The sequence below is a fragment of the Sapajus apella genome, unplaced genomic scaffold (assembly GCF_009761245.1).
Source record: "Sapajus apella isolate SASKATOON/1434 unplaced genomic scaffold, GSC_monkey_1.0 scaffold32, whole genome shotgun sequence".
NCBI lineage: Eukaryota > Metazoa > Chordata > Mammalia > Primates > Cebidae > Sapajus > Sapajus apella.
In genome coordinates, this window is record NW_022436972.1 from 4,872,188 (window position 1) to 4,944,276 (window position 72,089).

General features: G+C 42.3%; 1 protein-coding gene across 2 annotated transcripts; it reads right to left on the bottom strand.

The window, feature by feature from the left end:
• Positions 1-30,804: 30,804 nt before the first annotated feature.
• HSPH1 (heat shock protein family H (Hsp110) member 1) lies at positions 30,805-55,931 on the bottom strand. Of its 2 annotated transcripts, XM_032294419.1 has the most exons (18): positions 55,293-55,931; positions 52,656-52,713; positions 49,882-50,022; positions 48,981-49,103; positions 47,194-47,293; positions 45,984-46,117; positions 45,333-45,577; positions 44,344-44,572; positions 42,768-42,874; positions 42,386-42,519; positions 40,060-40,268; positions 38,315-38,446; positions 35,669-35,806; positions 34,383-34,508; positions 33,178-33,285; positions 32,966-33,085; positions 32,603-32,764; positions 30,805-31,705 (listed from the first exon to the last, which is right to left on the bottom strand). In XM_032294419.1, exons 1-18 carry the CDS (start codon positions 55,397-55,399, stop codon positions 31,499-31,501), a joined length of 2,580 nt encoding a protein of 859 aa, XP_032150310.1. In that variant the 5' UTR covers positions 55,400-55,931; the 3' UTR covers positions 30,805-31,498. The 2 variants fall into 2 exon arrangements, with proteins under 2 accessions (XP_032150310.1, XP_032150311.1); XM_032294420.1 differs by lacking the exon at positions 38,315-38,446 and having other exon boundaries at positions 30,966-31,705; positions 55,293-55,912.
• Positions 55,932-72,089: the final 16,158 nt, after the last annotated feature.

Below are 72,089 nucleotides of genomic sequence, written 5' to 3' on the forward strand. Positions count from 1 at the left end.
CATAGGGAATGGGACATTTTTGCTTAAATTTAGGAAGTTCTTGCATCTCCTGAAGCCCAAACAGCAAATTCTTTTTTTTTTTTTTTTTTTTTTTTTTTTTTTGAGACAAAGTCTCGCTCTGTCACCAGGCTGGAGTGTAGTGGCACGATCTTGGTTCACTACAACCTCCACCTCCCAAATTCAAGTGATTCTCCTGCCTCAGCCTCCTGAGTAGCTGAGATTATGGGTGTGTACCACCACGCCCAGCTAATTTTTGTATTTTTAGTAGAGACAGGGTTTCACCATGTTGGCCTCCTAGGATGGTCTCAATCTCTTGATCTCGTGATCCGCCCGCCTCGGCCTCCCAAAGTGCTGGGATTACAGGTGTGAACCACCGCACCCGGCTCTAAGCAGCAAACTCCGAGAGCAGTAAGTCCCGGATTACAATCCCTTGCTTCAGGCATTTGATAACTCATTAGTCAAGGAAAAGCTCTGATGACTTATTCAATCAGAAAGTATCTTTGAGCCGCCTCCATAGGCATAACCCATGAGAGATGCAAAGAGGAAACAGAGAGATATAAGGCCTGGTGCCATCCTCAAGAGGCTCATAGTCTAAATTCAGAGGCCAGATATGCATGCCCAACAGGGAAAATGAAGGTAGAGCCTTGCGGTTAGTCCTGTCTGCTGCTTGATTAAAAACTGAAACCACTGGACAGCTGAGATTAAAAAGAAATTATTAGCTCTAGATTTACCGAGTCTATTCCTATCTTCCTTCCCTAAACGTATTTTTTAAAAGATTATTCTATGAAGCTCTTTCTGAGAGTGTTGAAGAGTTTTAAAAAGTCTCTGGTTGGGGGCTGCGCGCGGTGGCTCATGCCGGTAATCCCAGCACTTTGGAAACTGAAGCAGGTGGATCACCTGAAGTTGGGAGTTTGAGATCAGCCCGGCCAACATGGTGAAACTTCGATTCGACTGAAAACACAAAAATTAGCTGGGCGTGGTGAGGGGTGCCTATATTCCCAGGTACTCGGGAGGCTGAGGCAAGAAAATCACTTGAACCCAGGAGGCAGAGGTTGCAGTGAGGTGAGATTGCACCACTGCACTCCAGCCTGGGCAACAGAGCAAGATGTTGTCTCTAAAAAATATATAGACATATATATCTGGGGAGAAAAAGTGGCAGAATTTTCTTCTAAAGCTTATTTTCATTGCCATTAAAATGAAAACAAGATTACTAGCCAAAAATGCAACGTTGACCTTTCAGCTAGCAATTCTAATGTAAGACCCTGTTCACAGAAGCATTTATTGATCAAAGTTATTTGACATTTTGGTGGTTTTCAGAAGCCCGTCTTCTCCAAAAATGCAAAGCCAACTATAGCCATCAATAACTCACATGTTTGCATTGATAAAAAATTACAAAAATGAGATAGAAATATGTGAAAGTTTCTCCACACTCAGAAAAGAGCAGTCCTGACTCTTCTTGAAGGTCAAAACAAAGCTCCATGATCTTTGCATATGAGATTGGTTAAGAGGTCGCCGTCTTATTTGGAAAACTATCTGGGCAACTATTCTGATGTCATTCTCAGGGAAGAGGGAGGCTAAGAGAGAGGCAATTGCACCAGCAAAGCCAGATGACTAGAGAGCATATTCTTTCTGCTGACTTTCCAACCTTTTAACTTCATTCTTCCTTACACTGGGGATGGTTACTTCTTCTCTTACCTCAAAGAAAAAGAATTGGAGAGGGAAAGAGAAAGATCATGAAATGTCAACCAGGCTAACATCCAGGAATTCTGTGCATTCACTGGGAGGCTAAGGCATTCTATCTAGGAAAATAATATGACAGTATTTGTTGGGTACCTCTTCTATGTCAGTCATTTTCCAGAGTGCGTTTTAATCTTTCATCTCATTTAGTGCTCATATTGAGTCTGAGAGATAGGGGCTATTATATTCGTTTTCATGAATGGGGAAACTGAGGCTGAGAATTAAATGGCAGTGGTTGTAACAGCTGCCATTTGCTGAGCATCTTTGCGCCTGACACTTTATGTTCATGAAATCCGTTCAGCCTTCTCAGTAAGGTCCTGCAGAACTAGTCACATAGTGTCTTGTTTAATCCTTTTAAAAACCCTATGAAGTAGGAATTTTCCATATAACAGAAGAAGAAAACTGAGGTTTAGGGACATAAAATACTCCCTGAGACTTTGCCCAGGAAAGCGGGGAAGCCAGCTGCATGCCCGTGTCTCTGTGCCTCTGCAGCCCCTCCCCTGGAATGAGTGTGGGCAAAGTGAAGGAAGCCTGTGTTTGCCGCATCCTGCCCTCTTCCTCCTCTCCCACCTTGCCCCCTGAGTTCAATATTCCCATCAGCCTGGTAACCTGAGAGCAAGATAATGCTTAGCTCAAATCACTAGTGTTATTTTCTGGGAATCAGGGAGGATACTGGGCTGAAGAACAAGGCAGGAGCCACATCTCCATATAGGTGACCCTCCATTCTGCCTCTGAAAGCACTCAGTTCGCTAAGGATAATCACAAAGGACAACGTCAAGGACATGGGCTTGGGAGGCAAACAGCTGGGGTGGGATTCCAACCCCTCCATCAGCAGCTGTGTCTGACTGTGGGCACATTATGGTTCTTTCTAAACAGAAGTCTCCCCCACTGTAAAATCAGATAATGCCCATCTATACTGTGATACTGCAATATGGTGATGTTGAGAAGGTGCCCAGTTCAGTGCCCAGAACATACAACGTGTTGATGATATGGCAGTTTGGCTGTGATCAGCAGCCTCTTGAGGCCAAGGCCTGAGTTCGCTGTGTTTATTGTGTCTCTCCCAGTGCTAAGCTCATAGTCAGGCTGACATAAATATTGTTGAATTATTCACAACCTGAGTTACGATAGTGAGCCTTGGTGACACAACTCCAGAACCAGCCCCATGATTTATATAATTTTTCTCTCAGTCTATTCAGGTTGCTATAATAAAATGCCATAAATGGATGGCTTACAAAACTTTCTTTCTTTTTTTTTTTTGAGACAGAGTCTCACTGGAGTGCAGTGGCACAATCTCGGTTCACTGCAACCTCTACCTCCCAGGTTCAAGAGATTCTCCTGCCTCAGCCTCCCGAGTAGCTGAGACTACAGGTGCATGCCACTACGCCCGGGTAATTTTCTGTATTTTTAGTGGAGACGGGGTTTCACCATGTTGGCCAGCCCTCACTGGAGGGCTGACAGAGGCACAGTGACTAGTTCTTACCATTGACTGAATAGAGCATTTCACTAGCCATTGTCCAGCAGGAAAGCTTTATCTGTACACACACAGGACTGAGACACCTGTGTGTGCCTCAGTCCAGAGGGAAAGCCCAGGTCAGCAGCACCTCAGTGACAGCAGGAGATGCCCCTTCCTACCTGGCTGACCAGCAAGGCTTTGTGTACATCTACGATACCCAGGAGTGTGCTCTGCAGGGCGGAGAGCTCCAGCCTCCCAAGAGGAGGCAATGAACTTCATGTTAAACTCTATTGATGAGCATAGCTTCAATTTTACTGTAATATTCTGGTTGGCCAAATTAAATTGTACCAGTGAGGAGGGATTTTTTTTAAAACCTTTAACAGCAGATTTAGAGAAAAATGTTTTAATGAAAATATTCAATGTTGGCAAGGATGCAGGAAAAAAGGCACTCAAACACTCTTGAGTAGAGGATGAATTGCCGTGCGTTATCTAAAGGGCAAGTCGACCATAAGTATCTAAAGCTTTGAACGGCAATTCTACTTCTAGGGATTTGGATGTAAGAAATAATAAGAAATGTGCCGGGGCCGGGTACAGTGGCTCAAGCCTGTAATCCCAGCACTTTGGGAGGCCGAGGCGGGTGGATCACGAGGTCAAGAGATCGAGACCATCCTGGTCAACAAGGTGAAACCCCGTCTCTACCAAAAACTACAAAAAATTAGCTGGGCATGGTGGCGCGTGCCTGTAATCCCAGCTACTCAGGAGACTGAGGCAGGAGAATTGCCTGAACCCAGGAGGCGGAGGTTGCGGTGAGCCGAGATCGCGCCATTGCACTCCAGCCTGGGTAACATGAGTGAAACTCCGTCTCAAAAAAAAAAAAAAAAGAAAGAAATGTGCCGAGAGATTTAGTTATGTGGTTGTATACCGGCACATAATTTATATGAGAGAGAAAAATGGACAATACAGCTGTCCAACATAAGGGAAATGGATTACATACAAGATGGTATAATATATTGGAGTATAATGTAGTCATTAAATAATTATCTATGTATGGAAATGCATTTGCAGGGAAAATGTTTATGATGAATTGTTAAATGAAAAAAGATTAGGTCACAAAACAGTATTGCAGTATGATTCTATCTTTGTTAAAACAGAAGTATACACAAGATCAAAAGTCTGAAAAAAATATATGACCAAGTTTTAGATAATATTATGTCTCTGAGGTTTTAGGGATTTTTAAATTTTCTTTTTGGAAATACGTCTTTTCTAATTTTTCTGTGTACGTACTGCTTTGGTAGTAACAAAATATGTTTAAAAATTTAAAAACTCTTTTATACAATTATAAAAGTTCTCATGTTTAGAAAAATGAAAAAAAAGTAGTTGTTTTTCTGACTTCCCTACAACCTTAACCTCCCATATCTGTTTCCTGGTAAGACGGTTAAAGAATTTAAATTTCCTTCCGGAAAGCTTGCAGGCATGTGTATGTATATACATGTGTATACAGGGACGCATACGCACATACACAACAATACCTAATTTTCAGAACTTGGCTTTTTCTTTGTATCTCTTGAACAACTTTGCAAATAATCATATTTAGCTCTGTCTCATTGTTAAAGGGCTATGTAATATTCCATTAAATACATTTCTTGAAAGCCAATTTAGAGGCAAATATTCACATGCTTCTCTTTATTTACCTGTTCCTATTCCACCACAGGAGAATTCGAAAAGCTACAGTGACAGAAATCAGAATCTAGAAGAAAGAATGGTGTAGCTTGTGTTTGTTTTTATTCTGAGAACTGGAGAGTAGTTTTCACTTGGCTATTTTTTTTTTTTTTTTTTTGAGTTGGAGTCTCACTCTGTCACCAGGCTGGAGCGAAGTGGCATGATCTCAGCTCACTGCAACCTCTGTCTCCCAGGTTCAAGCCATTCTCCTGCCTCAGCCTCCTGAGTAGCTGGGTGCCCACCACCATGCTCAGCTAATCTTTGTATTTTTAGTAGAGACAGGGTTTCACCATGTTGGCCAGGATGGTCTCGATCTCTTGACCTCATGATCCGCCCACCTCAGCCTCTCAAAGTGCTGGGATTACAGGTGTGAGCCACTGCGCCTGCCCACTTGGCAATTTAAAAAATATTTTTGATTACTTGCAAACTTCTGCATGCTTACCAACCTATAACCACTGAAAAAATCATATGTTCACCTTGCACAGGTCCCCTTTCATAGGTCTTTGGACCTAACATAAGGTCTTAACACATGTCAGGTGCTCAATGAACACTTACCAAATTAGCAACCAATAATTTGGCACACCAGCGCCTCTCTCCCGCTGGATGCACATCTCGATCTGACCCTGTCCTGCAGGGACAGTTACATCGCAGCTACCATCATGGTGCGTTAACTATCCCATCACATTTAGATATGTTCTTTCTTGTAATTTGGATGTGATGTTTTGAAGGGCACATGTCAGCATGGCAATATCATGAGTACCACTCTTTTCAAGTTCAAGAATTTGTAAAAGAGCTAAAATCATTTTCCCAATTCTGATCAAATCAATCAGTCATGTCAGAAGCCCTTTGAATTAGTCGAAAGAGGAAAGCAACATTTTAATTCTGCTGCTGATGAAAACAAGACACATACTGCATGCATAGAAAAGGAAGAGATTGGAAGCCTGCGTTTTTCTTGTAATGAATGATTGCTTTCCTTGAATTGGCCTGATGTTTTAGTGTAAGTTTGTGAGCTTAGTAAGTTTAAGATGTTTCTTCACTGGGTTGAAAGGAGTCAGTGCCAGGGTGAGATCTGAACTCTTGCTGATGGTTCTTGTCAAGCTTTCTGCCAGATCCATCATCCACAAGGTGGTTTCTAAAAGATCTCATCTGATGTCTGGGGCTGGAGTTAGGGAATTTGCAGGGAGCAGGGTGCAGTAGAAGTGGGGAAAGAAAGGTACCAAGCAGCATTTGGGAGATTAACCTGGCATCTGTATCCCAACGTTAGTTAAAGGAGAACTGACATATTGATCCAATGTCCCTTTAATGAGGAAAATTTATCCTCCCCTTTTATCTCATTAGTTTGGAGCTGATGGGAAATTGTCTGCTGTCATCCTCCCTTGACAGCACTGTGCACCTGTGGAGGAGAGATGGGCATACATAGGAAACATCCACCTGGCCTCCTCCTCGCCTCAGTCCCAGGCCAAAGATGTGGCCTCCATTGATTTATGAATTCTCTGAAGTAAAATGAATTAGTCTCCTCAGGTTGCCATAACAAAATACCCCAAACTGAGTGGCTTGACAGACAGACATTATTTTCTGTTAGCTCTGGAGGCTGGAAGTCTGAGATGAGGTTCAAGCATGGTTAGGCTCTGGTGAGGACTCTCTTCCTGGTTTGCAGATGTCTGCCTTCAGGCCGTGCCCTCTCAGATGGACAGCCAGTGAGCTCTCCCAGGTCTCTTCTTATATGGACACTAATCCTATAGGATCGGGGCCCCACTCTCATGATCTCATCTAACCATAATTACCTCCCTCATGTCCCTATCTCCAAATACTGTCACAGTGGGGATTAGGGCTTCAACATATGAATTGGGGGCAGGGGAATGGGAAACACGATTCAGTCTATTGCATAAAGTTACCTTACTTTCAGGAAATTTAGTAACATCAAAGACATTTGTACTTACAGAAATCAGCTTAACTGACGAAGGCAGTAACTGGTAAGAAGTTGTGTTATCATGAGAGCCATGTCTTGGTAAAACAGTTCAGGACTAGGGGGTCGGAGGGAAGAGGCCTGGTGTGTGTGGGGTGTAGAGACCAGCTTAGCCTGACTTGCTGCTCAGAGGGACTCTGTCCTTGTTCCAGTGGGGTTGTCTTATCTCGTAGCTTAGATTCCTTAAAGCAGGTGCTAGGACAATTTTGAATTTATCCTGCAAGTTCTTAGTATATTTCTGAGTAGGCTACGCACTCCTGTGATGTGTTTGGTGGGAGACATTTGAGGCCTCAGTGTTCAAGGCCAATTTCCCTGGAATTGTTTCTTTTTTTTTTTTTTTTTTGAGGTGGAATTTCGCTCATGTTACCCAGGCTGGAATGCAATGGCACGATCTCGGCTCACCGCAACCTCTGCCTCCTGGGCTCAGGCAATTCTCCTGCCTCAGCCTACTGAGTAGCTGGGATTACAGGCACGTGCCACCATTCCCAGCTAATGTTTTATATTTTTAGTAGAGACAGGGTTTCGCCATGTTGACCAGGATGGTCTCAATCTCTTGACCTCGTGATCCACCCGCCTCGGCCTCCCAAAGTGCTGGGATTACAGGCTTGAGCCACCGCGCCCAGCCCCGGAATTGTTTCTTATGGAAATACAGAGGCAGCAGCCTTACTTTGATTAAGATGACCTAGCAAGGACTAAGGAGACCTAGGAATCTTAGCAATAAGCTTTGCCTGATCGTATGTATAAGATTTGCTCACTTATTTCTATCCTCCCAGGGACGTTTGGGCAGAGTAGCCCCTGCGGTATTTTCACTCCTGCCTGCTGGAGCTACCCAAGAGTCTCCTTTGAAATTTTGGCAGATCCAGAGCATGCCTGCTAACCCTGGAAGAGCGCTGTTTCTGCTGGGCACGGAGGAAAGGAGGAGCAGGAGGATGAGATGGAGGAAAAGGCTCGTGCTGAGGGTGGTGCTGGCACATTCGTCTCACCTGTGTTTACTTTGTAGCTCACAGGCAGATCAGCACAGAATATAAAGTGCTGCTTGAAAGAGTCAAGGCATGATCTAGAGAAACAAGTAGATACAGGAGCAAAGTACGTTCCTTCCACCCCAAGATTCATGCTGCTGACTGGGACCAGGAGGGCTTGTTGGCCCACCTGTGGGAGGCTTGGAGTTGACCTTCCAGCTTTGTCTTCCTTTTGACCAACCAAAAGGCTGTTGCCCCTGACCTCGGAACACAAGGAGACACAGCGCCGCACACAACCCACAGTCACATCTGAGAAAGCCAGACCGGGAACATTCAATTGCAGCACACACCTCACTGTTACGAGATGCATTTAAAAGCAGGGCTTCCTAACCAGGGAAAGGCAGAAACGATCGCTTTAATGACCAATTCGATGAAAGTCAAAGTTGAAGCAAGAGACTTTGAGAGGGCCCTGGTCAATGCAGTCTTGATTTAGAACTCTGTGAAATATATGGATTTCCAAGAAAATGCCTGCCCTTTAATAAATTGAAAAGAAGGTCATTTCATGAGCTACTGCTCACCAGCTATGTCACAACTAACTCAAGGCAGAACACCTGCTCTGCCAGCAAAATCACGCGTCGTAGGTTTTTCCTTGGGAGCCTCCTAGAATACTGATCACACAGTATGACCTAGTCACTGACTCCTGCTTAGAGCTGCAAACATGTTCAAAATAAGAAACAAAGAAACAGCACAAGCATAGACCAGGAAAAGCTTCTGTCTTGTCAAAACCTGCATCTCCATGATCTTGTTCCCAGACATGTTCCCAAGGTTATCCAGGGGTGCTCTGGTTGCTCCCAGAAGACTCAGAATGTGTCAGCGCGGCACAGTGGGTGATTTAGAAATACGGTAATTTTACCGTGCATTTGATATGGAGAAAACATTTGATAGATCTGCAACTTAGAAAATAAAAGTACAGGGAGAGGAGAGGTGGGAAGAGGAGAAAGAAAAGAATAAAAGGGCGTGGTGGGGATGCTGATGTGGACAAAAACCCTGTTAGGATGGCTGTGAGCTACAGCAGATCTAGGGAGAAATCTGCCTGCAAGTTCAAAATTTCAGGATTAGGGAGCAAAGGGGTAAACTGGGAGGCAGAGGAGGGAAAGAACGGGGGAATGGCAGAGGGAGAAGGAGGAGGGATGGAGGAGGAATCAGGGTAAAAGGATACCCAGTTCAAAAAACTCAGAATACTTATATGATGCTTGCTCCCAGGCACGCAAGAGGGTAAGCAAAGGCTTCGCACGTGGCCTTGATCTTGTATAAGAAAACCACAGGGGCCGGGCGAGGTGGCTCAAGCCTGTAATCCCAGCACTTTGGGAGGCCGAGGCGGGTGGATCATGAGGTCAAGAGATCGAGACCATCCTGGTCAACATGGTGAAACCCCGTCTCTACGAAAAATACAAAAAATTAGCTGGGCATGGTGGCACGTGCCTGTAATCCCAGCTACTCAGGAGGCTGAGGCAGGAGAATTGCCTGAACCCAGGAGGCGGAGGTTGCGGTGAGCCGAGATCGCACCATTGCACTCCAGCCTGGGTAACAAGAGCGAAACTCCGTCTCAAAAAAAAAAAAAAAGAAAACCATAGGGTATTTTTGTTTATGATTCTGTCCAATTGGACTATGGATACCTGAGGAACTGTCTATAAATTATTTTCAAGAAAAATACACAGGAAAAAGAGAACCTGAGCCCTTCTATAGTGTAACTGGGCTGGTCAATGGGAAATTGTAAACTTACAGAATAAAATGTTTGTAGGACTGTTCGTGAGCTAGGGTTTCCTGAGTTCCACTCCCAAGTTCACCCTAATTAGCTTGTGCCCTCCTCCAGCAGTCATGTCCACTGAGTTAGCTATCGAATGAAGAGTGGGATTTGGTGATCTCTAAGTCTCTTTCCAGCTCTAAAAGTGTCAGCTTTCTCTGAATGCCTATTTTGAAAAAGCAGTATGTTGATCGAATTCTGGACGCCAGTGGCAATTCTTCCGGGATGCCAGAGATCGAACACAACCACAACAAAAATCAGTTGACTGGATGCAGAAAATCACTCACCTGGAAAATATCACATATGAGTTGGTAGTTTGAAAATCAAGTCGAAGCTCAGGGGAAAAGGCTCTTCTTGTCTAATGGATTCAGTCAGCCTGAATCTTGTTCCAACATAAAAATCTATGCAACTGACAGGTGGCCCTTGTTCTCCATTACCAATGTGATCATGGGTTTCTGTTGCTATATCTGTTCCTTCTTCCAGCCTGAAGAGACTGCTAATCTTCTCGCTCCAAAAGATTCTGTCCTTGAAGCTGAGATGAAAGAAGGCATACACAAACAGAATGCATTTTGCAATAGCAGGTTAGTCTGAAAGAATCACCCAGGTCAAAGAGTGGGTCCTCCTGAAATTATGCAGCCTTTCTTGGCAGAGGCATCCCAAGCCACCCTGTCATCTGCAAAAGTCACTGTCCCTTAGCCAACCCCACCACCCCATCCTGTTAGTATAACTGACATCAAAACTCAAAACCCACACATTGAATGTCCTTCTGCAGGATTCAGTCTACTTGAAGGCTCCCCCAGTTTCACTTGGTCATCACATACGACCAAGGCCCCCTCAGTTCTTCTCCCCAAGCTCCGTGGCTGATGTTCCTTCCCCCAGTGCCACTTAAGGCAGGACTGCCTCGCTGTTCCTCCTCAAGAGCTCTGTGCAGGTAGTCTGGCCTCCCAAGTATGGGGTGGAGGACAGGCCCCGAGGCTCACACAGCCATGGAAACCTGGTGTACCACAGAGACCCTGTGTTCCTGCCTGGTCTGCAGATGCTGTGATGTGGCGTGTTCTACAGAGAAGTATGGCAAATTAGTGCTTCTCTCTAGCTCTGTGGGTTATTTTCTTCCCCGGGTCCCACACTGACCTTCTTGGGTCACAATCCCTACGATGTTTGAATAACGACAAAACCTCCTAACAATGCATCTCTCAGAATGGAGACCCATGACCGTATATATTTTAGGCAAGAAACCCTTAAAAAATGATGCATACATCCTGTAAACATTTTATTTCAATTTGCAACATTAAGATGTATGTTCATTCGCCAATCTTTTGATATAGGGCCAAGGCTGTTTCTTCAACTGAGAGATGAGTTCAACATGGTGTTCCATAATGCACTATATATGATTTTCAATTTCCACTTCTTAAAAGTAGAGCAAGAATTTAGTGACATTTGCAAAGCAATTTGAGTGCAGTGTCCTTGCAGATTTTCTAATTTCTCCCACACTTTAACAGTGGTTTCACGTAGCCTCAATTCAATGTCACCCTTCAGCAAGTCTTCTTAAAGTCTTCATCTTAGCTTTCACAAAGTTTTCATTCATTATATTTCACAGGAATTTCATGAATTTTCATTTTGTTTAAATAAATGTATCAGCACAATGAAGTGCACAGCAGGCACAAACAGGTGTGGGCACACGGGTGCTAGGCACACAGCTCAACCCCTCACCTGCTGGAGCAGAAGTGCACTGGCCACTTTCACCACCTTCCAGACATGAGCGTTCAGAGGGTTGTGGGCGTTTGGCAGGGTGTTGATAGAGAGCCAGCTAATCCATCAACTCACCTAAGAGAGTGTCTACTGCAGTGATCCTTTGAGCAATGGATTTCCTAGAAATAAAATCAACACTTTCCCTGAGCAGCTTGGCTGCAGGACCAAGGATAGGGAGAGAGAACTTGGGAGGGAAGAAAGTGAGGGCCCTGTAGTCAGCCCACTCATGTCCGTTCTACAAGATGCCTCACGTACATTGTCTTAGTGGGACCCAGTTTCTCAAATAGCACACACCTTACTCAACATCAAAAAAGTGCTGGAGCACTTTTGTGAGATATTGTGTGAGATATCACACAATTAGACAGGAAATCACTGAATTCCACTGTTAGTTCTCACAGCATCCCTGGAGATGTTCTATTTGTTATCTCCACTTTACAGATGAAAAAACTGAGGTTTAGGGAGGACATGTAATTTGCCCAAACTTAAATCACTAATATGTGACAAGGCAGGAATGGGGTCCCACTTCTCTTTCTGCCACCCCACAGTGATAAGGCCTTGGAGAAGGGCTTTTACGTGAGCATACAAAGAAAGGGGTATTGCTTGCAAATGCTCTGAACACTTTGAAGCTATGGACAACCAGTAGATGTTTTTTTGTTTTGTTTTGTTTTTTTGAGATGGGGTTTCTATCTTGTTGCCCAGGCTGGAGTGCAATGGTGCGATCTCGGCTCACCACAACCTCCAACTCCCGGGTTTAAGCAATTCTCCTACCTCAGCCTCCCGAGTAGCTGGGATTACAGGCATGTGCCACCACGCCTCGCTAATTTTATATTTTTAATAGAGACAGGGTGTCTCCATGTTTGTCAGGCTGGTCTTGAACTGCTGACCTCAGGTGATCCGCCTGCCTCAGCCTCCCAAAGTGCTGGGATTTCAGGCATCGTGAGCCCCCGCGCCTGGCCAACAGTCGGCAGATTGCTGTGGAATCAAGCATGTCTTCACAAAATGCAAGCCAAGTGATGGCGCTCATGTTAACTAGCAAAGACTCGCAGAGGCTGGGTCAGCTTACACAGAAAGAGGGAGAGAGGGGGCCAGGATGAGGCGCTCCCCAGGCTGTGCAGAATGAAGTGAGGCATGGAGAGGCAGACTGGAAATATCTCCAGAGAAATGGTGCCAGGGTGACCCAAGGGGATGTGTGTGGAGCAAATGGGATAGACACCTCTGAGTGCTCAAAGAGAAGGAAGCACCGATTGAGCAGAGATTGTAGGTCAGGCAAGAGGAACCAGGAAAACAGGCAGACAACAGTGCCACCAAGACCAACTATGCTCCAGGAAAGGGTGATTGATACCTGGTATCCCCGGCAAATCAAGAGCATTCAGATTTGGTCTCGAGGTTTTTGTCGAAAATTATCCGTGACTATTTCCAAGGAAAGGTTGTTCAACATTTCCCTCTACAATATTTGGTGGCCAGCACTCAGAGCCAGGAGCTGTGCTGTGATACAGCCACGGATGGAAAGGACTCTGTGCTGAAGGAGCTGGCACATCCCTGGCCATCCTCTGCCAGGAGGAGTGCAAAACGTGGTGGGGGCGCTCACTTGGGAGGTCAGCAGGGTGCCTTCCCAGACGGAGAGAACTTATGCTGAGACCTGAATGATGAGTAGGATGTGGCCATATGAAAGGAAGCCTTAAGAGAAGGAAGAGCAGGCTGGGCGCGGTGGCTCATGCCTGTGATCCCAGCACTTTGGGAAGCCAGGGCGGGTGAATCACCTGAGGTCAGGAGTTCCAGATCAGCCTGGTTAACATGATGAAACCCTGTTTCTACTAAAAATACAAAAAATTATCTGGGTGTGGTGGTGCGCGCCTGTAATCCCAGCTACTTGGGAGGCTTAGGCAGGAGGCGGAGGTTGCAGTGAGCTGAGATCACACCATTGCACTCCAGCTTGGGCAACAAGAGGGAACTCCGTCTCAAAAAAAAAAGAGAGAGAGAGAGAAGAAAAAGCTACTACCATGTGGATGAACCTTGAGGGCCTTATGCTAATGAAATAAGCCAGTTATAAAAAGACGAAGACTGATTCCACTCTCAGGAGGCACCTAGTGTATTCTAGTTCATAGAGACAGAAAGTAGGATGGTGGTTGCCAGGGGCTGGGGAGAGGGAAATGGTGCATTGTTGTTTCGTGGGTGTAGAGTTTTAGTTTTGCAAGATGAAAAGCACTCTGGAGATGGATGGTGGTGTGCTTGCATGCCAATGTGAATGCACTTCCTGCTATGCAACTGTGCACTTAAAAGTGGTTAATATGGTAAATTCATGTTATGTGTGTTTTACTATGTTTTTTTTTTTTTTTTAGACAGAATCTCACACCGTCACCAGGATGGAGTGCAGTGGCACAATCTCAGCTCACTGCAATCTCCATCTCCTTGGTTCAAGCAATTCTCCTGCCTCCACCTCCTGAGAAGCTGGGATTACAGGCGCCTACCACCATGCCCAGCTAATTTTTTGTATTTTTAGGAGAGACAGGATTTCACCATGTTGGCCAGGCTGGTCTCAAACTCCTGACCTCGTGATTTGCCCTCCTCACCTCCCAAAGTGCTGGGATTACAGGCGTGAGCCACTGTACCTGGCCATTTTACCACAATTAAAGAGAGAGACAGGAGAGCCTGAGGCAAGGCCACTAGGCAAGAGAGAGGGGACTTTCTGGAACTTTCTAGTAGTTCAATCTGGTTGGCACAGAGTTGGGGGTGGCAGAGGCAAGAACAAGACGATGAAGGGAAAGTGTTTGAGGAGTGGGAGCAGATGCCTTTCTGAGGGGTTTAGACACACCCAGGAGGAAGGAAGGAGTGGACGACACAGGACCAAGTACAAGGGACCGACAGAAATATGTTTTTGCTGAGGGAAAATGTGTAGTGACCATGCTCCTCCTCAGATCTTCACTTTAAGCAGGGGGCCCGCAGGTGCCCAAGGAATCTGCACCCTGTTCTTACCTGGTTCTTTCCCACCAGACTGCCGTGACGCAGAGCGAGCCCTCCTGGAGAGCACCTGCGCCAGGGTGGCCCAGCGTTTAGCACACCTTCCAGTACCACGAGGTCGTCTGCCTGTTGGCTCTCAGGGAGAAGTTGGATTTGTCTATTACTGGCTTGGACGTGTTTAATTTAAAGTTTCTTGGGAAGAAGAGGAAAGTGAAGCTGCCCAGAAGGAGCCCTGATCATAAAGCAATTTCCTTGTCTGAGTTCTAAAGAGACCCAGCTGCTATTTTCTTTTCTTGGCACATTTTTCCCTGTGCAATCAAAAGGTCTGACTGAGATTAAGCTTTGGCAGACAGGAGCAAAGAAGAACAAATCAAGGAACGATTTCGGCCACCGTGGGCTTCTTCCCAAAACAATGAGAGCTTTAATTTAAGGGAACAAATCGGATTTGAGGTTTTTCTTCCTTGGAGGCCACAGTTTCATTGACCAAAGAGCACAGGGCTGATGAGTCGATGGCGCCCGGAGCAGCTCTGCCACAGCTCCAAAATGCCACCTGCAGCCTCTGCCTATAGGTGGGCTGAGGACAGTGGGAGAGAGCTGCAAGCCGTTGGTGAAAAACACTGGCAGATTTGAATATTTACTTTGTGCCAGGCAGGGCTTGCTTAAGAGCTTAGATGTATTTGCATTTATTCCTAATAACATCCCTGGGACTAGATACTTTTATCTTCTTATTTTACCAACCGGGAAACTGAGGCTCCCAGAAGTTAAGTGACTCACCAGTGGTTAACAGTGAAACGACCCAGGAGAATCCTGAGCCCGCGCGCTTAGCTACCAACAACGCTGACTCCAGAGTGGAGGGAAATCAGCCCTGGGACTAAAATTAGGAGGCCAGTTGCCCACTTCTTTCCAAGGATGGTCCCAGGGCCGCCACTTTAAAGCTGTAAGTGAGCAACCTCAGAGATCACAACAGCGAAAGAAAAGGAAGGATAGGGTGGCTGCTGTTTCCAAGCACTTACTGCGCTGATCTCTTCACCAACACCACGGAATCCTCACAGCAGGCTAGAAAGGGAACATCCCATTTCACAGATGAGAATGCTGGTTCCCAGAGAGATGAAGGGTTTGCCCAAAGTCACACAAACAAAAAAAAATGCAAACTTTTCTTTGTTCCCAAACACTGAGCTGTCAACCTTCACCTATAATTCAAAGCCATCACTTTGCCAATGGAGATCACAAGGGCAGAGAGCCTGTAACTGCAAAGCTAGGCAGTCTCTTGGCCCCTCCTGCAGTCAACACTTTCCAGTGCCCGCTTCCCGCTCTCTGGTCTGCCCATGACCAGTACCCCTCCTGAAGCAGGGCAAGAGGACCCTGCCTTGGCCACGCCCCTACCTAACCACACCTGCTTCTCCAGGTCGTGGAACCAGGAAGTCCCATGCCCAGATGGCCCCAAGTCCATATGCAGAGGCTGCGCGGCCTCCTCCCACATCCATCCATCTGAAGAAGGGCCGCACAGCCCCGGGCCCAGAGAAGCAGTTAAGGGACAGTGTTCGTTGAGGTGCAGACCTATTTTGGGGTGGGGGTGTTCATGCATATGCACATTAAAGCCCCCACAGTGCAGAAAGAAGCTGGGGTGGAGGGAGAAGGAGGAAAGTGAGAGGCTGAGAGCCAGAAGCTGGCTCTCCCCGCATTGCTCCAATTGCCATGGAACTATGAGGACTCAGAATTCAACATCCACACTGGCCGCCTGGGGCCTCAGGGAGTTGACGGGGTAGGAGGACAGAACAGTCAGCACCTGCTAAATGTTGACTGGAGAGTTTGTCAACTTTCCAATGAATGTTTAAACACTGTACCTCTATTTGGCTGGGCATGGTGGCTTATACCTGTAATCCCAGCACTTTGGGAGGCCGAGGCGAGTGGATCACCTGAAGTTGAGAGTTCGAGACCAGCCTGACCAACATGGAGAAACCCCATCTCTACTAAAAATACAAAAATAGGCAGGGTAGTGGTGCGCACCTGTAGTTCCAGCTATTCAGGAGGCTGAAGCAGGAGAATCGCTTGAATCGGGGAGACAGAGGCTGTGGTGAGCCGAGATCACACCACTGCACTCCAGCCTGGGCAACAGGTGAGAAACTGGGTCTCAAAAAAAAATGCGAAACGCTGTACCTCTGTTTGTGCTGGGCCTTGCTGTGGGCCTCCAACGTCAGAAGGGTGAGCCTGTCTCTGCCTTCTCTTTCACAGTTCAGCTTCCTCTAATCCCACACTTCAAGGCCCCTGTGACCTCACTCCCTGTTGACAGACTACCCCTTGCAAAGAATGCTGCATTCTCATTCTTTCATTTGGGCATTTCAGCATGTGTCCGTGTTTCCAGCAGTCAGCAGGGAGATGTTGCCCCTTCCTGGGGAGGTTCCCTGATTGCATCCCAGCATTTTTCCAACTCCACCAGCCAGGAGCTGAGCTGTGAGCACATCCAGCTGAGCGCTTGTGGAGAACCTGCTCTTCAGTAAGGACTCACAGTTGCCGGTGAGGGAGCCCCAAGCTACACAAACGTAGGCAAAATGAAATGTATTGGCTCATAGGACTGTGGGGAAAACCTTCACCAGGGGCTTAAAAACCTCACCCGTGTGCTTGAACACCCCTACCCCAGCTGACATGTCCAATATAGGTCTGCACCCCAGCAAACACTGGCCCATCTCGTCTTTCCATCTCGTGCCCCGTGTGGTGGCCCCTCTAGCGCACTCTCTTCTCTGCAGACAGTTCTCCCGCCCCGCAGACAGCATGGCCACAGCAGCTGCCACATTTCACTGGCAGCTTTTGCTCCATAGACAGACTGATTTTTGATTTCTCTTGGGTTCCAAGTCCCAAACTGAAGCTTGCTGGCGTATCTCTGGTCAGTACTTACTTTGGCCCAGCCAACTGAGGGCTGGGGGCTGGTCCCTACAAAAATGTTTGCTCCATGGAGCCACAGGGACGAGGAGGCCCAGCCATTGCTGGGAGAGGAGGAGGATGCCAGGACACAGACAATATGTGTGTGACTCGGACGTCTCCTGAGGTGAGACTGCTGGTTTCCATTGCCACAAGACTATCGGACTGCCTATCTGCTTTCCCGCCTGACTTCTTTTTTCTCTCTTTTCCTTTCCCTACTTTTCTTCTTTGCTTCCCTCCCTCCCTTCCTTATTTCCTTCCCTCCTCCCTTCTTTTTTTCCTCCTTCCCTTCCTTCCTTCTTTTTTTTTTTTTCTGATACAGTGTCTTACTCTGTCTCCCAGGCTGGAGTGCAGTGGCTCGATCTTGACTCACTGCAACCTCTGCCTCCTGGGTTCAAGGGATTCTCCGGCCCCAGCCTCCTGAGTAGCTGAGACTACAGGCACCCACCACCATGCCTGGCTAATTTTTTGTATTTTTAGTAGATACAGAGTTTTACCGTGTTAGCCAGGGTGGTGGTCTCGATCTCCTGACCTCGTGATCGCCAGTCTCAACCTCCCAAAATGCTAAAATGACAGGCGTGAGCCACCGCACCGGGCCCCTTCCTTCCTTCTTTCCCTCCTCTCTTCCTTTCTCCTTCCTGACCTGGATTTGAATTCTGAGTTTTCTCTTTCCCAAGCTTTAGAGGCATAGAGTAGACCAGGCCCCAGCTCTGACATGCTTGCTGACGGTTCTGACATCTTTCTTTCGCCCCTAAGCTTTTAATTCCTCAGCTGTTGGTGTGGGGCATTTTCCCCCTCACAGTTTTTCCCCCTCTGTTGAGGCCTCTGAGCCTCCTAAACAGTCTGCCTCACTAGTCCAGACCCCCTTTTCCACCCTGCTTTTTATAAACCTTTCAGCGGTGGATTTCTCTCTCTACTTAATGAAGTGTTCCTTTTTCATCCTTGATTTTGGACTGCAGCAGTTCAGTCTCGGGGTCATGGCCTGTCTACTCAGTACTATTTTAAGTGGAGAGATCTGCGTTAATGCTGTTTCTCTGAGAGCAGTGTTCCCTCCATTAACTAATCCCTCGAGGACATAATGCCATCACAGGAAGCCAGCAGCGTTCAAAACCAAACCCACCTCTATAAATCGCGCCAGGCAGGGTTCCAGATACCTCCAGATGCAGCTTCCAATTGGTCCGGCCTGGATGGAAGAAAATGGAGCCAATTGTGACACGTCTGACTTTTTCTGACCCAGCTTCTCTTCCTGCCCACTTCCCACTCCCTCCTGCCTCCGTAGCCAGCAGCCTGCTTTCCCAACTCCCTCGTGTCCATCACAGCAGGGGAAGGGACAAGTGTAACCATTACCCTCAGCTCCCTGCATGACAGGGGGCATGTCAGACAGGGGAGAGGTTCCCTGCAGAAATGAGTTTGGGAAATGCTGGATTAAAGACAGTTCAGTGGGTCTGTTTACCTCAGTACTCTTCCTAGCTGTTAATGCTGTCAAGCACCTGGTAAATCCCCAGGAAAGGACAGTTTCCCAAACTTACTTGACCAAGGAGCCCCTTATTGAAGGTGCATCTTGTGAATGAGTGTTCCAAGCAATATCCTTTGAGAAATGCTGTCCGAAATGCAACTCATCTGCATTAGGTGCTCCTTCGTTCAGCCTCGTATACGTTGTCTTCTCTCTAATTGTCAACTTCTCTTGCTTTAAGTTGCTGAAGAGCTTCCACCCCGCATCTTTCAATTCTCCCTCGTGACACTCCTGTGGGACAAATGCTATTCCTCAGAACTTACAGATGAAGAACTGGAGCTCGAAAGAGTCTCTTTGTCCCAGGTCTTACCTCTGAGAAGCCCAGAACCTGGCCGGGCAAATGTGATGACTCCTGGTGAACATAAAGGAAACTGAGGCACAGAGAGGTAACCTGTTCCAGGTTGCAAGTAAGCCAGATGTTTCTGGCTCCCTGTACCTGTCCTCTCTCACTCTCTATAAAGGAAAGCACAAGGCTTGTCGGCCAGCCGGCAGGGAGGATGGGACTGGAATGTCGTCGGAAGAGGGGACTGGAGGGATTCAGCATGCTGATGCCTGGCATTGGAGCAGGGGTCCCAGGAGAGGTTGAATCTGCCCTGCCATTAACTGCTTCTCCAGGTGAGATCCCAGAGGAAGACATGCAACGAGGAACAATGGAAAATGGAACAAAGGCACCATTTTATTGAGAGCTGGGACACCTAGTAATCCCCCAAAGCTGGAAGTTTTCTTAGGCTCAGAGCCTGAGCAGGGTCTTTCCCTCCTCCTTACCCACATCTACTAGAGGCTGAAGACCCTGGTATGAGCGACACAACCCACTAGTAAATGATGTCTAGTCAGGATCCTGGTCTCCAATCAGTGGCACTTGAGGAATGGAGCTGCCTTCTCTCTTCCTGTCTAGGACAAATCAAAGTCGCACTGCTTGGCCAACGGTCAGGCAAAAGTTTGCTCGCTTTTCTGGGATGCTTTGGTAGAAGGTAGGGGCCCATCAAGGAGGCACCATGCTTCTCTGCTCCAGTGCTCAGAAGAGGCTGGCTACAGCTTCTAGAAGCTTGGTCAGGTCCCTCTGCTATCAGGACAGGGCTTAGGATCATTCTTCTCGACCCTGGAGGCCACTCTGTCTCATCATAACCATGACTACTTTCCCTCCCCGAGGCCCTCCTCCATCTCCTGTTCCTCATCCCACCCCCTCCCTTTAGGAGCTCAGGTTAAGCCTGGGCCTGCCCTCCCCTTGCCATCAGTCCTAAGATCCCGAAGAGTCTATTTTGTGGCTTAGATGCTAGTCTGAAATAATTTGTCCAGTTCGACACATTGCACCTTCCCCTGCCTCTCATCCTGAAGCACACCCTCCTGCCTCCCTTTTCACTTCTGTCCTTGGTGGAGAGTCTCAGGAAAAGAGACTCTCTTTTGTGTGCACCTTTAACATCAACAGAGGTATGACTGAAGGCTTCCAGATTTAATCACTGGTTGGATTTTCCTGGACAATGACAAAACGAGCACATCCTGTCCGGCAGATTCCTCTCTGGTGAAACACGGAAAAACTTTGCAAGAAAGATTTAGGCAGTATTTTTTCTCATCCACTTGGGACCTCCGTGTTGTGCTGAGTAACGGCCACCCAAAGAGCCATGCTCTTATCCCTGGAGCACATGAACGTGACCTCATTTGGAAAGGGGCTTTTGCAGATGTGATTAAGTTCACGGTCTCAAGATGGGGAGATTACCGTGGCTTTACTGGGTGGGCCCTAAATGTTGTCAGTGTCCTTACAAGACCGAGGCAAAAAGAGATAACAGAAACACATGTGGAAAAGTAATGGAAAGAAGAAACAAAGAGATGTGGCTACAAGCCAAGCAATGCAGGGCAGCACCAGAAGCTGGAAAAGGCAGGGACAGGTTCCCCTCTAGAGCCCTGCTGACACCTTGGCTTCAGAATTCTGGCCTCCAGAACTGAGAGAGAATAAATGTGGGTTGTTTCAAACCACTCAGTCTGTGGTCATTAGTTATGGCAGTCCGAGCAAGCTGATACAGACGCTAAGCTTCTGGAATAGGGCACAGTTTTCTCAGGCATGTGGAATCTGGCCAGTTCTTATCCATCGATTGTTTTATTTGTTCATTTAGTTCACATTTCACTTATGTGTCAAGCTCTGTGCTAAGCTCTGGGGACACAAATGGGACTAAAAACCTATTCCTCTTCTCAAAGAGCACACAGACCAGCAGCGGAGAGAGTTACGAGCAGATTATAAAGTAATGCTTTAAATACAACAGGAGAGACGCAAAGAGATCTGCATGGAGGGGATGGGGCCGACTGGAACGTTGTCAGGAAGTCTGGCCAGGGATTCCTGGAGAGGGGGAGGCCTGAGCAGAGGGAATATGGACAGGTGAAGGCTGGCGGGGGATGGGGTCGGGTGGCATGTGTGGTGCAGTGTGCTCTGTGTGTGTGCGTATGCATGTGCATGGGGTATGTGTGGTGCAGTGTGTGTTAGAGTGTATGCACGTGTATATACACCTGAGGGTGGGAGGTTGGGTGGGATTGAGCAGGACTGCCATGGCCAGGGATATAGGATTGGGGTGCACAGTGTCCCTTGGGGATCCATTGAAGCCATGGTCCTGCTTCAACATCTCTGTCACCTCTGAGGAAGGGCTAATCACCATTTTTAGGGACACATTTCAACAAGTGCAGGACCTCCCCAGCAACCACAGAAGATGGTTTCAGACTGCGGTCTGCTCTTCTGTGGTTGCCAAAACTAGCTGTGATGCCCCCATCTCTTCTCCTAAAAGCAAGAGATTTAAGAGTTTATGAAAGAAAAGTGCACTGTGTTAGAAATCTGAGCTCTTTGTGGGTCATTCTTGGGTCGGTCACAATGACCTTAGAGCCCCTGACCTGCAGACCTGTTCCCACAGGCCAGGGGCAGCCCCCAGACCAGTGTGTGCCCTCCAGTCCCCACCGCCATGAAACAGAGTCTGCCATGGACGGCAGTCTACATCGGGCCAATGTTGACTCCCATTTCCAAGTCTATTGTCTCAAAAAGTCTTTGTGTCAGGCAATTTTTTAGCTTCTGTGAGGAATGGGTTTATAGTTCATTGCCGGCTAAAATTCTGAGGAGCATGGGAAGGGGGAGAGAGTGAATGAGGGGTTGCAGTTGAGATCTTCAAGAGGTTCCTGATATGGTTTGGCTGTGTCCCCACCCAAATCTCATCTCGAATTGTAGCTCCCATAATTCGAAAATGTCATAGTGGGGGACCTGGCAGGAGGTATTTGAATCATGAGGTCAGGTCTTTCCCTTACTGTTCTTATGATAGTGAATACGTCTCATGAGATCTGATGTTTTCATCAATGGGAGTTCCCCTGCACAAGCTCTCTCTTGCCTTCTACCATATAAGACATGCCTTTGTTCCTCCTTTGCCTTCTGCCATGACTGTGAAGGCTCCCCATCCATGGGAACTGTGAGTCCATTATATCTCTTTTTCTTTTTTTGAGACAGAGTCTTGCTCCGTCATCCAGGCTGGAGTCAGTGTCACATTCTCGGCTCACTGTAACCTCCGACTGCCTAGTTCAAGTGATTCTCCTGTCTCAGCCTCCTGAGTAGCTGGGATTACAGGCACTTGCCACCACGCCCAGCTAATTATTTTGTGTTTCTAGTAGAGACAGGGTTTCACCACGTTGGCCGGAATGGTCTCCATCTCCTGACCTCGTGATCTGCCTGCTTTGGCCTCCCAGAGTGCTGGGATTGCAGGCGTGAGCCACTGCGCCCGGCCATACCTCTTTTTCTTTATAAATTACCCAGTCTTGGGTATGTCTTTATTGGCAGCATAAGAACAGACTAACGCAGGTTCTAAGTAGGAAACAGGCGGGGGTAATGGGCTAGCACCGGGTGAGGCCAGATGGACAAAGGGGAGGATCCAGGACACCTGTGGGTTCTTTCCATTTCGATGGTGGCTAAAACAGGTACCTCTGACTTCCAGGGCCTGTTGATTCAGTGAGCCCAAAGTCAAGCATATGAAGACTATGGTTAAGTTGAACAAGGAGACAACCATCTTCCTCTGACCACTCATCACCCAAAGTCTACCCCAGACTCTTGTGGAATGCATTTATTGCTCCAGTTTACCACTCCGTTTTCTAATTTTACACATGGGAGAGCATTCTCCAAATGCAACGTCCTTTGCTTCCTCACACTCATTCAGTTGCAACTGCCTTCAGAAATAGCCAGTGAACTCTGCCTAAGTCTGGTGCACATTTTGGTCTTCATCTCCTTTGGCCAGTTTGTAGCACTCATCCCTCTTTATCCCTTGCTCCTTTTTCCCCCGTGGCTTCTGTGATGCCTCCCACCTGTTTCCTTCCAGCTCTCCCACCACTGTTTCCTCTGATGCCCTCCTTCTGCCCTGATTCTTAACATGGGCCCCCTGAGGGTTTCTGTTTTGAACCTCAGTTCTTTGACAAATCCTGACAGCATCTACTAAATGCAAGCCCTGTGTTAGGCACATGGGCTATTAAAAAATAAGTGGAACTGAGCCTTTTCCCCCTCACATGAGTAGGTGAGGCTGAAAGCTCAGTAGAGGAGGGCGCATGTGACTCAGGGTGACTCAGTAGAGGAGGGTGCATAGAAGGCACACACAGGACATGCCCTCCACTCAGGCATCTGGCTTGTGTGTCTGCACCCAGAGCCCGACTGTTCACTCCAACTGCAGTCTGTGTTTCTGCTCTGCTCTCTCCCGAATTCCACACCCGGGAGCCTCTGCTCACTGGCTAACTGTTGGCTCTGCAAACGCCTCATATTCAACATACGTCAAGGTAAACCTAGCTCTCCCTCACCTTCTTCTCTGGGTCTCTGTCTGCAGGTTCTCCTTCAAGGAAAAGCACCGCTTTTCACCTTGAAAAGAGAGACCAAAGTCAGAGAGACCTGGGAGTCAGCCTAGACTCCCCACTCCCTCTCCCTGTATTCAGAGCCACACAATAGCAGGGCAGGGGGAGCCATGCACGACACAGCTGAGGACATCAGGGCCTGGAGGTTGGAGGTTGAGCTTTCTGGGCAAACTGTGAGGGGCAAAGAGCCCTGCTCGGAGCAACGACTTGGTGAACTGCATAGGCTATTAGGCATGATTCCCAGTGACAGGAAACGATTCACGAGTCCAGGCTTCCCTCCTTGGGAGCTGGGAGTTCTCAGCATCTTGGGCCACCCTTGCTTTGTGCAACCTCAGGGTCTGCCGGTGACACATGTGGTCCTAATGCCTATGAACTCAGCACTAAAGAACCACTTTCTGGCTAGTCTCCTCTGTGCCAAGCTGCGAGAATGCATGTGCCCTGGGATGCAGGGGAGAAGGAGGAAAACTAGGTTACATGCCGGGCAGATACCCAGCTGCGTCTGCCCATCATCCTCCATTCGCCTGGAAGCAGCATCCCTCTTGTTTTGATAAATGTTCCTCCCTCTACCCACTCATGGTTAGAATGCAGCAGTCGTGTTCTTGCAGAGCTCACACGGCACAGTTTTGTCCCCAGGAGGGGCAGAAGTTTTCTTCTGGGACTTCTCGTCCCTGGAAGGTGTGTTAGTGGTGTCTTCTGGGGACTGCTGTCACGGCTGTGCTTCCCAACCTGCTCTAGAAGCAAGTTTTCAGCAAGGATAGTGGAAAGGAGTCCCTGTGTTCCAGAAGGCTGGCTGCCCTGAGATCTGCACAGACTGGTTAGTCAGTGCTTTCTTTCATTACCTGCCATCCTTCTGCTTATAAATACCCTTTGAACCAAAGTGCTTTCAGGTGGATTTCTGACATTTGACAACTGAATGGCCTGACTGGTGGTACAGTGAAGGCAATGCCCCTTCTCAGAGGACCAGGGCTAACACCTGTAGGGAGGAATTCCAGATGGGCAGGCACTCATGGGGAATGTGAGCAGAACACACCGGCTGTGTGTGGAAAATACATCATCCCACCTGTGTGCAAGATGCACAATGTATGTGCCATAAACACATGAAAGCCATAGCAACTGTAGAGTCAACATCTATTCTAGATTTTATTCTTGTGGCTGTGGGGCAGTGGGAACTGTTTATTCCTGGACTTGTATTACCCAATCATGGAGGAGCAGTTTTGACTGATCACTAAACCACTCCAGTAGTTTTAATTAAGGTTAAGTCAACAAATACATTCAAGATAATTTATGGCAACATTTTGGCTGATGGGCCACATTTAATAATGCTTTTTTGATATAAGTGGATACAAGTAACACCTAACAAGAACTGACTATTAAAGAGGCATTGCAGACATTAATGTCTAATAAAGTGATCTTTTGGGTAAGATGCTTATGTATAGTAGCTATACAATCTCCAAAATTCTCAAACAAAATTTTACATCATTTTAAAAGTGCTGGGCTGATCATGGCTACCAAATGAAGTGTATAATCTTTGTATCCTGGATTCAAAACTACAGTTGTAAAGGACATTTTTGATGGCCAATTGGACCTGGTAATACTACTGTGTCAATGAGATTTCTTGGGTGTGATAATGGCCGGTGGTTCAGGAGAAGGCCCCTGTCCCAGGAAGAAACACGGTGAGATGTGTCACAGTAACTGGTCACGTGTTCACTGAGCTATTCTTTCAACTTTTCTAAATCAAAAGGTGGGAGCATTTTTTTTTTTTTTAATGCTAGTCTGGTATTTGTCACTGTTAGAAGGAAAAGGGGTATTATTAAAAGATTTGTGAGATCTTATTAGGAAAGCAACGTGTTTATCCTGACAATAGTTTACATCTCTGGGACTGGGAAAATAATGTCCTCTGCTTATGGACTGTAAAGTCACAATTCTCCAGAGACACTGTTGGCACCCTCTGGCTTTTGAACGTCCCCAAATGCTCAGACATGGGCAGTCAAGAGGAGCCATGGGCACCTAAGCAATGACAAATGGACTTTTGAGTTTCTGCTAAACCCACAGCAGCCGCTTGGTTCACCAAGCAGGAAGAAAGCCACGCTCTGACTGCCTGACAATGTCTAATTAAAAAGCCACATTTTCCCAGAAAACCCGAAGGGGGGAAATAAAAATCAGTGTGTTTGTGTGTGTGCAGTGGTGGCAATGAGAAGTAAAACATGAACGCTGATACCGGAGGAGAAAGCTAACACTGAAGAGGTGGGCGAGGGAGCACCTCCTCAGCCAACATACTTGTAGAATTTCCTGGGTGCCCACCCTGTGCCAAGATCATTCAACACATCATGTGCACAAACTCCTTTCATCTTCCACAACCACCTTGTGGAGGCAGAAACTGAGTTTACAGAAGAAACCAGCTCGGGGGGTTAATGCCAAGACCATGTGGACTGTGAAAAGTGCAACCAGAATGTAAACCCAAGTATGTTTGACTTAAAAGCCAAACAAGCATTTGATGTACTTTCCAGTGCTCCTTCCCTGCTTAGCTGGGCCAGGACCAAGTGCAATAAGGAGTTGTTTCCCAATTCTCCATGCTTTTCTGTATTTTATCAATAATGAAAGCCAGAAGCACCTAAAAGGAACACATTGACAGGAAACCCCTGAAATAGTGTATGTGTCTGTGCAGACGTTGATGGGGGTGAGCGGTGGTGGCGATGCAGGGAAGAAGCCCCTGAAAGCACCAGTCCAACAGCGAACCACAGTGAGATACTCAACTGTCTGCATTCAATCGGCTGCAGGGGGGCTCATTCTGAGTAGGACTCAAGGCTTCAGTGATTAGTGCAGAAGTTAAACCTGTACAAAAACCTACAGAAAGGTGTAGAAGCCATTTTGCATCAATCCCAAAATTCCTCCAGTGAGAAGCAGGAGAGGTATAAGGAAGTTGGGTATATGTAAGCAATACTTGAACATCTATAGCCAATGTGAAAAGTCTAAGTACAGAAAAAAATGTAAATGGATGAGCCTATCATCTGTTTATCTACAGGATAGATCATCAGGGCTTAGAAAAGGAAACCTTCAAATTCTTAGCACTGAAACATCAGTTACCAAACAGGACACCCCACATACAGTCAACAGCCCTGTGGTTCTTGAGCTTATACATTGGACCCACTTGGGAAGCTCTTAAAATCCTGATGCTCAGGTTTCATCCCAGACCAATTAAATCTCTGAAGGTGTGTGCCATTATTTGTATAATTAGCTCCCAAGAAATTCTAATATACAACCAGAGTTAAGGGTCAGTTTCTAGTCCAATGCTCAATGAAAAGGTAAGCTTTGGGTTTTGTTTTTAATGAACAACTGCAATTGTCTAAGCCAGTATCTCCCAAACATTTTGGGACACAATCTTCAGTAAGCATGGACCTAATTTATGCCTAACAAATAAAAGCATCAAGAACCAATCCTCGGCAGATTGCACTGGCTCATGCCTATAATCCCAGCGCTTTAGGAAGCCAAAGTGGGTGGATCGCTTGAGGTCAGGAGTTTGAGACCAGCCTGGCCAGCATGGTGAAACCCCGTCTCTACTAAAAATACAAAAATTAGCCAGGCATGGTGGCAGGTGCCTGTGATCCCAGCTACTTAGGAAGCTGAGGCAGGAAAATCACTTGAACCTGGGAGGCGGAGGTTACAGTGAGCTGAGATCGTGCTATTGCACTCCAGCCTGGTAACAAGAATGAGACTCCATCTAAAAAAAAAAAAAAAAAAATCCTCACCTGATCCTTGTGATGCACTATTTTGTTTAATTCTGTTTTCTTATTTTTAAATACTGGTCTTGATCAGGTTTATAAACACTGGACTAAGAATCTGCATTTCGTAAAGAAAAGCTTTATTGTCTCATATAAACATGGGCTTAGAAAGCTGGATACAGCCAAGTGAAGAAACAGCAAATCTTAACATGGTTGAATTTTATGGCTAATTTCAGAGAACAGGTTTGAAGTCCTCCCATGGAATTTTCAATGATGATACAAGTGCATTTTCACAGTGCTAGTCCATCCCTGGCTATGTGCATGCCAACTTTGATCACTCCACCACTGGAGAGAACACAGGTCTTGGAGCTAGATAGAACTAAGTTCTAATTAACATACATGTTAGCTTGGTCAGAGTGTCACCCCATTTTCCCACCTGTAAAATGGGGGAAACAATGCCTTTCTAGATCATTGTGAAGCCTGAGTAAAGACACCTGGCACAGTGCCGGATCGCTGAAAGATACTCAGAAAGGGCCAGTTTACTTCTACTCTTTGAGTCTTATTTTCAAGTTCAAAGTCATTTTCCCTATAACTCATGGACAAGAGACATTGTTGGTTGTCACAACTGGGGTAGAAAGGTGTTCTTATCTGATGGTTGGAGGCGAGCGATGCTGTTAAATATCCTACAAGGCACAGGACAGCCCCTACAATGGATGAGCCAGCCCCAAATGTTAATGTGCTAAAGTTGGGAAACCCAGTGCTAGAGGAAGCCACCATGGCAGAAACTGGTCCAGTCAAGGTTATATAGGTTTGGATGAAAAAATGAAGATTCACAGAAATTGGGTTAGTTGCCTAAAAACCATAGCACTTGAGGGGCCAGCAAGGTTCAAACTCTTGAACATGACACCAAATATTTTCCTATCCCAAAAAGTATTATTTCCACTACACCATACTCCCTGCCATATGCCCTGAAGCAGTGTAAGAATTGTTAAGAGGCCCTTGCTATGCAATTCTAAGAAAATGAAACCTCAAGTGACTGAAAAGCTGGTTATCCTAGAAGTTTCAAGTATGCCCTGTATTCTTACATTATTTCCAAATCACATGCTAATACGGATTCAAAGATCACTAGTTTTGACTGGTTGTCTTTTAAGCCTCCAAGGCTAAGAAACTAGACCACTACAAGTAAACCACAGCACACGTGACAGAGCAAATAGAGGAACATTTCTCATCAGTCTGCCCACTTAGAGCTTAACCATACCAAAATTACTCAGTACTTGGAGAAAGGCAACCTCTCTCCAAATACTTGTAAAGACTCAATCTCCCCAGAAGAGCTGTGTCATTGTTTTGTGCTATGAAAACATGATAAATAGCAAGAGATATTACTCCACAGCAATCAAACACCACAGGCAAAATAGAAGTCTGGATACAAATTGACAAGTGCTAATGATGTAGAAAAAAGTATCTTGAATGCTGCTTACAAAAGCAAGTCATTAATCACAGTAGCTAAAGTTTTTGGCCCTTCAGAAACTAACTTCCAATAGACTATTTTGCAGAGGCAAGTTACACTAGTCAAATTAACTGCACCATTCTTTTTGATGAATAATCAAACATAATAAAAACCAAGCAAACTTTGGGGATTTTACTCAAGAAAAGTAAGTTAATCATGCTCACACATAACCAATATTCATGACAAAGGAGACTCGAAATTCAGCTATTAGTCAAAATGGACATTATTTAGGAATATTGTCACAAAATGACAATTTAAAATGAAATGTAAAATGTAATTCCTAAACAGCATTTATTCAAACTGGTGCATACTGTTGAGATCCTAGATGATTACTAGGTATATATCACACTGTGAGAGCCAATGACACTAAGTAATCAACAAGACAATACTTTTTCTTACATCCAAAAATGCAGTCCACTGAGGCCAGACTGACTGATGCTCCCTCCCATTATCAGGTTCTATTTTAGGGCAGGAGGAAAAACATATTTTCCCATTCATAGTTTTTAAAAACTTTTTAATGGACTTCCTACTGTACACAGAACACAAACCTATCTTCACCTCTCAATGTGTAAATGCGTATCTACTGAGTATATATTAGTGTGCATTAAAGTCATTCAGAAAACACAAAAACCACAAAAAAACAGATTAATTTGCCTAAAAATTTAAAGTTGCTCAATGGTACAGCAGTTAGAAATTATGAAGTAGGGAAATGCTGAATAGCTGACATGGTTAAGATCTTTAGTAAGAATTTTTTTTTTTTAAAGATGGGGTTTCACCATGCTGGTCAGGCTGGTCTTGAACTCCCAACCCCTCAGGTGATCCGCCTGCCTTGGCCTCCAAAGTGCTTGGATTACAGGCGTGAGCTACCACGTCTGGCCAGAACATCTTACATTCCAATATTAGAAATGAGTACAATATGCAATTCATGAAAAATAGCCAGATTCTAAAATGTCGAAGCACTTATCAGACATACAAATGACAAGCTACCTGGTCTAGATAGACTGAAGTGTTGAATTTAATTTAATAACTTACATCACACCAGAAGCATCAGAGCTGAGGAAATAAACCTCAGCAGTCAAGTGTTATTAAACCTCATGGTTTGAAGATACTACTCCATGTGAAGTGTGGAGCACAGAGTAGCTAAATAGCAGTTATAATAAATTGGTTACAGTTTTAAGATTAATCCCTCGGAGGAGGGAAAGTTGGCCCTCATCAAGACCACAAATGGCTGGGAATGGTGGCTCACCCATGTAATCCCAGCACTTTGGTAAGTTAAGGCATACAGATCGCTTGAGCCCAGGAGTTCAAGAACAGCTTGGGGAACATAGCGAAACCCCATTTCTACCACAAAAGAAATAACAAACTGTTGCACCCTAGTGAGCAGCTGGTTACTTGTCATCTATCCTAAGTAAATGTGACTTCTCTACTACCCCAAACACGACTTCAATTCTGTGCTTACAAAATAACCAGATAAAATTCACTGCAGCATTATTTAGAACAACAAAAATGAGAAAACACCTAAATCCACCAATAGCGAGATTGGTACTTTTAAGTATGTCTTTATAATGAACTCACTACATTTATGCAGTTACAACACCTGACTGTATTTACTGATTGCCCTGGTATAGAGTTTTTTAAAAACAGCCTACAGCACTATAACATAGACACCCACACAGATATAACTCCTTCATTAGAGGGAAAAGGCTCCAAGAATGTATAACAAAGTGTTAACAATGTTTTTTTCTGGGTGGAGGAATTTTAAGTTATATTCACTTTACAGTATTTTTAAAATGTGTTAATGTAATAAATATGCTACTTTTCTGTCAGGAGAAAACCATTTTACCTTAGAAAAGAGGTAAGATAAGCAGCAAAAAAATTGGATCTTGACACTAACTTCGTTTCTGCTAGAATTGTCTCCCCCATCCCATTTTTAAAATTAGTGACAAAATCAAGTTTAGAAATGACACCATAAGATGAACTTTATTTTAAAGCTCATAAAAGTGTTCACAATCAGTTACAACAGGATCAACATTTCTTCCATTCCACTTTCACATGACAATATACTGTATAGTGAGAGAGAAATTTTAAACGTTTTGTTCTGCATGCTTCTAACACATTTGACTAGCTTTTGTTTTACTCATTGAATTAATATCAAAGCAAAAAGTCATTTTCTATTGGACAGAAATGATTTTAGAAAGCCCTTATGGAGTCAGACTTAGCCTTGTTTGTAAACATCCACACCCACACACATGCTGAATGGAGAGCAAAATGCAAGAAAACTACCTTGGCAGGAACAAATGCTTAAAAGATTTTAATCACAGCCCTCTTGAACAAGCAGTACAGTTTGTTTTTTTTCTCCAAAAGACAAAAGTCAGTTTTATCCTCAGTGATGCAAATGGTTAAGACTGCACAGAAAGCTTAGTATGAATTCACAATTCCACAGGAATCTGAAAGTTACCAAGGCAGTTTTCCCTTTTAGGATCATAAAGACTGCAGACTTAAGCTTTTTTTCTTTTTCCATATAATACACAAAATTTCTAAACATCCTTAAAAAAGAAAATATAAATAGTTTCAGTATGTTATGTAGAGTCACATACTATGGCAAAAATATTTTATTAATTGAAGGAATAAGCCAATTTAATGTTATCTAGTCCAAGTCCATATTAACAGAATTTTTCTCATTAGGGTAACATTCACCATTCTGATGTGGAGGTTCAGCACCAAAATTATTTTTGTCTTCTAAATCTTCTTCCTTTTTATCAATATTTGGGCCATTTGGAGTTCTTTCCAGTTTGGGTGATTCAATTTTTGGTTTGGGTTGTGTTACAACGGGTTCACAAGTGTTGTTCAATTCCTAAAGAAAACAAAACTAGTTATCAGATTAACGCACCTCCATCCAGTTCATTTTCAACTGCTTCTCCACATATCCGAACCACTATTTTTCTGCCAACTCCAATTATACATCAAAAAATTACGTTTTCTCATTACACTTGCCAAAAACCATAGCTTAAAGTCTGACCAAAAGAGAGTATTAATATTCTTCCATGATGTGTCAGGACTCCCCATGTACTTACACATATTACTTCCCTTAATCCTCACAACAGTATTAAAGGACAGGAATTATAATCCCCACTTCATGGAAGAAAATGGTTCAGAGAGGTTAAGTAACTTCACGATCGATCAGGAAAACTAGTGAGGACAGGGCTAGAATTCAAGTTTATAGCTTGAAACTGATAGTGCTTAAAAGGGCCACTTTTCCTTGACCTTCACTGTGTTTGAATATTACTCCAGAAAAGCACTTTTCCCAGTTTCCTTCCAGCCTCACACACAACAAGACCTAGAATTTCCTAACCCCTTTTGCCCTACTGTTTCCTGACAGCCCTGAACACTTTCTGATAGATGACACAGGCATGTTTATTGGTCTCTCTCCCATTACAAGGTGAATTCCATAAGGGCAGAGACTACATTTTGCACACTTAATTGTTTAACCCTGAGAACAAGGACTGGCACATGACAGGAGTTCAACAAATATATTTGTTGATATGAATGAGTAAATGGAGAAGTGGACATTTAACAAACTTACAAGGTCTTCTATATTTTGTGATACAATAATAGACTTCTAAGAAAAGCTGGTCTCAGTCAGGATGAGGTAAAAGATTTATAGGAAAAATGGCTAGGTTAAAGGTCCGAATGATTGCAACTTGAGTCTGTAAGAGAACCCAGCAGTAAACACAAGACAGTTAACACTCACCTTGATTTTTGTTTTAATTTCCTGAGCACGTACAACTGGATCCTGATCAAGACTCTTTTTAGCCTGTGCATTCATGACATTATTCATCCATTCCATCACTTCATTAACAGACTTCTCAACTTTCTTCATTTCAGACTCATCAATATGGTTATACTTCTCATCCTGAACAGAAAAAACACAGTCATTCTATGGAATTTATTGAATAACATCTCATTTGACCCAATCTTCCAAGAGGTTCTAATCTATCTCTAACCTCAAATAACAAAATTTCAAACTTAAGATTGTTCATGATTCCCAGCTTAAATGTTAGCTTATTAAAATCTAGGTTAACTTCCTCCCCTAGGTACAAAAAGACTGACTCACCTTATTTCTGAAGTCAGCTGCTATCTTGGCATAGTGCTGCAGCCTCTGTCCTAGTTCTTCAAACATTTTTGGCCGTTCTTCAGCTTCCTGAAACCGAACTTTAACTGGAGTGCCAATTTTCTAAAATAAAATGTAATAAATTAATAGTTATAATTTTATTAAGTCTATAGTTTAAAACACAAACCACCTTTTAGGGGGAGAAAAGGGCCTACCATTAATTCTTCCAACTTGTCAACATATGCTTGTTTAGCTTGGTCCTCTCCTTCTTCATACAGCCAGTCTTCAGTTTCTGTGAGGAGTCTCAAAAAATTCTGATGATCCTTAACATAAAATATGACAATATTAGTGGCACTTGTACTTCAGAATTTTTCAAAACAAAACAGAGGCATTCTCAGAGGTGTTCACACACTAGGTAGCTAATCTTATCCAGGAAGGCACTCTGATTTGGCTTCTCTGCCTTGTTACACAGACACTGAAAACGGCTCTCATTGACTTACAATACTGTAGAAGCCCAATCTGTAGAATGAAATATGGCTTATAGAGGAGCAATTATCTTCCTACTCTCCAAAACAACCGGGCCTTAATTAGGTTTTTGTTCACTTACACAACTATCGAATACTGAGGGGAAGCTATACAAGTTGACAATCACTAAACACATGAAAAAGTCATTCCTAACCAGTTCATGTAAGCTATGAACTTCCACTCCAGCCCTGGGAGGTCCTGCCTGGTTCAATCATCTCCACTTTAGAGCTCCCACCATAAGAAACTCAGAGAATAACAGGGAAGAGCTAAGAACTGAAGTACACTACAATGTAGCCCAGAGTCCTTAGAACTATGAATAAAATAGACTTGAAATTTCACTTTAAATGATGCTTAACTAAACTGGCTAGATTTATAGCTAGCCAGTTTCTGTTTTCCCAGCCCTGTCTTTCACAGTTGTGCATCTGGGATTTACTCAGAGCCATACTAACTGGGAGTCAAGAAAAGGGATAAGGGAAATAATGGGACTTAGTAAGCTCTGGAATGACTGAACACATCTTATGAGATGAAACAATGACAGAAAAGCTACCAAGGCAATGGCATCACTGCATTTGAGTCTTTAAAATCGAAGATTTTTCTCTTATTATCCTAGACCCTATGACAGTAATGACATAGACTCTACATAAATATTCGATAGGTTCTCTCTTCTTGATGGTAAAAAGTGTTTTGGGGGTAGGCTAGTGCAAAATAAAACTGCTCATCACTAACAAGCCCTTTCTCCATGACTTTGTCTTCTGTTTCCAAAAAGTTCAAATTATGTAACTGGCTAAGAATTTTACATAAGAATTACTTAAAAGGCTTAAGCCTCAACTGTCAATTTATATATTAAACACTTTATATGAGACTATCAAAACAAAAATAGAGCTTTGAGACATACCTGCTCACATATAAATTTTTCATATGGTCCACACAGCTTGTCTCTGAACTCATACACGTATTCCTCAACTGCATTTTTAGCGTCATTCCTTTCTTTTTCCAATTTATCTTGCATTATCATCTTACCCTGGTCAGGAAACAGGAAAGGTTAATTCCGGTCTTCTAGTTAACTCAAACTAAATTTTAAATATGTAGACTCTGGGATTTTTTTAAAAAAAAAATCATACAAAACAAATTTGTGTTAATGCAGCTCCAATTTCTATCTCATCAAACTCTTCCTACAAACCCAACAGACATTTCCATTTTCTAAATACACAGGCTGATGTCTGATTTTTTTTTTTTAACATTGTAACTGATTACAGATTTCATATTTAATGCTAAGTTAAAAAAAAAAAAACAACAAAAACCTATTGTTTAAATGTAATTTTGTTTTCTTGTATATAAATGTTTATCTTATAATCAGATTAATACTGGCCAATGCATAACAGTCACACCACTTTTTAAAATTAAAGATATAAATAAATGGACTATAGTTTATTCTTAAATAAACTCTTAAATACAATGTTCCCACCTCAGTATGGAAAAAACAAATATCAATTATTTCACATATTATTCCAGAATTTCAGACTACTAAAAAACCACAACGTATTTTAATAGAAATATTTAGTGTGGCCTGAAATTCCAACTGTACTGTGCTGTGTATACCACCATCCATTTTTTTTTCACAAGAAGTCAGCCAATTATTTTATATCAAACAGAATCATTTATCACATAGATCTAATACGAATAAAAAAATGCAACAAAACTTGTTAAAAAAAATTAAACTGCAAAATTCGTTAGTTTTGGCTTCATCCTATCCCTAAAACTACATAAAACTTGGGATGAGAAAGAATTATGGCCATTTATCTACTAGAAATATGGGTAACACCACCAAGCAACTAAGCTTATTTTCAAATTTTTTTTTTTTTTTTTTTTTAGACGGAGTCTCACTCTGTTGCCAGGCTGGAGTGCAGTGTGCGAGATCTCAGCTCACTGCAACCTCCGCTTCCTGGGTTCAAGTGATTCTCCTGCCTCAGCCTCCCGAGTAGCTAAGACTACAAGGACGTGCCACCACACCCAGCAAGTTTTTGTATTTTTAGTAGAGACAGAGTTTCACCACGTTGGCCAGGATGGTCTACATCTCCTGACCTTATGATCCGCCCACGTCGGCCTCCCAAAGTGTTGGGATTACAGGCGTGAGCCACCGCGCCTGGTCTCAAAATAAAAATATTTAACTAAAGTACTTACCTCTGTCTCAATATACATGTTAAGAAGGTCTTTCCCTAACTGCCAGACCAAGTTGGCTTCAATAGGCAGCTCAACATTCACCACCTTTATTTTGGGCTTTTTAGCTTCTGGAGGCTGGTCAACTTTTTTTTCATTTGCCTTGGGAAGGGGAATAAAAAGAAGGAAAAATTTTTAAACAACCCTTGGGGGAAAGAAAAACTTCTTATACTTACTGATGACTTGGGCAAAAATAAAATCTCTAAAAATCATAAAGTTGGAAGGGTCTATAAGATCACCTAATTCTCGCTATTTTAAATCAGGGCTGCTATTAAACTTAAATATGCCATACCGTCCCCTTCAGAAATTTACCAGGATATTTTTCTCTTCTCATACTGAACAATCCATCTCTCCTCCTAAAGCTTTTCTTCACAAGTCTTTACTTTCTAACCCCTTTAAACATTCTTGAAAATCCACAAGCCAAAAAATGAAAATTATTGAATTATTCTGATCTTTATAGACTCTAGAACCTGCCACCTACGGATAAACTTTCAGCAATGTAAAACAGGTTAGGATCAAGTCAATTCCTATATTATTATAGGCTCTATATGCCAGTGTGCCTGCTTTAATTACAACTAGCACTATGCTGATAAATGCCTTTTACAATTGTCCTTATTCAACCTGGAGTTTCCATATATATATACACATACATACATACATGAACACACACATTATTACTATCCACCTTTGAATTGTATAAGCAACACTGCAAGGTAAAAAGAGATTAGTCTTACAGTACCAGAAGGACCGATGTGACACATGCTGATCATTTATATAGGTTTTCTAAAATATGTAAATACAGGGCTAAAGAAGTAAGTATCTCCTGTGGCCTTTAATTTTCCAAACTTTGCTATGCATTTCCATTTCTGCAGGTTTCTACTAATACAAATGACAAAGAACACAACTGAGCTAACTCAGTTGTATGACAGACCAGATGACAACCACAGTGTGTAACACGTATCCTGATGGGTAGGATGGTTAAGATGGGAAGAGACTAGCCCATGAGGTGCGATAATCATGGCTTTTAGGAGTTATAAATGATGTAAAAATCTTAGGCACTTTATCAAAGAAACTGGGTCTAGAAAGTTCAATGACTTGCCTAAAATAAAAGAGATGGAACTAGACCCCATGCTTCAGAGACTGATCTGAGTGTTCCTTAGAAATCACCTATAAGCTTATCACTATGCCATACGCTGTTATCATTATGAATGAACTAGGCAGTCAGCCTGCAGTCCTCCCCACATCGTTTTCCTTCTAGTGCACACAACCCTTCAATACATTATGCATGCTCTGAGGGCATGAGCCACAGGAAAGAAAAATAAATCCACTGAAATATATACCTAAGACAACACTGGAGTGCAACAGACGTTGGGAAACAAATGGATAACAGCACATGTATGGAAGTTAAATCAAGACAAGACAACTTGACAGCACCCAATTAAACCAACTATTGATAAAACCAGCATCACAAAATAACATTTCAACATGGAATGGATGAGGAACCCTCTCCAAAGGGGTGGTAATAATGCTCCAAATGGCTTAAGACTAATAGTCCTACCTACAACTAAGGAGCATGAGATCCTACCCAATGTCATGCTCTAGACAGGTACTGAGACTATCAGCAAGAGCAGTTAATGCTCACCCCAAGTCAAGGGGTGTGCTGCTGAAACTAAGTGTTGATTTTTCCAAATAACCACCATCATCCTACAACATTAACAGCAGAAAACAGCAGCTTTCGGAAATCAGTCAGGTCCTAGAGCTCAAATTGTGAGCCCCCGAGGATCAATGAGGAGACAGGAAAATTAAAAACTGGAAACTTTTACACAGTATAAAAACCTATTCTGACCCCAATGAAAGATTCTGTAATTTGCCTGAGGGTAAAAAAACTCTACCCTCCGAATGTAAGAGAAACCAAACAACCAAGAGAAGGCTAATTATTTATATGCAACTTCTACAGAAAATAAAGTTCCACAAAACATACAGTGATTCACAGTTAACAACAGAAGTTTTTCAGTATCCATCTGACCACAAATCTTAAACGTCTGATAACAAGCTGTCCCTTTACAAGGGACACAATATCACTTTTTAAGTTAGCTTCCAATATCTACTGTAGAAGCAGGACAAAAGAATAATTACCTTGAAATGCAATCTGGTTATTACCAGACCACCATAATTAATTTACTTAAATTTGACTGATGACTTGAGAGGAGAAAAACGTTTACTAGACTCCTATAGCCCATGTATTTATCATCTGATTAGTTCAAGTAAAAACTAATCATGTAGCCCTGGGAAATATCAATTTCTGCCTTTGGTATTAGAAGATACCTTTGCTCTTTGAAAGACAACAAACAGTATACATTAGCCTCTTGTTACTTCAAGGTGGCAGTTAATCAAGAGAAGCTTTTAGGTTCAGGACATTCAATTCCCTTAATTGAGCTTGTATACCTCTAACTGGTTTCAGTTGAAAAATACACAGAAAATCAACAGAAAAAAAATCCTACACAGAATGAAATCACTTGGTGCTTGCTCTTGAAACTGCAATTTAATGATATCGTTAATGATTACATGTTGCAACATTGTCTAATGGAATGAACTAGAAGAGTCACTCACTTTGTCAGCATCTGGGATTTTGTTTTCTTCTGAGGTAAGTTCAGGTGAAGGGGGAGACTGTGAGGTTTGCTGAGCATCAGTTTGTACCTGGGGCTGTGTTCCAGCTTCACTGTTGTCTTGCTGGACATTTTTCTGAAATGAAAGCCCAGGCACAAAGGATGTAGAAAGCAGGTGTACTTGTATAAATTTTTAAAGTTATAGGGCACCAAAGACAGTACACTCAATTTCTGAAATCTTAACAGGTGGGGAGTAAAGGTACTGGATAAAAACAAAATGAACACAAAGTACTCGAAAACTTCTGTAGAAATTCTAAACCTGTAAAAAATTCTTTGAATGACAGCAGTTAATACCATTAAATAACACAAGTAAAAGCATTTAACTGATGTGATGACAATCAAGAGCTCTCCCTTAAGAAGCTCATCTAAGCTTGTACAGATATTCACTCTCTAAGGCACTGGAAATAGTTTACTACAGGCCTCGTTCCTAGACACAAGCTTCTAAAACCGATTTTACCAGCAGCCATCATGGATCTCAACAAATCTCCATTTCAATTTACTGAACAGTTACATAAAATGGCCAATTATCAGTTTTTCAGGGATTCATCACTTCAGCTTATGGATACCCAAGACTCACTCTGTTCCCACGATAGTCTGTGATCGGCTATTTATACCTTAAAAGATCTCATGATAAAGAATAAATGCTATGTATTAACAATCCTAATTAAAAATGTGGTAAAGAAAAAGAAAACTGAACCTGAGAGTTTCCTAATTTTCTTCTTTAGTAGCCCTCAATCCCTAATAAGTTAGTGCTTGCTTATCTCTACCCATCTTGGGGAGAGGCTCGAAATATTCTAGGTTAACTACTTTCTGCCCACACCCAACTCTCTCATATTTTTCTTTCAAGTCTTCAAGATTCTAAGACAGACACTAACGTGTTCAGAAGCAAGGCATTCCTGATATCCAAAAGGCACTAAGTTTGAGAAAGTACATGGCACTCATCAATTAACCCATTATTCTACATTAGAATTTTTCTAGATGAGAGAATAAAACTAAGGTTCAAACTGTTTATGTTCCTTAAATGTTCTAGAAAGGTAAGTGATCACTAGATAACACACTTTTTCCACATCTTAACTAGAACACCACAATGCCTGCCTCTTAAGAAATAAACTAATTATTGTAGTACTTTAGCTTCCTAAAATTCTTCTGTTGACCACACAGGACTAGCACTCATGCTAATGATGAACAACTCTCACTATACACTACACAGACACTTCTCTTCCCTCCTCCCCCAATACAGAAAACCATGTAAAAAAAAAAAAAACAAGTTCTGAAACAGCAAAGCCAATTTTGCCATACAATTTAAAAAACTTTAGTATTTGGTAGCTATTTCACAAACAGTTTTTTAGCAGTCTATTTTTTTAAGTTTCTTAAACATCAGTCAACATTTGACTTCTCAAATGTGGTCTACGTCTTCAAAAAACCAAAAACAATCCCAACTCAATGAAACATCAACTACTCTGGTATATACAAGTTACTTCAAATTCAGTCACACAGAATTTAATCACAATTCACCAAATTTCACGCTGTATATTACAATTAACTGGCAAGTGCTATTATCACCTAAAATTATGATCAAAATTATTTATGAAGAAAAACATTCATTTTAACTCTTCCCTACCTAGCTTCTCCTATAGCTTAGAACTAAGTCAACTCTATTCAAACACAAAGATTTATCCACAAACTTACATCAGCATCTGGGTTATCTGGCAGTCTCTGATTCAGACACTCCATGTCAGCTTCAGCAGAAGACATTTCATTTTCCTCAGTTGGGACTTTCTCCACCATAGATGCCGTAGAGATGGTGAAAATGCCATGGGTGTTGACTCGCACTTTGACTTTTACTCTAGATTTTTCTCCATCCTTTTGTGCAGAAACATTCTGAACTACAAACCGGCCTAGAACAACCAAAACCACATAATTTTAGAATTAAGTCTAAATCTCTGTAAAGGAGGCCAGGTAGGGCGGTTCATGCCTATAATCCCAGCACTCTGGGAGGACGTGGTGGATCACGTGAGCCCAAGAGTTTGAGACCAGCCTGGGCAAGACAGTGAGATCCTGTCTCTACCAAAAAAAAAAAAAAAAAAAAGTCCTAGCTACTCAGGAGGCTGAGGCGGGAGAACACTTTGAGCCCAAGAGGTCAAGGTGGCACTGAGCTATGATCACGTCACTGCACTTCAGCCTCATAACAAAGTGAGACCCCCTTCTCTTAATAAATCAGTAAAAATCTATCTGTGTAAAGGAGACAGATAAGAAAAATACAAAGGCTAAAAAAATAAATAAAATTTGAGAACTACTGCTGTTGCAAAATCTTCTACCCAGTCTTTACCAAATTAAAGTCCTCTAATATATAACTATAAACTCTTAAAATATATATACTTGCGATTAACCTTAGTATGCCATAAAAACTTTCAAAGGTAAGGCCACTCTCATAACTGTCTTACTTAAAACTAGGCAAACACTGCGTGTAAGATACTGATTACATGCGGTCCTTGCCGCCTCCTACCCTACTACTTACTCCAGATGGGTGAGCACAAACTCGACATGAAAAACTGTTTGCAAGCATAAGACAGATGATAGCAAGCACATGCTGAATTTTCATCCTATAATCTTTTGAAGAGTACCATTCTCTTGGTTAAATAATCAAAACATTTAGCTGTTTTAAATAAGGGAGGTGAGCCAAAATCGGTACGAAAGCCTGAAATTATTATGTGCAATACAGTGCGGTTCCAGAACATTACTAATGGTTCAAAGTGCAGACTTTAATCCAGACTGTCTGGGCTTGAATCCTGGCTGTGTGACCTATTATAAATGTTACCTAAATTTTCTATACTTCTGAGGATTAAATACTACAAACCAAGAGCTAGGTGCTAAGTTATAGCCACCAATAGGTACTGTTATTCCAGAAAACACTAAGCCAAAAAAATGAGTATTTTGAACCTGTTATGTGCAAAGCTCTAAATGGGATTTAACTGCCTTTTATTTGAAGTGCTGTCTATATGAACACACACAGCTACAGATTTAATTACAATGTCACAAAGATCAAAAGAATACACTTTGATTAATTGTCAAATCAGTAATTCAGGAAATAATTGCCAAAAGATCCATCCATCTAAAGAAACAGCATTTACTCTGCAAAGTGGCATGTAAGATGGCTCAAGTATGTGCAACGTTTTCAGTTTCAGCCAAACATGAAAAATTAGATGCCATGCTGAAGAGCTGGGATTTTATCTTCCAAACAATAAGGAATTAATGCACAGATTCCAATTTAGCAAAATCTTACAAGTCTACTCAAATTGTTTTCCTGACAATAAATTCATGAAAACTGTTTTAGAAACAATACGCCGTAAGTACAGGTCAGAACATTTTAGCCTTTAAAGTAGTAAGAAAGAAAACACAACTTATCAGGTTGGACTCCTTTTAACAATTTCTTTATGAATAGGTGTGTGAGGCAAGGGTTGAGTCCTGAAAAGACCTACCAATATTAGCAAATTCCACCTGTGGTCTAGGAAAGAGTTACTTTGGGTAAAAGTAGAGGGACGGTGCCAAACGTCCCCCCACAATATGTACCAAAAAAGACATATCTGTACAATGGGTAACACAAAGGTACATTTGAGAAATAGTTTCACAGTGGTCGCTGGCTGAGGTTTTAAATTAGAAGTAACAGACTGCAAATAACACTTAACCTAGAGGAAAGGTGAATATTAAAAGCATGGGTCATCCTTTACATACAGACTGTATCAGAACAGGGAAAATACTAAAGCGTTCCTAAATATATATCAATATACACTCCCAAGTAACAGCAGAACTACCAAATTGTTCTATCTGTAGGCCAGCTGACTCCTCAATAAAATTAAGCTATTGCTCCATCACCATTATTCTAAATCGAAAATGTCTCCACACATAATTATGCTCCCCTCAACACTGCTAAGAACAAGAAAACTTTATGTTTGTATGATGAATGAGAAGCTAAGTCTTTAACTAAAGAGTAAAATATACACAATGAATTGCTTACCTATTTTTGCTTCTGGATATGGAACTCCTTGGGGATCAGAATAGAAAGCTTCTAGCTCAAAAGGCCCCCTTCTCAGGAAGGTGAGAACTTTGGAGAAAGGAGCAGCATGGTTTCGACTAAACACTTCATGAACACTAGAGAGAAAAGAAAAAGGCATTCAGCAGACAAAGTACTTAAATATGCTTACTGCGCTACACAAACAGAAAAGAGACTTTCTAAAATCTTGATCAATTCTATCTCATCATGTACGATATGAAAATGAGATACATATTTTGGCAGATTTGGTTGCTGAAAGAGTCCAGGTAATTAATGACTCTACTATAGAAGTCATTTGTTAATTTTTCGACTTTAGAGTATCTGAATGTTATTTTCTGCTACATACCCTTCAGTGTCTTCTGAGTCATGGTTCCAGACCAGAGATATTGGAAAAGGAACTGCATCCGTGACGGAAAATTCTCTAACTTTAAATGCTGGGGAAAGGATTGCACACTTTAAAAAAAAAAAAACAAAACATGAGCACATGAATACTTCCCAGTCATCTTTTCATATAAGACTCAATTCTAATGGATGGTGAGGGTTTAAAACACTCAAATTCAAAAATAGTTTACAGTATATTTCATCTAAACAAATAATTTATTTTTACCATCTAAATACTATGCCAATTACTAGGTACAAGGACAAATAATATATCTTAGGATAACAATCAATCAATAACAGGTTTCATAAGGGCTTAGGAAAAGAGCCTCATCTTTCTAGAAATTTGTTTTAGAAACTGCCTTGCTAATAGCAATTTCAACCTGTATCACTTTTGAATATGTACATATACATCCATGAACAGTTCTGTCTACACTGCTTTCCAAATCTCTACGAAACCCCCAAAAAGGCAAAACTCATAATGTTCATATTTTCAAGTAATTTTGTAAATGAAGAAAGCAATGGTAAATTCCAATTTAGGAAAGGCAACACCCAACAGATAGGTGGACAATTCTCTATTTAGATAGGACATATAAAAATAACTAAACATATGATTAAGCTGAATAGACCAAAAAAAGTCAATTCATCATTTAGTATAGGATCCTTCAAAAGAGAGGGCAAAATTAGCTGTACTTCTGAAGAACCTACAAACTTTCATCATTTGAAGGAACCAGAGTCAATTAAGGAGGCATATTCCATTACGAAGAAAAAAGCAAAAACAAAGACCCTATAGAACAGGAGGCATAATACAAAGGATTATCATTAATAATTAGTTATCTACATATTTTTCCTTTTTTAAGTATTAAAAAAGGCAGTCTAAATACCTTTGTTTACAGAATCCTGTTTTGTATTTTAAAAACTGCTAACTAAATCACTTAAAACTCAAATACATTAACTTGAAACTTTAGTTAAAACTATTTAGTTTTTTTTTACTATGATATCCTAAATAGAAACTAATATTTTCTTTTTTACCAAATAACTTCTAGATTTGGTGTTTTTTCACCAAACTAACTTCATGCTTCTGGGCTGCCTTTTTATTTGATAAGCAGATTAAGTATCAATTTGGGGAGAGGGTTATCTATTTTATAAAACCATTTGTTCATATTCTTAACACTCAGAAAGCTTGCCCAAATCAATTCTTTATTGTATTAGATTACCATTCTAATCCTGTGTGCTTTGTAAGTAACTACTGCCACCGCCACACAGCTAATTACTGTTTCAGCCATGTTTTCTGTGATATCCTCAGAATCATGCCTGTTTTTTGATTCCCAGCTTGAGAAACACCAGCTCAGTAATTCTTCAATTAAAATTTACTGGATCTTTTGGATTTGAGTAGACTGATCTCCCCACAGCCTTATGGGTCTGTTTTAAAGGTCCTTCAGCTATCTAGACACAGGTCTCTGTTTATTATCCCACTGTGATGACATACAATGGTAACAGTTTAAGGGCTGTACACCAAGCGAAAGCAAGCGTTGAGAAAGTACCTGTAATGCACATCCTCTGGCTACTGCTTCATCTGCATTGAGTGTTGTACTAATATCTTTTCCAAAGAATTTGACTATTCTTTCTTTCACAGCTGGAATTCGTGTAGCACCTCCAACAATCTCAACTGCACTCACATCTTCTACTTTAAGATGAGTTTGTTCCATCAATGAATAAAGGGGCACTTCTATCTTTTGTAGAAGTTCAGCACAGAGTTCTTCAAATTGTGACCTTGGCAAATAAAAACTTGTTAGAAAAGATAAGACCAATATACTGTCCTACTTTTGACAACCCAGTGAATTTCATTATTTTCCCCCTCAGACACCCTGGCTTCCACATGGGCCAAGTTTAGTTGTATTGTAGTTTATAACTCCTTTGTTTTTGATTAATATACAAAACAGCTGCAGAAAGAAAATGAGGAAGACAACCAGCTCTACTGGTATTACCCAAATAAATCATTTTATATCCTTACGATTGCCATTTTACCTTTTTAAAATTTCTCCCCCAGAGAAGGGTCTTGCTCTCTGTGTGCAGTGGTACAATCATAGCTCACTGGAGCTCCAAACTCCTGGACTGAAGGGATCTTCCCGCCTCAGCCTCAGAAAGTTGGGATGATAGGCATGTACCACCATGCCCAGCCCTTCTAAATGTTTTGATCTGATTCTCATTACTTCCAATGGTTATTTCCAGTCCCTGCACGGTATCTTTGTGAAAGTAGTATTCAATTACTAGCCCAGAAATACTAAAAAGTGAAAATACCAAGAAGACTTGAGGGTACTTAGACCCATGAGAGTACTTAAGTACTTAGCAAAGGTATTTTTAAAAGCACTCTTCACACAAGTGCCCCTAGAGTTAATGGTGATAAACAACAGTATCTGCAGCCACAGGCATTTAACACACAATTCTGAAATGTAGGCCAAGACTCACAACACCCACTAGAACTGACACCTGGGGCTACAGTTTCAAAAAAAGTTCCATCTTCAAGACACACCTGTTCATTTTTCCAGAAACATCTTTGTCATTCATAAAGCATTCGATATTCAGTGGAAGGTCTGTGCTGTTAGAGCTCATTAGCTTTTTCAGTTTTTCACACTCCTGATACAGACGAAGGAGTGCTCGTATTTTGGATTTTGCATCCAACTTGTACTTAGTTTTAAATTCTGCACAAAAATGTTCCACTAACTTTTCATCAAAGTTTTTTCCTCCTAAGAAAGGATCAAAAGCTGTTCCCAGTACCTAATTTGGTTGAAACAACAAATAGTCTGGTTATTTTCAATCATATTTGTAACTAAAATCTTAACTATTACTACTCAAACAATTAAAGACTAAGAGACTCAAGACTGTTTAAATTATACATGAAATCCAAATCAGTTAGGAATAACTCTAAGATATTTTTGACTTTTAAATGACTACATAGAAGATAACTGTAAAAAGCCTTTTCTTTCCTAAACAAGAACACTTAAGAGTATGCGAAGACAATTACATCATCTTTATGGATAGCCACCTTAGCAACCAGTTCTTGTTAACATCTTTAGCTAAAATAAAACCCTTCATTACCAAGAAGCACAGTAAAGAGGCTCAGCAGGTTCAAGTCACAATACTTAATGTGTTTTGAAGACTGACTTCCAATGTATCACTTTACCTTCAATTTTCCCTTGTTAAAAGCACAGGCAGACACTTGCAAAGCCGAATGTCCCATATCAACAAAAACCACTATCCGTGGTTTCTCTTCCAGGCTTGGGAGATCCTGCTTATAAATTCCGTAATTCAAAGCAACTACAAAAAATAAGAATGTTTCAATTCTTCGGTTCACATTTTCTTAAGAATTTCATGGTTACATAAAATTACACATGGAGGAAGCTTGATTATTAACTTAAAACAATTAAACGTGAACACATTATATTCCTTTTATACCTGACTTCACACTAATTTTCTTGCTTTCTGATTTCAGAAAAATGCTCTATCGTTTTTTAATATATGGAGCTTTGGCTAGACAAAATATATATGGAGTGAGTACAATGAAACATAACCATGTATCACAAACAATATCAGACTTATTATGCAATATTTACATTTTAACCACAACCCACCAGTACACTGCTTATCCAAAAAAATTAAGAATTTCATATACAACTACAGCAACTGCACTTCCTACCAATTTTCTTTAGATCCAAGGTAAATAACTGATCTACCTTAAAGAGTTTGTCTAATTTTTTTCTGAACTTTGAACAACTATACTTCAAAACATGTATACCCAAGAACATATTTTTACCAACATTTAAGTTTTCCAAAAACCTAATAGAAATAGGTGAGGAAAACTTTTCAGCATAAAAACTCATTTTTTTCCTTAACTTTCTGTTCATCTGTAATCCTAATAAAAGCTCATGGAGGAGATGTTGTGCTCACCACTGTATATCCATAATACCTAGCACAATACATTCAAATAGTACAGGCTTAAATCAGTATTTGATAAATGATCAACTATCTACAGTTCAGTAAATAGATTAAAAAAATTTATAACTAAACCAATTACTTGTAAGCCCAGAATTTTAAGATTTTGGAAAAATTTGTTATCTAACCATAAATGCAACGTAAGGAAACAAAGTTAAATTCAACCGACATATTCAAAGGATTAAAAAACATGAAAATTCTCTAATGAAAGCAGATTCATAAGTTTGATGAAGTACCAATTTCTCATTAAACACAAGCATTTTAAGAGATAGATTTTTGTTTTCAAATCTGACCTGACTTTTTAATAGGCTGTGTTTCTGTATCTATATGAAAGTAACAGCACTGAGAGTATCTTTAGTTTTGATAGTATATTCACTTCTACACAAACGCTTTTTCCTTACCAGCTGTCATGTCATTCATAAGTCTTAAACAGTTTAGGCCAACAATCTGTGCAGCATCCAATACAGATCGCCTCTCAGCATCTGTAAAGAAGGAGGGGACCTACAAATAACAACAACAAAATCTGAATTATCTAGAACACAAAATATACTTAGAAATTCCTCACAAACCACTTATAAATTCACAATAGTCCAGCTAAGTAGGTGCTTCGCCAAATCACAAAACACAAATAGGGCTTTAGTTTCCTGCAAGCTCCTTAACTTTCAAAAATAGTAACTACTTTTGAAAAATATTGTCCCAAAATTACAGGATCAAAATAGTCTTTATTATAACCAAGTTTAAGCTGAAATAAAAATTAATCAGGAGTTTCGTAAGACTATTGAAACTATTTTCTAATAGAAAACTTGAAATTAAAGCAGACGAAATCTGCTTCCAAACTAGTCTTAAGCTTCTACTGGCATTAGGAAATTATAACGCTAAGTCAACATTTAATGTTTAATATAATTAAAATGTAGGTAAGAACTACAGGAACTTCTAGAGCTAATTCTAACGTATGCCACACCACCACCTTACAGTTCTGCTATTCACCGAGGTACTCTTTAATTCAGTCAACCTGTTAAAATTACAAAATCACTTTTTGGCAAAGCCTTTGATTTTCCTAAGAGTAAAGACAGCTCAGGAGCTGAAGTTTCTTATAGCATTGACTTGTGCTATTCTAGTTGTAATTATTCTTGAATGCCTTCTAGTGCAGCACTTCAGGATACTATTCAGGAAAAAAAGTATCTAATAACACATTCATAGAATCATTTAAGTGCAAATACCTAAAAGTTTAGTTCAGTGATTTTTCAAATTTGTCCAAAATATTTGTAGATGCTTCAGAGAGAGACATGGGCAAGAGCAAAGGTGGGTCTCTCCTCACCTTTCAAATCAGAACACCCCTTCCATCAGTTTCTCAGCTCATTAAGGGAAAAAAATTGTGGCCAAAAAAAACAAAAAAACAAAAAAGGGAAGGGAGAGGAGATGGAGAAGCCACTGACCTATAACTTAATTCTTTAATTTTCCCAGAGATTAAAACACTTCCCATTTTGCAAGGGCAACAAGAGAAATGTCAGCCCTTCTGCCTCATTCATTCATACACTCATTCATTCATATAGGCTTCTTTCTGACTGGTCTTGGCTGGCCACACTGCTCATACTATAGAGCAAAGACCATGCTGTATATTTAAGTCCAAAAGCATACCCCACAGCATATCAAGAAGTGACCCAAAACATCCGGGCAAGCAGTTTACCTTTTTGGTGTCCAAATAAAAGATTACTTTTGTCCATTTCTAGTATCCCCTGACAGTCTAACTATTAATTGTCCAATGAAGATAACAGGCTTGCTACTGCTGAAATTTAGGTTTCATCACTACTGGTAGGCTACGTTTTAAAATTCCTAATGCACTGGTTCTCAACTGAGAGTAGAATTCTTTAACCTGTGAAAAGCTCCTGTGTTAAATATACAAGCCTGATAGTGCAGCAACTAACTGCATTAGAATACTTACAAACGCAACCAATCTGTGTTTTCAAAGAGACTCACAATAGATTTTGATTTCTAGTCAGGAACGTTTGCAGCTTCTGGCTAAAAATATCACTCAAATCTACTCTGTAATGCTCTGGAACACATATTAATACAGTCCAGTAGCATATGATCTCTTGCAAAAGAACAGCTTTCCCACATTTGATACTTAAAAGTAATACAAAGAATGCAAAATGAAATAAAATACACTGCCTTGCTGAATTATACTTACTGAAATAACACAATCTGTTACTGGTTTCTTGAGGTTGTTTTCAGCAGTTTCTTTCAGCTTAGTCAATAACATGGCTGTTATCTGCTCCACACTAAATAGATGTTCTTCATCCATGTACATTACCTGTATTGAAGAGAAAAAAAAGTTTTAAATGTAGTACTTCAAGCTACATGCCAATGTTTAACTTCCAAATATTAGCACACATTCTCTTCCACAAAATCTTTATTGTTACAGTCATTTTGGAAGGAGGAAGAAAAGGAGGAAAAAGGGAAGGGGAAAGAGCGAAAGGGGACAGAAAGGAAGAAAAAAAGGAAAAGGAAGAAAGAACTTCTACCTAAAGATGAAGGGGAGGGGAAGAAAGCTAGGGCAGACATGCCCCGCCCAAAGTCTTAGTCAAAACATTATAGAAGGTAGTAAATTTCCACTCTGATTGAAGAGATGAATCACTGGGATAAATATTATTGCGTGTTGATCATAAGACAGGAATACCTCTGCAAGTTTAAAAAAAGATGCCTGGTTTTATTACACTTCTGCTCTCCAAGCAACTGCAACTGGGCTACCTCAGAACAGACTTTTGTTTGATACAGGAACACAATGTTGTTTTTAACATCAAATAAACCTCAATTTTACAACTGCCAAAAAGTCAGGAGAAACACAAATTAAGCTATAGTATATACACTACCATTTGAATAATTTTCAGACAATTTAGCATGTATCTACTATACTTTAAAAGGAGCGGAATGAAAAAAGAACAAAAAGACCCTCTTGTGTAATTAAGAAATTTGAGTAAAAACTCAAGTAAGTTAGTGTTTTTAAGTATTAATAAGTTGATATTCTTCTCTATGGATGGATGAAGCGGTCACCTCCTATTAAGGAATCTAAGGTTGCTCAATTATATTACCTTTATTCCAACTCCACCATTTTTCAATTGAACCAAATCGTAACTTAAGTTTTCCTTCTCCTTTTGAATGAAGGGGTCATTGAATGCTCGGCCATGAAATCTTTTGAAGTTAGACACCGTATTGTTTGCATGAGTGATTTGCTGCAAAAGAAGTTTGAGATTTTAAATTTTTCTCTAATTTCACACCTACCAGTACTTTCAGTAATTTTATTTTGTCACTTTACAACTCAAACCAACCCTATGAGTGCGCATAACTTTCCCTGAGGCCCATCGATTTCACTAAACTTCCTATCTATGAACAGATTTTACTTACACTTCCTTCTTCTCCTATACAAAATGCAAGAAGGTAAGCAGCGAAGAGGGAACAAGAGGCAATAGTGTGACTACAGACTTTAAAGCAGATTTCAAAATCTGCAAGATATACTCAAAGACAGTGAAACTATCGCTAAAGCACGGAACAAACCTGCAAGAGTTTTATCACTTTGTTTCACTCCTTTTTTCCCTGCTAAACTTGTGAAGTTTTATACCCAATGAATGAATAGATCTAGAAGCACTATAATCAAATTATAATTTTTTTAAAAGTTAATTTTTATAGTCTAATAAATAGCTAAGTGGCCAGGATAAACATTCTGTGCCAGAAAATACATGGATCACTACTTTTCCTAGCAATAGCAAGAAATGCTAGTTATCTACACCCAAAAGTAGAAGATAGAAGAGTAATTCAAGAAGTTTCTACATGACCTAATGTTTTCAACTACATGTGCATATTTTGATGACTTGAGAGGCACAATTTTTAAAAACAAGGCTATCTTACACAACTGGTTCAGATGTTTGTTAAACTGTTTTAAGAAATGGTGTTTTTATAATCCATCATTTTGGTCAAATATTTTAAGCAAACTCTAGATTGAAAAGTCCCACTTCAGAGCACATTTCACTCAAAGGTACCTCATTTGAAAAAAGAAATAATGATAAGTATGAAAACTAAGACTTCTGAAATTATTACTTAAAAACACAGAAACAGTTTACTATTTACTTCTTCTCTGATCTAGTTCTTTGAATAAAGGGAAGAATACAGTTAGCTTGGCAGTACTAGTTTCCAAACAATATGGAATTCAAGCAAGTTTAGGTCTTAAAATTCCTAATGCTTCTAAAACTGAAGGAAGTATGTCTAGTTGTCTACCAGGCAAATGTGAGTCTCAGCAGATTATCCTCACATAACCACAAAGAAGCAAGAGAATTTTAGGTCTAGGTTATCAATATCCTCACTGGGCACATTTAGAGGATTGTTACAGCTAAAGTCCCACTCCCCTTTTGAACATATCATTTTGAGTGTGCCTATTTCTCCTCCTTTCCTCTTTCACCCCTTCTTGTTGTATCTGTCTTCCAAGGAAATAAAGTTAAATCCAATCTACATATTCAAAGGATTAGAAAAAATGCAAGAATTTTCTAATGAAAGCAGATCCATAAGTTTGATAAAGTGCCAATTTCTCATTAAACATAAGCATTTTAAGAGACAGATTTTTGTTTTCAAATCTGAACCGACTTTTAAATAGGTCAGTACCAAATACATTCCATAATATATAATACAGTACTAAAATATATTCCAAAATTTTCTTTCTTTCTTAGCAATACTATTTACTATATTTAGAAAAATGTTTTCTATTTCAAAGAGCCTCTCAAAGAGCATTTCATTTTTTTTTTTTTATTACTGTTTTTCTCCCCACCTCCAAGGGGTCTGTCTAGATCAGTGCTGTTCAATAGAATTATATGTAAGCCATAAATGGGAGCTGCCTACATAAAATTTTCTAGGAGCCACATTAAAAACTAGTGAGATAAAATTAATTTCAATTAACTTAGGACAATATATTTTTAAAAACTATCACTTCAATAAGTAGTCAATACAAAAAAATTGATGAGATACCATACTTTACTTTTCAATTTGATTTAAAAAAGTAAAAAATCTCACGTGTATTTTATACTTCACATTTTGATTCAGGTGAGCCACATTTCAAATGCTCAATACATTACATGGTTACCATATTTTTTAAACAGCACAGTCTGGTCAAAAATTTCAGTAACCTGAAAATGCTTTTAAACACATAACTTCTTAGAAGTTCCTTCTATAAAAGGAATCTTTAACTCCTAAATGAGTATCATGAGAAATTTCAAGAATTTAGTGTCTTGTTTATAATTTCTAAAAATTAGATAAATGAAAGGCAGCAAAAAGTTACTAAAAGTTAAGGGGGGCAGGCCAGGCGCGGCGGCTCACACCTGTAATCCCAGCACTTTGGGAGGCCAAGGCGGGCGGATCACTTGAGGTCAGGAGTTTGAGATCAGCCTGATCAATGTGGTGAAACTCCATCTCTACTAAATATACAAAAATTAGTCGGGCATGGTAGCATGCCAATAATCCCAGCTACTGGGGAGGCTGAGGCAGGAAAATCACTTGAACCCAGGAGGCAGGGGTTGCAGTGAGCTGAGATCACACCACTGTACTCCAGCCTGGGCAACAGAGAGGCTCTGTCTCCCAAAAAAAAAAAAAAAAAAAAAGTTAAGGCTCACAGATGAGAAGGTTAAAGTCAATGCTAATAAAACAAAAGAAAGGGAACAGAAGGGAAAGAATATCATCTGAAGGTTCATAAAGAATACTTGAATTAAATTTTTAAAACTCAAAAATACATAAGCTTAGGCACACTTCACACTCTTGTGTCTTGAGATTTTCCTTTTAAGAACTTCCCCTTAAAAAGTGATCAGAATTCTTTTAAAGAACATACCTGATTTTTGGCTGCAACTCCAATTGTTCTATTTTTTGATCCAAATGATATGACTGACCTAGAAAAAAAATATGTATTTCAAAAATGTTAAAAAGCATAAATGCTGACATCTTAAACTGACAAGAGAAAAATTCTAATATAAATGCCCTACCCATGGGTGCGGGTACGGAACAAGCATAGCACAATTTGAATGTCTGTAGCTTTCATCAGATACTCAAACTGGGCTTCCACTTAACTGCTTCAAGAATCCAACCTAGGTGGCAGTTCTACCACCCTAAAAAGGTCTGTCCATGGCTCAGGAATCCACCAGGTCCCCAGTTATTACAAATCGAACATTAACTTTGAAAACGTTTTAATACTTAAAAGGTATTACTAACTTGACCCTACACAAATGACTAACAAAAAATAGGATGTGACTCTACCTTTCAGTCGCCAACTCTGAACATACCGACTTTTGTTCTGATACACCACCTGCTTCTTTAGGAATCAAAAGTTTTTATGCAAACCCAAGCAAGTGAACCCAAGTTAAACCTCTCAAGTTTAAAGAGCACAAAGAGGTTCCCATCTGGGAGATTCTGCAAGAAAAAAAATGATGCAGAACAAGTATCACGGCAGAACAGAATATAAACGTTGAGGGAAAGGAGTGACTAATCAGTTACACCAAATCTGCTTTGAAGAGATGCAAAGTGACTTGTAACTGTGAGACAACCTTCTCAGCCACCATGGAAACGGAAACGCACAGTAACAGAACAGACAAGCTCAAGAAGTCTTATGAGGAGAAGGTAAGTGAATTAGGTTTTGGATTTGAGGAGTTATCTAATTCTAGATTACTAATCCAAACCTAATCTAATTTTGGGTGAGTTACTCCTACCTGCTTAGGTAGGAGTAATGGTAAATGAGATGAGCAAAACGGGAAAATACTGAGGGCATTAAGTACTAAAGTTTAAATTTTCCGTAATAGAAACATCCTTGAACTACATTATCTGAGCAAGTGTTAAATAAAACAGCATCCTAAAAGCCAGAGAAGTGTCCAAGCAGAAGGTAGACAAGAAACCATCCAAAATCAGAGCATCATTCAAAGCTCAGAGTATCTATACACTTCTAGAATGATCTACTCATTTTCCTAGGGGAGAATCAAATTAATTGCACTGAAGAGCAATCAGTAGCTGATGCAATAGTCGACCATATAGTTAAACATACTAAGGGGAACTCCAATACTGCCCTCAGTTCACTTTTCAGGGCCATACCTGTTGTCTAGTTTCACACAGTAGTCACTGTATCTACATAACACAATTTTTTTTTCCCTACTCTCCTCTGAAGAGTTTTTCTTTATTTTATTGGATCAACCAGAACAAACTGTAAACTGCACCTAGGCATGAAAGGCTGAAATACTATTTTCTTTCTTTCTAAACTTCAATTACAAAACCCTTAACCAAAAAACAGATCTGCAGAGGTAGACGTACAGGTTGCTCAGAGCAGTCTTCCTAACGTTACTAACATTGCCAAGTATTTTGCCTCAGATTTTCCACTCAATTTTCATAAACGTTCATCAACACCCAAATAACTGTATTACCCCAGTTATTCTGCCTTTGAGTTCAATGTTTTCATTTTACACTTTTCATCCTGGGCTTGGGATATTTGGAAAAAATTAATAGGCACAGTAATTTCCTTGAGATGGAAGCATGTTTTTATCAATGCACGTGCAGATATGTTTGTATATATCCTCGTCTGAAAATATCACCTAACAAAAGTTGCTTTTTAAAACGTTGCCCTTTGCCCAACCCATGCTGCTACAGAATATTTAGTTCAGTGACATCCATCCATCCCCTTAAATCGTTCTAGCACAAAAGTATGCAATTTTTATCCTCTTTTACATAAACTGTTCAAAATTAATTGTAAAAAATACGCTTTACAATTCCTTATGAATGGCAAAGAGCAAAAGAAGGACGTTTACATCTTTCGACAACGATCCTGGGCACTAAGGACAACAATGTTGGCAACCAAGAGACTGGGTAAAAAGAGGTGGGCTAATCTTTCATAGGACTGCTTCCGTGGTCGCTAACAACAGTCCGCCTGCTCAGTGGACAACCAGCGACACAAGCTCTGGAAGCTTCCAGTTCATTTCGAGATTCACAATGCGGAAGAAAAAGCCCGGCGGCCCGGCTCCGCCGTGCGCAAAGATATGCGCGGAGGGAGGAGGACAGGCTGGGGGCGGCTGAGCCAGCTCAGAGAGGCCGGGTAGGGATATGGGGGCGGCCGCGGAAGGCGCAGGCTGCAGCCTGCCAAGAAAAGAGAGCCAAGTCGCGGGCTTCGGCGCAGCCCGACCCCCAGTAGGAAAACCCCCCGTAGAAAGTCCGCACAAAGTGACGACCCTAAGAATCTCGACTCTAGGACTCTTCTCGCCCCCGTGAATCCCTGACACAATCCCTTCTCCAATTCGTAGCGGCAAGCCCCCCATCCCTCCTCTTGGGTAAGGTCCTGCATCGCCGGGTCGCTGGTCCCTAGTTCCACGGAAGGGTGTGCCGCTGCCAAACGCCTCCGTTTACCGCGGTGCTCCGTAGCCAGCCTGCGAGCTTAGGGTTCCCACGCTAAGGGCCCAGAACCGCCCCCCAGCCACCCTCGCAGGCTTCCACTTACGGGGTACACCGGTCGCTGAACTCGTTGGCGATGGTCTCGATGCCCCCGGCGCGGGCCACCGCGATGTAGCAGCTCTGCGAGCCCACGTCCAATCCCACCACCGACATGGCCGGCTCGCAGTTCGCCTCCGCCTCAGGTCCGGGTCTGCGTCCTCCGGCCGCCTGCCTGCTTCTCCTAGCGCCGTTTCCTGCCCCGGCAGCGTTAGACTCCGGCCAGCGGGGTCTGGCCGCTTCTCTGACACTGAGAAGGACACACGGACAGCTGGCCTGTCAGGCGCCTCCGACTCCCCAGGGAACAGCGGCGGCTGGCTGACGAGAAACCCCGGGAGAAAGCGCCGCTCAGCCTCCGCGGGTCGCTCCGCACCTTAGGCTGCCTGCCTCACTTGGCCGCGGCTCGCACACCGACGCCGGCGCTGAACTACCGACCCAAAAGGGGAGGTCCCAGTTGCTCAGCCTTATGTATTGCACTGATCAGAACTTTCCAGAATCTGCGGCATTTACTCACCGGCGCCTCCACTGGCCCCTCCACGTGCCACTTCCGCTTCCTTCTTCTCGAGCCTTCTCGAAAGATTCTACCCAATGGGCGGCCGGTCCCCCGAGAATGACTGCCGTTGCTATGGCAGCGACAGGGCCGCTCCCGTGCTATTGGCTCAAGCCTGTCTCCGCCCACACGCGCCCTGGCCTGAGGCTTTTTGCGGCCCTAATAAAACAAGCAACGAAGAATGCATCAAAAACTTGGAAAAGTCACAATTTGCTATCACAAGGTGGTGCCCGACTCTTAACTCTAAAGGGAAGCTGAGCGGGCGGAGAGGGACCTCATTTTTGCAAAGACCCCAGATCCCAGGATGGTGGGGAGGCCGGCCAGGTGTCCGGAGAGCATGTTGGGAATCGTAGTCCAGCCTGGAGAAGTGTGTGCCTTGCATGCTGGGATGTGTAGTTCTAGCCGCAGTGGTTGCTGGGACCCAGCTTTGTCTTCTGGGACTCGCGGGAGAGGCTGGGCTGGGTTCTATCTGGCGCTTTTTCGCGGGTTCCTCGGCAATAAGCATCATTTTGTTTGTATTCACTTCTATTATTGTCTGGATTACCCCGACAACTGGTGCTTTACAACTTAGGAGAAGGAGCATCAGTTTAAACCGCTTATAATAAAAGCAAAGGGGTTAAGTGTTACATTCATCAGCCAGCAGGATGATCTTTTGTGGAGTAGAATGTCAGGGTTTTTGTTTTTTAAGAAAGCGATTTTTGTTGTGACGTCACTTGGCAGGCTGTCCACGGTATCACTTTCTGCTTAATTTTAATACGTCTGATTTCAGCTGACACTGTTCTACCCTGCAACTCCCAGCCATAAATTGGTACTGTGTGTAAATTTTGTCACTTATGTGATCTGAAGCAGCATTTGTTTCTTTCCTTCAAAAGCGATGTCCCGGTTAACTTTTGTTCAGTAAAAAGAGTAAGAAAAGGTGGGAACTGTGTTGCTGATACTCTCAGGTCTTTTATACCCTTTTTTGTCTTTTTAAGTTTGCTTGCGATCCCTGAGGTTACCTTATGTCGGGCTCATGGAAGTATAAGAAGCACAGTTCAAATATGTTATTGGATAAGCATGTAATTGAATAAGAGTTGTAATACAAAGTTAGAAAAATCTAGCTCATAAAGAGTATGGGAATTCCTCCTTGTCCATCAAGACAAGCAGGTTAAGTCAGAGGCAACGCCGAAAGCCCAGGTTTATGTTACATGTAAGTTGTGCTTTTTTTGCTGCCACTTAAGTGGTTTACTTAACATGCTTCAGTTAACTCACCTTTAAAATGGTAGTGATATTATCAGAGGATTGTTGTGTTCTTAAATTTGAACATATAGTTAGCTGTAACTCTAAGTTAGTTTTCTTATGGATCCCCAAAACTTGGTTTCTGTCCCCACCGCCACCCCCGCCCACCAACTTTTTCTTACATATTAAAATCTTATAACAAAATCCATTCAGAGGCCAGGCACAGTGGTTCACCCCTGTAATCTCAGCGCTGTGGGAGGCCAAGGCGGGCGGGTCATCTGAGGTCGGGAGTTCGAGACCAGCCTGACCAACATGGAGAAACCCCCGTCTCTAGTAAAACCTACAAAATTAGCTGGGCGTGGTAGCGGATGCCTGTAATCCCACCTACTCAGGAGGCTGAGACAGGAGAATCGCTTGTACCCAGGAGGCCGAGGTGGTGGTGAGCTGAGATCGCACCAGTGCGCTCCAGTCTGGGTAACAAGAGAGAAACTCCATCTCAAAAATAAAAAAAAAAATGCATAGAGACATAGCAATTTTGAACAGAAAGAACCTTTGAGATTATTTGGTCTGCTTCCCACATTTTAACTGCTGTACAAAGACGAGAAATGAACAGTTCTCAGTCTTTGGAGCCAGACAGATTTGGGTCAGGTTCAAATCCTTGGCACTCTACTAAGACGTTTTATGTAAAGTACAGCTTGTAAAGGCACCAGGCCTCCTGGAGTCAGACTTGATGGGCTTGAATCCTAGCTATTTTATTTGTGAGCTGTGTGACCTTATGATAATTTCTAAACCTTCCTGCGTTCCACCTCATAGTGTTTATGTAATGATGGAAACTGCATATAAAGCACTAAACATATATCATTAGTATGTAATATTACCTATGTACTGTCTATTCTCTTTGTCAAATTCCTCTGTGCCCTCTGTTTCCTCAACTGTACAATGGAAGTAATACCTATTTTTGCTAGGATTTTGGAAGGATTAGATACAAATAAAACACATGATATGGTGGTAAGTATCTAATAAATTGTAGTAATAGAAGTAATATCATTCAGGCCAGGCGCGGTGGCTCACACCTGTAATCCCAGCACTTTGGGAGGCCCAGGTGGGCAGATCACGAGGTCAGGAGTTCCAGATCAGACTGGCCAGCATGGTGAAACCCCTTCTCTACTAAAAAAAAATACAAAAATTAGCTGGCTATGGTGGCTCATGCCTGTAATCCCAGCTACTTGGGAGGCTGAGGTAGGAGAATTGCTTGAACCTGGACCCAGGAGGCAGAGGTTGCAGTGAGCCAAGATGGCACCACTGCACTCCAGCCTGGGCCACACAGAGCGAAACTCCATCTCAGAAAAAAAAAAAAAAAAAAAAAACTAATACCATTCAGTGAAAGTCAGTATAAACTTTAATCTCACTGCTGTGGATGCTGAGTTGCATGGTCATGTTGTAGCCCCATTTTATTTAATCAATTCACCTTAATTAGCACAACAGGTAACTGATAAGAGGTTGTAAAAACTGCCATATTTATTATCTAATTGAAACTCTTAGCAGGGCTAGGCATGGTGGCTTACATCTGTAATCCCAGCACATTGGGAGGTTGAGGCAAAAGGATCACTTGAGCCCAGAAGTTTGAGGCTGCAGTGATCTATGGTTGCTCCAGTGCAACCTGAGCAACAGAACAAAAGCCTGTCCCTAAAAATAAAAAAAATAATGATTCTTAGGTGGGTGCAGTGGCTCATGCCTCTAGTCCCAGCTACTTGGGAGGCTGAGGCATGTGGGTTGCTTCAGCCCAGGAGTTCAAGTCCTGCCTCGGCAATATAGCAAGACCCTATCTATTTAAAAAATTCATGTTTATCATTTTATTATACTACTTTATATATTTTACTTATTACATTTTTGTTACACACAATTTATCCCACCATTTCTGCTGTAATGTCAGAAATTTAAAAATGAGACTTGGACGAAATAAAGGCAATCCCTACAGATCCTTGTTATGTAATTATGAATCCAATTACTAGGTTTCATTCCATATTCATTTTAGAGAATAACAAGGTCATAAAAATTGGAAGCAAAAACAGACTGCTTCCAAAGAACAGTAAAACAAAAATGCCATTCAAAAAGATAATATGCAGTAGATATAAAAGACTTTGCCAGGCTTTCTTGAAAGGTGGAAGAGATGGGCAAAGGAGTGGATATGCAGATAACATACATGAAAGTGTATATGACCTTGAATATCTGTTATCAATCATTATGGCGGCCTTCTCTAACCACCATCATGCCAGGGGCTGGAGGATTACAAAAGTAGTATAAAACTTGTTCTAAATCAAGATGTGTTTTTTTCCTTCTCTACAATGCTGGGGTGTCATGAATACTCAATTATCTGAAATCTTGTTTGTTTGAACCTTTTTCAGTATTTGCTTACCAAAAGATTTTTGTTTTCTCCTTATATATTAACCTGAAAATTCATCCTTTAAACGTTAATTGGTTCTGCTAAAACCTATTTTGTCCTTAAGTTATATTAGAATGATCATCTAAAAATAGGAATGCATGGAGAAATCGTGCAGGGAGCAGTGACTTATAAAAAGGTACACATAGAAGTGAGGTAAACTATGTTTTGTCTGCTGGAAGCCAGAACATGGAAAATATATATAAAATGTTGTTTCTTTTAATCTAAAAAGGATCATCATATGTTATAATAAATGTGGCAGACAAAAACTCAATGTGTAGGAAAATGTTCACGCCTGCCCCTGTAAATTCACTGTGAGCCACTTTCCCGCTGGAACATGGTGCTCAGGCACGCTGGGCCACAACCCCACATCAAGGCGTTCCTTTATTCCCCTGCCTGGAAAATTCTTCCTCAGGCTCTTGGCTAGGCTAGTTCCTTATCCTTCAAGGCTCAGTTCAGATCTTCACCACGTGTAGAGAAGATTTCTGAATGCCCACCCAGTATATTATCCTTCCCCAAAGTACACCCAGTTTTTGTTCAGTTATTAAGGAGAAGTTGGTGCCAGCCCAAGTGCTAAGGGTGGACACTGTTTGGCTTAGACCAATCTTTACATCCTTGGCCACAGTCATTGGTTCAGGGATGGGCATGTGACCTGGGCAGCCCAATCAGGGTACTCTCAGGACTGTGGTTTAGAATGTGTGGCTATGAGGGTATTTCTCTGCCCCTTTCTACCACCTCTTTCCTTCCACTCTCTCCATCTTCTTCTTCCTCCAGGCACTGTTGTGAGAGGTGATGAGGCCCAGAACCATTACAACAACCTTACTAGCATCCTGAAAAGGAAATGACACATGGAGGTGGATAGAACTTAAAAAATTAAGTTGAAGCCTAGGGCTGAAGTCATTCTTCAGACCCATCCTACTTCTGGATTTAAGTTATGCCAGCCATACATTTCCTCACCACTTACGCCAGCTTGAATTGGGGTTTCTGTTACATGCTACCCAAAGCAAGTAACCTTCTTAGAAAGGTCTTCCATGACCTTATTACCTAAAGCCCCTCCTGGTTCACTCTCTTGTTATCCACTGATTTCCTTCACAACATGTACCACACTCTTATACTACAACATATAGCTGCTGATCTTGGGGTGTGTGTGTGGACTTCCTTTCTTTGAATTGTCTGACTCAGAGGGCAGTGACTGTTTTTCTTCTTTCTAGTGCATTATAGATGCTCAATCAATGTTTGTTGAATGGCTGAATGAAAAAAACTTACGGGGAAAGATTTTCTCTAATGCAGAGTTTCTCAGGCTTGGCGCTGTTGACATTTTAGGCTGGAAAGTCGTCATGTGGGCTGTCCTGCACCTTGAATATTTAACAGCATCCCTGGCCACAACCCACTAGATGCCAGAAGCAGTGTCCTGCTCTTCCTTCCGCCTCCATCTCACCCGTGTCCCAATTGCAACAACCGAAAATGTCTCCAGACATTGCCGAATGTCCCCAGTGGACAAAATTTTATCGAGGTTGAGAGCAGTAACTTTGATTTAAGCCTAATACAAAAAGGGCAGAGTCTCAGAATGTGTTTGAAAGAAAATAGAGCACTGTTTGATTTCGAAACCACAGAGGCTAAGAGATGGGAGAACGGTAACCCAGGTCTGAATGAGTCGGACAACTCCAACCTGTATTAGATTCCATCCAAGAGGAGGGACCTATCTCTCATTTGGCTATAAGATATGCATGCTGTTGTACAATTGTGCACTGCCTATTCCAGAAAGATAATCTTGAATTGTGGTTGAAAGTATTTTTGTGATTATCAATTATTTCCTTCAGAAAGGTACATATAAGTACACATAATTCACTGTTTTCCCTTGCCTTGGCTTCTTTTTTTTCTCCCCGAGACAGAGTCTTACTCTGTCACTCAGGCTGGAGTGCAGTAGCGCAATCTTGGCTCACAGGAACCCCACCTCCCAAGTTCAAGCGATTCTCCTGCCTCAGCCTCCTGAGTAGCTGGGATTACAGGTGTGAGCCACTGCCCCCAGCCACCTTGGCTTATTATGAAATAATAATTAGAACACCTACATAGTGACTGAAAATTATTCTTACTTACATTCATGGTTACCTTAGCCATTCTATTGTAGTAGAAAAGAGAAAGCAAGTTAATATTTAGATAACCAGGATCATTGTTGCCCTACAAAATATTCTGATTTTCCACCCTGAAAACTAAATTTATGTACCAAAAATAGATTCCTCTTTTCTTCTTTCCTTTGTTTCCTCAGGCACATGAGAAAAGAGGGAAAGGAAGGAAGAGTTAATATGCCGTTTCTTTTCTATTCCAAATTATGATGAGGTCAATTCAAAGTCCTGTACGTACAGATGAGTCATTTCAGTACACGCTCTTTGGGTTTGCTGTGTTGAAAAATCACACCTTCATTTTGGTGGGAAAATAACTACAAGTTGTTAGTATATTTTTCTGCGGGTCAGAGAGATTCTTAAACCAGGATGTGTCTGAACTCTTGAGACATTTTGTTACAGATGCCCTTATTGGGTAGCGCGTTAAGCTCTCGGAACCATCAGTGCATTCAGTTCCCCTAAACTAATTAATAATGCACTGGGGAGGGTGGGAATGGTAGAATAAAAAACATTTTTGGTATCTGTTTCTATTGAACAAGTCAGACTCTTCTTACCTCATTTATCCCAAGTGAAATGAAATTCCTCCTTACAGACACTTTCGGAAGAGCTGATTACATCTTGGCAAGGATGTATATAACCACAAAGGGGACTTGTCTAGTGGTGGATGACCAGAATAATGTGGAAACGAGAGACATAAAGCCATACAAATTAAAGTTGCTTTATTTAATTCCTTGACATCAATGGGGAAACAGCAAAAAGGGAATTCCTTGCCTATTCTGAACAATGAGGCACTCAAATTATTCTACATACCTTTCAGCTGCTTTCCACCCAGCAAACATGAGGTTAAAATATATTGAGAGGAAGGAGGCACTGGAGAAGGTATTTATAACTGAGACTTCCTAAAAAAGATCCAGTTACTCTTAGAAAGCTAATATTGCTGACCAGTAACATTCAAACCAGCTTTTTAAATTCTGAAATGTAAGTTACAATTCTGTTTTTCCCAAGGAAGTGTGTAATGTGTTACTTTGATTAAAGAAGCACACTCTCCATAAATATGTTAGTCCACCTTATTTCCTGCTTACAAAGGCTCTCTTAGTTTTTCAATATTTAACAACTCTTTTTATATTTTGACAATAAAAATTTTTTCCCCTCTCTCTCTGAAAAGAGGAAACAGGGTCAGCCCAAGACAAAAAGGCAGCAGAGTGTCCTGAGCTCCTTGTCGCTGCCATGTCTCCAGCCTATCTCCCCCAGGCCAGGCAGATACCCCAGTGGCTGCTGCCTCCCAACTCCCAAAGCTCCTTTCGCCTGGGTTCTGCTGTGCCATCCATGCTTACCCATCTCTCTGTGCCCAGTGCCCTGCATCGAGCCAGGTGTGTAGGCAGCCCTCACGCTGTTTGCTGCTGTTAAATGCTGGCACCCCACCCCACCCCACCCCACCCCACCCGACCCAACCCAACTCTTTTGTGGTTCCTCCGACTGCCAGCACTGCCACCTCATCAGACGAGTGCTCCCAATCATTCCCAGACTTACGAAAAAACCAAGTCACATATATTTAAGTGTCCACTCCCAGAATGGAGATATTTTTATTAAGTTCCACCTAAATAACTTCCATAGTTGGTTGTATTAAAGGCTGAAGAGGAAGATATCCAAGGAGCGTGTGGCTCTGTAGGACTCTCCCTTACATTACTATCATGGTCACACTGGGTGCATAAGAATCTTTGTGGTTCCCTTCCAACAGCTTCCCACTGCCACCCCCCCCCATGCCCTGGCCACGCTCTGTTCTTCTTGGGAAGAAAGGGGAGTACTGCTCCACTGTCTGCTGAGCTGTCTCTGATTTCTATCTGAGTTATTCAAACTTTAGGGCTTGTTTACTGATTCCCCCAGGGGCTGTGAGCTCCCGAAGACCACTCTTTTTCTTTATGTATAGGACTGTGTTGAATGAACCTTTCCTTTTCTCCTTTCCTTTTCCTTTGTTTCTTCCTGCCTTCCTCCCTTTCTCTCTTCATCATTTATTAATTATTCACTGTTGGTTGTGTCTCCTAAATGCCCCAGAATGCAAATCCCTGACCTGCCTCTGCCAAGGTTCTTAATCCATACATGCATGTTCCCTTCCTATCTGATTTCTATTTGGCCTGCCATGGCTAAGAGGCCTAACCAGCAACAGGGAGCCAGGCCTTCCTACATCATCAGCTGCAAGCAAGTAAAAAGAAGTGTCCTTCCCTGTCTGCTGGAACAAACAACAAAACATTCTTCCTTTCCCCCACCTGGGTCCTGCACTGGCCTTTCTGGGCTTTCCAACTTGGGGGACAACTCTTAGGAGGAGGAAATCCACTCTAGACTATTGCCTTTGATGGCAGAGATGAATAAAAAAGGTTTTTCTTCTCCTCTGGTGTAATGGGAGCTCGACCCTTACTACTGTGACCTATAGCATGTCCTTGAGGATCACATTTGTCTTTGAACAGCCTCAGAACTCTTCCCTGGGGGGAAAGTACCCCATGTCTGTTGTTGTGGGTAAGGAGATGTGAGGGTGCTTGGCAGGGATGGTGAGTGGGGACTGTAACTTTAGGAACCCTGGGCTGTTACCAAAGTGGGGCAGGAGAATAGTGTCTGGAGGCAAGGAACCTAAGTCCGATTTTTGCTGACTTCCTAGAACTAAATCAAAAGGAAAACCCCAGCTTTCCACACCTATGTAACAAAAGGTCTGGAGGCTATTCACTTTGTAAACGCCCCCTCCTTTCCCCGCATGGCAGATGGAAAAATGAAAGTATCTCTGATTGGTTGCTTTCCACAACCAATCGGATGTTTGCATGGGAGTGGACCGCTGTAACTTTGCTTCAGCCTCTGACTGGGGACCACTATTTTATTTGCATGGGGTGTACACCAAGTGGTCAATGGGAAACCTCTAGAGGATATTTAAGCCCCAGAAAATTCTGGAACTGGGGTCTTGAGACCTGGTGCTCAGGCCCATTCCCACCTGTGGAGTGTACTTTTATTTTCAATAGATCTCTGCTTTCGTTGCTTCGTTCTTTTCTTGCTTTGTTTGTACTTTGTTCAAGATGCCGAGAACCTGGACACCCTCTACCAGTAACAAAAGGAGGAATCCAAGGACCTTATTGGCTTTTTTCAATAGCAATGGTTCTCCATGATATTAATTAGGATCAAATAAAACCAACGTGGCCAAACCTTTATGCTTTTCAATGTCATTATAGATTATGACATTGAAAATTTCAACTTGAAATTTTTTATTCTAGCAAGTCACCTTCACACTTTCCTCATACAGAGTGGTCTGGATGAACTGCTACAATGTGGCAGCAAGGATGAGTGCCTGGCCAGTTGTGCTGTGGATTTGTTGTTATAGTGATAGTCACAAGACAATACTCTGGACTCTGTGTCTGGAGTCAGGCAGAGCTAGGTCTTGGCATCTGCAACCTCTCTTGGGCAAACTACCTAACTCCTCTGAAATCTTACCAGTAAGATATGGGTGAGAAATTCTACCTCTACCGGTGTGGTGACTCACACCTGTAATCCTAGCACTTTGGGAGGCCAAGGGGGGTGGATCACCTGAGATCAGGAGTTCGAGACCAGCCTGACCAACATGGAGAAACCCTGTCTCTACTAAAAATACAAAATTAGCTGAACATGGTGGTGCATGCCTCTAATCCTAGCCACTTGGGAGGCTGAGGCAGGAGAATCACTTGAACCCAGGAGGCGGAGGTTGCAGTGAGCCAAGATTGGGCTATTGCACTCCAGCCTGGGCAACAAGAGCAAAACTCCATCTCAAACAACAACAGCAACAACAACAACAAAAATTAACCAGGCATGGTGGCAGGCACCTGTAATCCCAGCTACTGGGGAGGCTGAGGCAGGAGAATCACTTGAACCTTGGAGGTGGAGGTTGCAGTGAGCTGAGATCACACCACTGCACTCCAGCCTGGGCAACAAGAGTAAGATGGAGTCTCCATCTAAAAAAAAAAAGAAAGAAAGAAAGAAGGAGAAAGAAATTCTACTTCATCATGGTATTGTGGGGACAAATTAATAAAATAATATCACCTAAGTCAGATGTCTACCATAAAAAGGGCACACAATAGATGACAGCAATGGTTGTTATTGCTTTGATTACTAATGCTTGTTTACCTAAGACACTTCCAAGTCACTTAATTCCCTTTATAACCCTCTCCCAGGATTATGAGAAAGAACAGCAAAACTGTTTTCTTAGTCTCATCTTTCATATGGTGCTGTTCACATTGCATGGCTGCTTACATAATGGGTAGTCCACAAATTTCAAAAAAACTACATATATCTATGAGAATGTGAATATCTTTGCAGATGATTCTAAATCAGAAAATCAGGTTTTAGAGGGAGGTTGAAACACCTCCATTCCACTGTGAAAAATTCATGAGAATATTCCGAATACCACAGATTTAAAATCTATCACTATCCTGGAAAGGTTAACTTTCTTTTCTTTACCTTTATTTCTATGACATTGTTCTTTTGGTTCTGTTTCCAGTGTTATTTTATAACACATTATATTTCTGTTCAGTGGATTGCTATAGTGATGTTGGTACATGTTCTAAAGGGATATTATAGCATCATGCACCAAATGGACTAGTCATGCACCTTTGTTCAGCACTGGAAATTTCCCAAGTCTATTCATTCATCCATTCATGCAACAAATATTTGTAGAATTCCTCCCATGAAAAGCCATCATGTGAAAGCGTTACAGTTACTGTTTGCCTGCCTGCTCGGGCAAGAGACCTGAAGATGTATCATGCAGGAGATGACAAGGAGCTGTAGGGGAAGCCAAGGGCTTAAGGACCAGAGAGGGCTATGTTCAAATCTCACCTCTCTCACTGTAACTGTGTGACTCTGGGAAAAAGCTTAAGCTCTCTGAACTTCATCATTTTCATATTCAAAACGTGGATGTGCCATCGTTCATTCAAGAACCATGTCAACTTTGTGCTACGTACCTTTCCCTGTCGTTCATTTATGCCCTCTTGTTAAATTCTCACCACAGTTCTCTAAGGCATCTAGACAGTAGTTCCTCAACAGATGCTTCCTTTTATTGACCCCGTACTTTAAATGAACATATTAATTCAACAAACTTTGAGTGCCTGCTATGGGCCATACCCTAAGCCAGGAGACACATGGCTTTAAGAAAAAAAGGGTTTAGCTGGGCGCGGTGGCTCACGCCTGTAATCCCAGCACTTTGGGAGGCCGAGGCGGGTGGATCACGAGGTCAAGAGATCAAGACCATCCTGGTCAACATGGTGAAACCCCGTCTCTACTAAAAATACAAAAAATTAGCTGGGCATGGTGGCGCGTGCCTGTAGTCCCAACTACTCAGGAGGCTGAGGCAGGAGAATTGCATGAACCCAGGAGGCAGAGGTTGCGGTGAGCTGAGATTGCACCATTGCACTCCAGCCTGGGTAACAAGAGCGAAACTCTGTCTCAAAAAAAAAAAAAAGAAAAGAAAAAGAAAAAAAGAGTTTAAAACTGTGCCTCAAGCTTCTCAGTCTGGTTGAGGACACATCTATAAGCATGATTAGCTAATGGAATCGTCGTAATGACAGCTCTGTGCACAGAAAATTGTTGGACACAGTCCATGTAGCTCACCTGGGCCAAGGGTGTGGGAAAGAGGAATAAGGTGGGTGACACCGGAGCTGAAGTGAGTAGGATGGAGGAGAAGTACCCCGTTTCTCTGCCGAGTATGTAAATGCGGAAGAAACGAACATGACCTGTGCAGAGCAGGTTAGCGGTTCTGACGGGTCAAAATAAAGAAAGAACAATGATGAAAAAGGTGAGCTCAGCTCAGAGAGGCACATACTAAAGATGTGTTTCCAGATTGTCTCTGAGTACTAAAAGATGGTTAAGTGTTCCAAGGACCTTTCTGCAGTACCAATGGCTCCCCAGGAATTTAATCATGACAAAATAAAAACAATATGGCCACATCTTAATGTTCTTAAATATGTTCTTACAAATTACATAATGAAAACGCCTATTGACTTGTAGTTTTTTTCTAACTAGTCACTTCTTCCTCAGACAGAATAATCTGGATGAGCCTAATTCCTCTGGCTAGGACTTTTAAAAGCATGTTGGCATTTGGGCTGGTTCCTGCAGCTGGTTGGCGCAACCTTCTAATAATACTGAGATGCTGCTTTGTGTCCCTAACTGCTCCTGGAAGAAAGTGACTCACAGTCCCCAACTTGGGCCACTCACCGTACCACTGACTAAAACCCAATGGCCACCCCAAGCAGGACCAGGGATGAGATTTGACCGACTGCAGACCCAGAACCACCACAGCTAGAAAAGCAGAATAACCATGAAAAAGAAATTTCTGCCACAACATTTGTAGGCTGAGATTACACCCAAGTACGTTTCAGACTAGAGAAGTCAAAGTATAAATAAATTGTAGAAAGGAACATGCTAATGCAGAGAGTGGGACTCCTAGAAATGTGAATTTATTCTCTTTGCCACCCAGGGGAGCCAGAGACTCATGAAAATCTTATACAAGCTGTCAAAGTTATGAGCCAGGGCAGGCAAAGACAGTATATTAGTTTGGACTTTTGCAGTTGCAGGCAACACAAAAATCAACCAACTAAGGAAAGAAAACAAAACAAAAATGGGAATTTGCTGATCCACATAATTTGGAATTTTGGGGAGCATCTGGTTTAGGCTTAGCCATATCCAGGAGCTTAAGTGACATCCTCAGGACTTGCCCTGTCTCTCTCTGCCCATCTCTCAGCTAAACTCTGCTGTGTATTGCTTCCTTTCTTAGATGGGCCTTCGTCATGTAGGGGCAAAGGCAGACCTTGCAGCCCCAGGGTAACATAATTCTTACTGTAAGAAAGTCAGGAAGAGACCAGGCATGGTGGCTTACACCTGTAATCCAGCACTTTGGGAGGCCAAGGTGGGCACATCGCTTGAGGTCAGGAGTTCAAGACCAGCCTGGCCAACATGGTGAAACCCCATCTCTACTAAAAACACAAAAATTAGCTGGGCGTGTTGTGCATGCCTGTAGTCCCAGCTACTCGGGAGGCTGAGGCAGGAGAATCACTTGAACCCAGAGGCAAAGGTTGCAGTGAGCCAAGATCATGCCACTGCACTCCAGCCTGGGAAACACAGGGAGATTCCGTCTCAAAAACAGAAAAAGAAAAAGGAAAAAAAAAGAAAGGAAGAAAAGAGCCAGTGAGTGTGACCTGGTACCTGTGGCAGAAGTCACTGTGCAGAGTTACCTGCCCAAGCTGGTGGTGAGGATGATGGAGATGCAAACCACCAGGTCCCAGCAATACTGCAGAATGGGCAGGGATGGTGCCTCACAGACATGCCACACAGACAAAAATAAATAAATAAATAAAGCCCATGACAGCTGAGGGGACAAGGGGTTTTCATTTACTGAGCACCTCGGCACAGTGCTGGGCATCATGCATGTCTTATGTCATCTCCCAAGGTTCCTCTTAGATCAGTACCTTCTATCATCATCCCCATCCTGCGAATGAAAGTAAGGCTCAGTTAGATTAAATAACTTCCCTAAGGACAACCAGTAAGTGGTAGAGCCAGGTATTAATGACCAAAGCCCTGCCTGATCAAACGGGGAGGAAAACTGAAGGGGAAGGGGCACTGGCCTCAGCAGGCTGGGAGGCCAGAGGTGGTGGGTGAGGACGCAGGCAATGTGAAAAAATAGAACAAAGTGCTTTAAATTATTTCTTCCTTTTCTTCAGCAGAGCCTAAGCCACAAACTCTCTGAAAACTAAGCCCCAGAGAATGGGGCACAATTTTTGTTCTATTAGAAGCGCAAGTTAGTATCTGGTGCTGGGCAATTTGTGGGTATGGGTCGAGGTGAGGCTTCAGGATTCTAGGTGGGACAGTCCTCATGTCTGATCTCATACAGAGCAAATCACTAACCTGCCGCTGGGAAAGGGGCCTTGGAGGGGTCTGAAAGCTGCCTTAGGTGGTAAGTCCTGTCCTAAGATGCCCTGGCATCCCCTGGGGCCTTCACCCTTCAGTTGCTCAACCTTCCTGCTAATTGAGACCAAGCTGCTAAATACTGCCAGAGGGCTGTGCTAAGACCAGTAGAGGGTGAGCATCCCACAGAGATGAATCTGGAGGCCAGCTGGGGCAGAGAAGGTGACTGACTGGGCGAAATGAGGATTAACTGCATTTAGAGTGTGTTTGACTATAAACTGTGAACTAGAGGTCTCTGGAAAGGGTTTGTAATAAGAAAAGTTGGCATTTCATTTCTCCTTGAATTGAGGACAGTGTTCAGGAGTACACCAGGCAGTGGAAATTGAGATCATATCCAGAGCCGATGTGACCTGCAGGCAGATGAAAGCTGAACCCAGAGGAACCCCAGGCCTCACTCTTGGAAATGTAATCCGTCTGTGAGTTGACTCTAGTTACTCTAGGACACGGCTCAAGCCCAGCAGTAAGTGGTTGTATGTTATTTGCATTTCTAAGCTTTCCTTTTCTTTTACCTAAGACTTTTAAAAGACCGTATTTTGTTTTAGCCGTGCTGCAAAGAGAAAAGTGGGGGCAGGTTTTTTGTGAGCCGTGTTAGGGTTGATGGTATCTGGAAGGTGCCAAACGCCTCCAGGTCCTGTCCTGCCACAGCCATCTCCTCAAGTTTCTACAGAAAACAAGGTTAGGCAAAGGAACTCTACTTCCGGGAGGTTTTTGCCTCAAACTCCAATGCAGAAAAATCTGGTGTGGTGGCAGAGGGCTAGCAGACCAGAGAGGCCTCCTGGGCTTCTCCCCGCTGGATCCACCCAGATCACTAACTTGCCGCAGAGTGATCCACACTCTGGTATTCATTTCTTCAACAAGCATTCACTGAGTGTCTACTAAGTGCCAGGCGCTGTTCTAAGCACTGAGTATTTTACAGTAAATAGCAGACAAAACCTCTGCCTTTATGAAGCTTACTGATTGATAGAGTTTGGAGATTTGTCCCCTCCAAATCTCATGTTGAAATTTGAGCCCAGTGTTGGAGGTGGGGCCTGGTGGGAGGTGATTGGGTCATGGGGTAGATCCTTCGTGAAGGGCTTGGTGCCATCTCCGAGGTAATTAGTGAGGTCTCTGAGAGAGCGGATTGTTAAATACAGAATGTGGCAGCCTCCCCTCTCTTGCTTCTTTCGTCTCTACATATGATGCTTCCCTTCCCCTTCTGCCATGACTGGAAGCCGCCTGAGGCCCTTATCAGAAACATGCTAGCACCATGCTTCTTGTACAGCCTTCAGGTCTGTAAGCCAAATAAACCTCTTTTCTTTATAAATTACCCAGCCTCAGGTATTTCTCTGTAACGACACAAATTGACCAAGATACTAATGTTCTGATAGAGGGGGATGGACAACAAAACATAAAAACAGCTTGTGCTAAGCACCATGAAGAACTAAAGCAGAGTAAGGCGGCACGTGGTACAGGGAATAATAGTGTGTGCATGCGTGTGTGTGTGTGTGTGTGTGTGTGTGCACACTCCTAATTTAAAGGAGGTGGTAACCAATGAGCAGAAGCCTGGAAAGAGTGAGGGAGTGATGTGCAGATCACCTAGGGAAAGGGAAACACATGCAGAAGCCCTGGGTAGAAGCCTAGTTGGCATGTTCTTCGTATAGCAAGAAGGCCTGTGTGCCCTGAATGGAGAGGCAAAGGCAAGTGTAATTAGGAGAGGGGGTCAGAGAGGGTAAGTGGGGTCATCTAAGACCATCTAAGGCCTTGTAAGACACAGTAAGACAGTAAGATCTTTTTTTTGAGACAGAGTCTCACTCTGTTGCCAGGTTGGAGTGCAGTGGCGTGATCTCGGCTCACTGCAGCCTCTGTCTTCTGGGTTCAAGTGATTCTCATGCCTCAGCCTTTTTGTAATTTTACTAGAGATGGCGTTTCACCATGTTGGCCAGGATGGTCTCAAACTCCTGACCTCATGATTTGCCCACCTCTCGGGCTCCCAAAATGCTGGGATTACAGGCGTGAGCCACCACACTTGGCTCAAGACACAGTAAGATCTTTTATTTGCCTCTGAGCAAAATGTAAAGCCATTGGAAAGTTTTGAGCAAAGGAACAATGTGATATTCATGATTCTCCAAGGCACACTCTGGGTACTGCATGAAGTCTAGAGCAGTGCTGCCCAACAAAAATATAACGTAAGCCACAAGTGCAAGTTGTATGTGTCATTTTAATAGTTCCTAGTAGCCACATGAAGAAGTAAAAAGAAATGGACGAAAATAATTTTAATATATTTGACTTAACATAATACATCTAAATTAACAGTTTAATATGTAATCAATATAAAATTATTATTGAGATTATATATATGTATTTTTAGATGGAGTATTGCTCTGTCGTCCAGGCTACAGTGCAGTGGCACAATCTCAGCTCAATGCTACCTCCACCTCGTGGGTTCAAGCAATTCTCCTGTCTCACTCTCCTGAGTAGTTGGGACTACAGATGCCCACCACCACTATTCCCGGCTAATTTTTGTATTTTTAGTAGAGA

Excerpts from the sequence above, each read along its gene's own strand:
- HSPH1 (XM_032294419.1), bottom strand. The coding sequence starts at position 55,399 with ATGTCGGTGGTGGGATTGGACGTGGGCTCGCAGAGCTGCTACATCGCG. Across the intron at positions 47,294-48,980 it reads TAACAGATTGTGTTATTTCA|GTCCCCTCCTTCTTTACAGA; the intron begins GTAAGTATAATT and ends TGTTATTTGTAG. Across the intron at positions 31,706-32,602 it reads AAATTAAAACAAAAATCAAG|GAATTGAACAACACTTGTGA; the intron begins GTGAGTGTTAAC and ends TGTTTTCTTTAG.